Below are 72,089 nucleotides of genomic sequence, written 5' to 3'. Positions count from 1 at the left end.
ATGATTTGAACTTCCAGTAACCTGTGGGGTACAATGTGTGCAGGAGTTGAGGCAGACCATACATTTAATGTTCCTCAAAATTTACTCATCATAAGAAAACACCTGGATCAGGTAAATATTCCTGCAGTGAACATACTGGTGCAGATCTTTCTCGTGATTTTGTTTCTGTTGGGAGAACTGAATGAAGGTGGTCAAGGTACAAACCTCCAGTTATACTATAAATAGGTATTGGGTATGTAATATATAACCCAATTACTATAGTGAATACTGCTGTAGGTTTATTTGTAAGTTCATATAGAGTGGATCCTAAAAGTTCTCATCAAAGGAGAAATTGTGTGTGTGTGTGTGTGTGTGTGTGCGCGCTCATGCATGGAAGATTCTGGGTGTTAACTAAACTTGTGGCAATCATTCACTTATATCTGTCAGTCAAGTCACTATGTTATATACCATAGGCTTAATGATGCTTACTTCACACATGATTGAAATTTTGAAATATCCTCTTAGGACAGTAATATATTTCATGCCAATCCCATTATAAACTTTCTAAATGTAGAAAAATATTTTGCAGACATTAAGTCATTTCTATCTTAGAAAGAAAAACTAAAAAGGACTTTGAAGTGGCATATTTATCTGTCATCTACCTATCATCTATCTATCTAGCTAGCTAGCTAGCTAGCTATCTAACTTATTATCTGTCCATCTACATTATATGTGTATAGCTATATCAATTTTGTTGCCACATGGTGTGTATGTAAATACTTATACATGTTCATGGTATAGAGAATTGTTACAGGAAAGCAAACAATACCGTTCCCCTCCTTTGAGATCATACTAGTCTCCAAAGTCTTCTTCCCAATGAACTTTCAATGCCAACCAGGCTCCAGGTCAATCCAATATCTTACACAGGTTCTAAATTGTTATTTAACTCATTTTGACAGTTTGTACAAACATCGAATCAGGATGTATCAGAAAAATAGCCAAATGATGTTCAATACTAATATTTTTAATTAAACTACATTTTTTTATTGTTGAGGTAACATAGTTTTACAATATTATCAATATTAAAGTGTAATATTGCAGGTGTAAAATTCACACCAAAAGCTACGCAATCAGACCCATGCCAAACACTAAACTGTTTTTGCTCCCAGTTTTAAAACTGCGACAAAACATATACAATATTTTATGTAGATACATTTCATGTATTTTAATTTCTGTTATGTGAATATATGAGACCTATAACATCAAATAACTTTTGGTCAATAATAAGGATACATAGTAGATCTTAGATAAATCGGGAAGAGAAAAAATAAAGAAAAAACTGGTAAATCTAGAATTTTTTAGAGCAAAAAAAATGTGTGGGTTGGAGGTAGATGTGGGACTTAGAACATATTCAATGAAACATCCAGTTTAAAAGGGTTTATAAAGATTCAAAACATTGTGTCAGCTTAAAGATGAAAGAGGAAGAGAACATAAGAAATTTCCTCTGAAATGTTGATAAAATATAATTGGTATTTTGGTTCTTCATATTATCAGACATTGAATTACAATTTCTGTGTAACACCTAAGATTAAACCTTTAACTTGGAGGGCTTCTCACCATCAAAGAAAGGATGTCTTTGTCTTCAGGATGATAAGATGAGGCCTGAAGAATTTCTGAGTATCCTCAGGGCCAAGGAGAATCAGTATTAATATTTGGACTATTTTATATATTTCTCTAGGGAACCCTCACATCTGTTTTCCTATTTTATCCTCACAATAACTCTGAAAAGCAGGAAAGACAAATATCACGGTTCTCATTTTATAGATGGGAATCTGGGGTCCACTAAGGTCAAATGACTTGGCTGAAGTAAAAAATAGAGATTAGAACCCAGGCCTTCTGAAGCTGCACCTAGAGCTCTGTCTATCCTTCCCTTTAGGACTCTTGAAAGCAGCTTTGTGATATAAGGGTAAGTCAGATTTTCTTCCTTTGGATAAGTTCTTTTCATTTGCTTTATTTTCCTGAATTAGGAATTTTAAGCCAGCTAACACCTTAGTGTATGTACAATGGATTTTTCCTATTAGGTAACACTGCCCTTTGCTTCACCCACTGCACAGCTGGGCTAAGTAATTCTAAAGGAATGCTGTCATGCCAAAGACTCAAGGAAAACTAGGTTGAGTAAAAATCAAATTATTAAAACAAATCCAGGTTTTTTCATTGGTTACACTTTTAAATTTAAGAGTCCCTTGGTTAAACATAAGGTGTTCTTACCACAGAAATAAATAATAATTTTATGTGTTTGGATATATAGCAAAAACGTAAGAACGATTACACTTTCTGAAAATGTGACTATTTACAGAGCCTCAGAATGTGTACTTTCAAAAAGCTTAGAAACCAAACTCATAAAAACACAAACAACGGTGCTTTTGACACATAGACATATTAGACTGTAAGAGAAAGAGCGATTTTGACGATGAAATTATAGTGCCATATTTTTTTTCTCTTAATGATTAGCTCAGATGATTTGTTTGGGAAGTTCTATCAGATAACTGTCAAGATGGATTAGGTCCAGGTGTTCATTAAAAAATAATAATAATAAAGATATTCATCAAGCAAAGATGAAGGTCTAGTCCTAACCCCCGCCCCTCTGGCCTAGAACTTGGCTTGTTTTGTTCCACATGAGACAAAGCTCATGTGATTTTTTTCCTCCTGCAATCTAATCTGTCAGCATACAGAGGATTCATAGTAGTATTTCTAAAAGATCTGCCACTCTTAACAGCCTGTCCTCTTTAAATAGAATTCACTTGAGATGACACTAGAGTTTATATTTCACTCATGGCAGATAAACATTGACAGCCGAAACTGAGTACTAGATTTTCTTAGATGTTTCAGTGAATTTACAATGTTGAGTGAACTGAAACCTAAAAGGAGAGAATAATGCAGCTGCTATGAGGAGTGCCAGGAAAATAATGTGGGTCCTTTTCATTCTCTCAGGAGAGGAGGCAGAGTGTAACAACTTCTAAAAATATACTGTGACTTTAGGACAGCACTGCCTACGAGATAATATTGCAAGCTTGAGTATTCTGAAAGCTGGGTCAGCAAGTGGCAGAAGCCAGGTGCCCAAAAAAGCAAGTGATGGACAGTCAGATCAGAATGAAGGCAAGACAAGAACTCCAGAAAGTAGAGGGAAATGGTATGTTGGCTTTGCTTTTTGTGACAGCTGTTTATATCTCTTGAGTAAAAGAAAAAAGGTAATGACTTGAGACACCACAATCCGGCCGTCTATTGCTTAAATGGCAAATAAACGGTGAATTTTGTAGCTCCATGTGACAAAACACAAAATGGTTTCAAAGCACAACAAATGCCCTTTGGGTGTAAAATCCTTTTAGGAAAAACAAAACAACAACAAAAAAACGAGGGCCTGCTAAAATTTAAAAAAAAAAAAAAATCTATCCAAGAAGTACTAGGAAAAGAATTCCCAGCTACAGCTCTACCCAGATGTCTGTCCTGCTCCAGGGTGGGTTTCTAGGAAAGCTCCAAGTTCACGTGCAAGGAATGTCAGCTAGGGATTTTCGAATTGTCCTGCTCTTCAATACCCCCTAGCAGCCTTGAGATGTCTGTACATACTTCTCTTATGGAATAAGGCATTTCCCCATCATTGTCTTGACTTCAGTTTTCTGGCATTTATTTCTCATCTTGAAAGTACCTGCATATTAAACTGCGGACTGGGCAATTTTGGGGGGTCTGGGTACCTGCCACTTGTGTTGAATCACTGCATACGGCTCCGAGCTGACACTGGGGTAGCACTACTAGCATGCCAGGTCCTGTTCTAGATCCTTTCCTATAATAACTCACCTAATCACTCACAAGGAGCCCATGTAACAGAGGAGGAAACTGAGATATGGAGAAGACTTGTATGTCATTCAAGGTCTGACAATTAGTAAGTAGCAGAGCTGCTGTTATTTCCCAGCTGGCCTGGTTCAGATTCTATGTGCTCACCCCAGTAGTCTACACACCCCCAGGCAGGTGCAGGAAGCAGCCCTGACATGTCATACTGAATGTTCCCACCTCTGCGCCATGATCATCCCATCTCATCACACATGCTGTTCTCTGGTGTAGTTTTCCAGACTAAATCTTCCCTTAGTCTCCTCAAATTCGGTAATACTCCATCATGGAAAGGTTCCCATTACTGCAACTTTTATTCTCCAGAAATACAAGGCATGAGAGAACTCTACAGCATCAGTAAAATGGGCCAGAGCTTTAGGAGGGAGAGGATTTTCTATAAATTAATTCACCCTAAATGAGAGGTTATGGACAAACTTGCATTTGTATGAACAAAGGAGCAGAAAGAACTAAGGAATCTTTAATTCCTTGAATTAAAAGAAATTACAGTTTTGCCTTTTGTAGGCAAAACTGGACATCAACATTCTCATTTGGGTCAACTAACAATGTAGGGTAAAGGAGGAGTTACTTGGTTTCACATAAAATCCAACGCAAGCAATCAGATTCACTGGTGATAACACTAGTGTTTAAATCAGTCCCTCACATAGACAGGAGACTCCAGCACTATCTTCTAAGGCCTCAGGACACACCTTGGAGTGCTGCCATTTGTTGCTCCACCTGCTTTATTCACCAAGCGAGATTATTGTGATGTCTCTGGGGTGGGTACCTGGTCAGTAGGGTGTCCCCTTGAGAAGCTACCTTGTGAGTCCTGCTCCAAATGCTGAGCCCGTGCTCTGAAGAAAGAGACATTTTTCAAGACAATGCCTGAAGAAAAAGCTACTGGCTGAGTTAGCTGCTTCACTTGATGTGTTAGAAATGATTCCAGTCATATTTCAATACCAATGAAGAGTAAACAGGAATGTTTGCAAATTTGCAAAAAAGAGAAAAACATTTCCTATTGGCTATGAGAAACCTGTGTTTTACCTTTGGTAATATTTTGTTGTGAAATGATCTTATTGGTGCATGTGAGTGCACGTGCTTGTGTGTGTAAGTGTATTGCTTGTATTCCCCTAAATACTGCTTCTCAAAATATGGAAGAAGCATTGACATATCAAGGTGCTTAATGCTTAGACTGCACTGTTTTCTAGTCGTATAAAATGGTAAACCAGCTTTATAAGGACAAAAAGATGATTTTTCAACCCCATTGAATCACTGAAGAGCAGCTAATGTGTCATCTATATGATATGAAGTTCATCACATTTTGAACAATAGTACTCAGTATTTTGAATGCATTAAATGTTCATCTACTCATCACACCGCCAGGAATTTCTGTTCCTGAAACTTCCCTGAGTAAAGGAACTTTGACCTGGCTTTTCCACAGGTAGCTGTGGTACAACTGAGCATGTGTGGTGTTTCTCCTCCCTCCAAGTCCTGTTCTGGCCTCAAGAAGACTGCCCCCTCCCCTCACCCTCAGCTTATGGAATATGTTTGTCTTTGGCAACTGGCCACAATAAGGAACACCGCAAATACTAGTAATAAACATGTAATCCTAGAATAAACTGATATCCACCCAGCTGAACTTGTAAGAAAATTTCATAGGCACAGAGTCAAGTAAATAATCATAAGAGTTGTATTTATATATATATATATTTGCTCTAGTCAGTCACTCCCTCTATTCATCATGGTTTCTTTCAACATCTGTGAGATGACTTCTGAGGAAAAACATTTCCAAAGCTATTCAGCTATTATTATTATCTACTGAGATAACTTTGAGTTTCACACACATTTTTTTAAAATAAAGAAACAGATCATTTCAAACATGTAATTTCTTAAGACTGATTCAAAGCAGGAAAGATTTTGCCTTAGAAGAAAGTAAGGAAAAATCTATGACTGGCTTTTTTTTTTTTTTTTCCTGCCCTGCTTTCTCTACCAAAAGGAGCATGTGGTAAAGAGCTTACGCCACAGACACTGGCCTTTTCTTCTGGTGGAAAAAAGGCATTGCTGTTTTACGGTGGCCTGGAGGCCCGCAGCAGCTCTCTGCCAGCCGAGCTGTGCTAATGGCTTCACCAAGCACCGCACCAGCTGGGGAGCAGGCCATTTGTGTGTCACCTGGTGCTAAGGTTCTCTGCTTTCCAGAACCTTCCTCTCCCCTTCCTCTTCCCTGCTCTTACACTCCTACCTCTTAATGAGACTCTTTGCACTGTCAGAGGTTCCCCATTGCAATTGGGAGGGAAATGTTCTGGAAAGCAGAGAGCCTTAGCTGAGGTTGCAAATCAGCGTTTTTATTTGAGTTGACATAAATGGGATTAGAGAGAGAGAGAAAGATGAGTCAGATTAATATATTTAAACTCACAGACTTTTAGACCACATATGAAACTTTGATTTATCTGCTATTACTGTATTTTTATTATTAATATTAGCCATATGATTTAGTGAGAAAAATGTTTACAAGCAGTGTCAGCCTCTGAAATAAATTTTGGCTCTGTTACTGAAGGGCCTTGTTAACTTTTCTCTACAACTCTTGCTGCATCTGCAAAATGCAGGTCTGAGATAAATATAAAAGATTGCGTGGGAGTGTGCCCAGCTTTCACTTGGCATTCAGCACACAGTTAATTATTTGTGTTAATACAAAATAATTGTGTGGTGTGCTTGTTATAGGTGAAATTACCTTGTGGTCCTTTTAAAATTAATTATATTAATTAAATACATTTTAATTAAATACATGCAGTATTTTCCCCATGTGAATTCACTTTATCTTGTTATATCAAAGTATTAAATGGGGACATATTTTGGTAATACTTGAAGAAGGAAAGGTTCTTTTCAATTAGATTAAATTCAGAGGTAGGTTTCAAATAAGTCATTTCCTAAAATTAAAAAAAAAAACAAAAACAGTGTTTACTAGTTATTTTGGTCTTCACACCAAACAATGTATGCCTATAGTTTGCCAGTAGAGTCTTGATTTGGAGATTTATTTTAAAAAAAAATCTCAGAAACTAAGAATGTGTTTTATATTACAAGCTCTCTGCTGGTCAAACTGTGACTCTGTTATGATAATGTTGGCATCACCAGGGAACCTGTTAGAGATCAGGACCCAGGTATCAAAATCTGTATTTCACAATAATGTGTAATTCTATGCATATCGCATAGTCATTTGTACACATACATGACAGTGCATCTGCAAATGGACAGCTTTGCCACTAGCGGACAATCTAATGACTGGAAATAATCCACCCTGAAGACACAAGAAGAAAATATTCTTGTGTCAAAAGGGTAAATGATGACCTTACCAGTCAGAAAGGTAGGGGACATTTCCTTCCCTCCCGGACATGTCTTCCTCATATAATTCCGTGACATCCACCTGAGATGTTATGAGTGTCAGCAGTTCATTCATTTTCATTGCTCTGCTAGACCAGTGACTTAATAATAGCTTTTCCACTTTTCTAGAATCTTAAGTATTCATAGAACACCTAAGGCTGTTGCTGGATGAAGGGTCCTGATCTTGTTAGGAAGAAAGGATGACCTGAACAAACTCCATACAGGTTCTGTGGACTCCACCCCCATTCCAGACCAAAGCCATCAAGATACTGGGAACTACAAATCCCATCATCACCGAAGGGAGGGTTGCTGGGAACTGAGGGTGGAGTTAAGCAGCCAGGTTTGGTATAAAACCAGACATGTGAGCCTTGGGGGCCTCTTGGCCTCTTGACTCGGCTTTTCACCGGCTCTCTGCACGCCATTGGGATTCCAGGTCAGCGGAACTGGTAGGACGCATTCACCAATTTATCTCCCTCTCTTTCTCCCTGAGTTATTCATTTCTTCATTCCCCCTTCTTTTGTAAATAAACCCTTATTAACCGTTTTGTGTGTGTCTGCAGCTGAATCTGGTTATAAATCCCTTTCAGCCACAGGTGAGGACCCATATTCAGGCCACCCATTTCATATTGGGGTTGCCCTGTAACAAGCTCACCTTAGTTGTTTCCTACACAGCACAGGATAAAATCAACTGCTCAAAGTTAATTACAACATATTTTAGTTTTACATTAAGAGGGAAAGTAAATATGGTGATCTGTTTTATAATTTTAGCAACTGACCTAAAAATGCAGAAAAAGTTAATTTGTCCTGACTTTTTCTTAGTCAACTTGTTCTGGGTCCTAGTGACATTCTTTTATGTCACTAAAGGGCAAGGAAGGTGTAAGAGCAGGAAGGACACTGAGCAGGTTTTCTAGGATCCAGCAGACCCAGTAAAGGAGGAGTCCTGGAGCCCTCAGTGGTTTTTACAGGCTTTTATTGGGATTTACCCGGTACACAGCAGACAGGGGTTCTGGGGGGCCGGGAGGCTGGCAGGCCTCCCAGCCCCCAGCAAGTCTTCATTCTATCTGGGCTCTCCGGCCTTCTCTGCTTCTCTTCTCTTGCTTCTCGCTCGTTCTCGGATTCTCCATCGGCTTCTCCTAGCGTCCCTGTGACACGGCCCTTAAAAGCCCAGTCTTAGCCCAGGTGCATCCCATCTACCTAGGCCACACCCTATTCCAGGTGCCCACAATCAGGCATGCATTCATGATCACAAGGATCCATCATCTATCCTGATGGCGGGAGGGCAGAATAGCCTGACATTTTCTTTACCCTACAGAAGGCACAAGGGATCATAGGAGAAACCCTGGAGTCACAGGCATTGTTCAGCATTCCCCCAGCATGATGCTAATGATTCCAAATGCATTGCAACTGGATAGAGCTTTTCCCAGAACCAAGCAAGTCTCTCCCACCAGCTGGGTGGAGCCATTGTGACACTATCTACCCAGAGATAGTATCAGGAATGTTCTTCTGAAGTAAATCTTTCTTGGTGTTGGCCCCCATCCTTGTTGAATTTGCTAGTTTTAGTAAGAATCTTCTAAGTTAGGTTAGACAGAACCCCATCCTCGAATTTCTGGGTGGCACCACAGTACCTGACCTCACCAGTCCCTGCCTGTTTTCTTGGTCTCTTTACCACCAGCCCTCCCAGCATTTCTTTGTGCTAATCACTATCTTTCCAAAGAATCCCTTTTACTTTTTTTAATATAAAGATTTATTTATTTATGCATGCAAGAGCTGGGGTGTAGGCCAGAGGTGCGGGGTTGGTGAGAGGATTCACCAGAGACAGAGTGGGATGCAGAACAGGTGCATTCACTGAAAGACACTGCTGAGGGGAGCAGCAGGCAAGACAGGAGAGGTTTGCTGAGTCATGAGGCTCAGCTCCCTGGCCGGGGATCAAACTCGTGCTGCCGTGGCTGTGTATTTCTTCATGGTGCTTGAGACAACACCTTGCGCCACCAGGGAAGCCCAGAATTCCTTTTTCTTTCAAAATTAGTCTTGCTGTTTACAGTTCCAAATTTGACATTGTCATTAATGGTGGCAAAAAGAATAAGATCCCCAGTACAGCCATTATTATTTGATGTCATTTTTTAAATACTGGCAAATACATTGAACAAAAGAAAAAAAGAATGATTCAAAAGTCTGAGAGGCAGGTGGCTGTCAGCAGCCAGAGGTCAGGGGCCTGGAGACTGGTGATGAACTGGGGTTGACTTCTAGTGTTGGAAGACGGAGAGAGTTCTGGAAATGGTTGATGGTCATGTACTTACCACTTCCAAACTATACATTTACACTAGTTGAGTCAGAAAATCTCATGTTCTGTGCAATTTGTCATTATTTAAGAAAATTAATTAAATAAACATGTTTGAAAGCCCAAATTTTCATTATTTGCACAATATATTATTTTATTTTTTGGAATCAAAGTAAGTCAGCTAAAATAGAAATAAAAATTATATATGAGAAAGCATAAAAGTTATAGTATTTAAAAAGCTATTCTTCATGAAAATAATAATTAGAGAATATAATGGAGGAAAACATTTTATTTGCTATAATATACAAAAAAAAGTTTAAATACATATTCAGCATTGTGAACTTATAAAGTAAAATCTGAGAAAAACCAAAGAGAAACCTCATTTTTTATGGTAAAGAGAACAATTTGTAAGTCATTCTGTGAATTCAATACAATGACAGGTGAACTACTAATAGATATATTTTCCTTTTGGAATGTGAGACAATATTATTCACATTTGTTAAGAAAAAAATAAGCATGCAAGATAAATAAACTTTTTGAAAAGAATGAGATATGACTAATCAAAATACTACTTTAAGAACCTATGATAATGGAAATGAATTAGTGCTAGTATGGTTATAAAACAGGTGACAATGAAAGAAAATGAACTGGTCAGAAAGAAAAATATGTGGGAATTTAGTATGTGATAAAGATAGTATTTTAAATAAATGCAAAAATAATATCATTAAGCAAATATTGTGAGAAGATATGACTAAATATTTCAGTAATTTCAAAATGGATCAAATATTTACTTGTTAAATAGAAGACCATGAAATGACTAGATGAACATAACTATTAGGTGAAAAAAAAATTAAAGGAAACATGGATAAATTTGACTACTACAAATAAAACTGATAAAGAAATATGGAATAATAATAACATAAACAAATCCCCCCAAATGAACTGACAACTGATAATCCAGTATCTGCAATACACATCCAGGCAAAGAGCTGGTTTTCTTTATGTACAAAGATTCCCTCCAAGTCAGTTACCCACTTAGAAAATAGCCCATAATAGTAGGAATTTCACATACACGTGGGTGTTAATAAATATACAAATTGCTTGGGAATAGGTTTAACTAATAAAACATAAAACCTGAGCTATTGTACACCACCATCCAGCAAAGATGAAAATGTCTCCCACAATTGTGCAGAGTAGTATAAACTTTCAAGGAGGTAAAATTGCATTATCCACCAAAATTTAAAACATAGACTACTCCTGATGTTATTTTGAAATATTTATACTATAGTTGGACCTACACAAATTCACCAAGTTACATGAATAAAGATGTTTACCTAAGCTTAATTTGTATTTTCAAAACCCCCTGGAAACCACCTTCAGCTCCATGAAGAGAAATTAACTACATGAACTCTGGGACAGCCAAAATATGTTCCTGTTAAAAAGAACTCTACCTAATGTACCAATTTGCTAATAGGTCAATGACAAATTGTTAAACTAATGAAGCATGTTTCAAAACTCTATGTCTAATGAAATTTCTGCCAGGTTGACAAAAAAACCAAAAGGTTGTGGATTTGCATTGGATTGAGGGGTTATTTTCTTTCTTACACTAAGTCCACTTAGTAATGTATGTTTTTTTCACAAGAAACTGCATTAATTTATGAATAATTATCTATGACTATCCTTTTTTTTTTTTAAGATTTTATTTTTATACAAGAGCTGGGATACAGGCCAGAGGCATGGGAGGGTGAGAGGATTCACCAGAGACAGGGTGGGCAACAGAACAGGCAGATGGACTGAAACACACTGCTGAGGGAGCAGTGGGTGAGTCAGGGGAGGTCTGCCTCGCCATGTGGACATCTCCCTGGCTGGCCAGGAATCGAACCGGTGCTGCAGAGGCTGCAGACAGCTTCACAGCACTGCGTTCAACCCACTGCGCCTCCAGGAAGGCCCCATGACTATCTTTTAAGCATCTAATTATGAAGGCTCAGTGATTATCTACCCTAAGTTACTGATAATCATTTCTGCTATTCTTGTAAACATTTGCAACAGGATTATTGCAAACATTTTAAAGATAGGAAAATATTTGCTTTTTCTGACTTAAAATATCATAGTTTGCCTTGTGTTGCTTGCAGAACATTTTTCCTCCTGAATTCTATGGGCACTTGATAACACTGATCAAAACTAGTGCTTACTTAGACAGCTACCAGTTGCCTTGCAGAAAACAGCACTCACGTCCCAACACATGCATTCCTTCTTCAATAACTTGAACTCACTGTTTGTTTCTTGAGCTTGTAAGGCTGCTGCTAAATCATTTGCTTCTCCACCCTGCAAATGATTATCTCACATAATTTCCCTGTGTATTTTGACCTTTCCTTGCTCTTGAAGCAATTCTGAAAACCAATTTTAGCCATTGACAGTCTTGCTTGCCTGCGCGATGGTAGTATTTCTCTATGGTGCCTGTAAGCAATATCTCTTTTTCTTTGCTTGATATTTTTTCTTTGCTTTGATATTTGAACATGATGTGTACATATTCAAATCCACCCTTCGAGACTCAGCTGTGTGCTATTAGCCTTCCTCTCTATGAAGCCACTTTCTGCCTCGCAGGTGACACACTGCTTACGTTGGACAGTAGGGGTCACTAGAGGGAGATTGAAGGGCGGGCTGGTGGAGGAAATGAAGACTCTCCTTTTTGTTTACTGTTCTAGCTTTTCCTTCCTGCTCCTATTAGCATCACCCCAGGAACACTTCCTCATTGTGCAGTGGGTATTGTTCCAATAGCAGCCTTTGTGTGGTCTTCCCAGCACTTACAAACACACTCCTTGTTTCTTCCCAGAGACACATCCACAAACCAGGCAGTGCCCCTTTTTGAGGTTTGAGTTTTCATTCCCTGAGGTTTCTTCCTGCAGCTTCTAAGTTTTTTAATAATGTGTAATGCTTCTTTTGTTCTCCCAGCCCTAAGGATGGTAGCTTCTTCCTACAATAGCTGTCTCTGAAACACTTTTTTTAATCTTTCCAGGCTTTAACACCAAATAAACAGCTCATCCTATTAACTTACACACACGTACACACACACACACACACTTTATTGAGATATGATTGACATACCAAAAATCTGTACATAATGTGTATCTTGATAAATTTGGACATAAATATATACCCACGAAATCATCACCCAAATCAATGCCTTAAACATATCCATTATTCCCATATTTTTCCCAATCATATTTTCTTTCTAAAAATTGTATTTATTTTATTTTTCTGTGTTAAGAACTACTCCAAAAGATTTATCCTCTCAGCAAATGTTTAAGTAGACAATACAGTATTGTTAATTGTAAGTATTATGCTATTCAATGTATTTCTAGGACTTACCTTGCGTAATTGAAAATTCAATTTGACCCACACTTCTATTCACCTTCCCTCCTCCTTTGGCCCTTATTAACTACCCCTTTACTCACTGCTTCTATGAGCTTGACTATTTTAGTCTCCTCATGTAAGTGAGATTTTTTTTTGGGGGGTGGGGAGGCGAGGTTAATGGTTTTTTTTTGTTGCAACTGAACTATATCTCCAATCACCTTTGATTGGCTGAACTGCCTGCATATTATATTGCTTAATTTTGCCTCTTCTAGCCCTGCTTCTGCTTGGCCCTGCATTTATCACCTTTGTCTATGGCCTATTCAATCCTGTGATGGTTTGGGGTAGACGCACCACAAGTTGGGCAGCTAGGATTGCACAGTTACCTGCAATCTGCAGCCATTTGATCTCTTTATGTCACAGCACAACTTTATGTCACTCTTCAATGGTACATAGTTTTTTAGTGAATATGGCCAAATTTCCATAGAATGCGAAGGGTCTATATTTTTATTCTCTTATAAAACTAGATGCAAGAGCCTTCAGTTCTCATCTACCATAGGCACCACTAGGACAGTTGAGGCTGCCACGTCATGTGAGTGTTGGCAGGATTGCAACATTGCCCTGGCCCACTGGACTCTATCAGCCTCTACTGTTACCCATCAGAAGAGTCGCAGATATTTCTCACATGGAGGATTCGTGCCTCTAGAATCCAGAAGTGCACAGCAAGCTTTGTGTTTCTTCCTTAGTGCTGAAGGTGCCAGACACAGTGATTTGCTCTTTTCCATGGAACATATATCTCAGTATACCCAAGATCATTGAACACCAAAACATTTACTGCTTGGACAGGTTTTAAGAATGATTGTGTCTGTTCTAGAGAAAGGCTCTGGGTGACACAAGGAAGTATGCCCTACAGTCTTATGACTTCCCATGTATTACAGACACACGTCTGTATTTTATGTCCTCTCCTAGATTAAAACATTTCATTTCTAATGTACCAGGGTATTTGTAAAATTATTTAGAACATTCTTTCTTGGACATAATAGGTGCTTAATGAAAATTACTGAATTAATGTCTATCACCCCAACCATTTAACTATATAGGCAGGAATTACTCGGTAAGGAGAGACTGCACAGTGAATATATTGCCACCGCCAGGTATCCTATTAAATAATTCCAGGATAATGCTGTAGAAATTGAGAAAAAGTTAATTAAACTTTGTTTTCAGTGAATAACTTGTTTAACTGTTATTTTCAATATTAGAATTGCTTTAGTTGGCAGACAAGTGAAACAGTACAAAGAGTTGGAGAATGTCCCATGTCCTGTTTCTCCTTTGCTGACAACTGACATTAGCAGGAAACGTTTGTCATGATTAATGAGGCAATAATGATCCATTATTATAAATCACAGTTCATATTTGATTCAGACTGGGTTTTTGTTTTTACCCAAGACATTTTTTTCTAGGCCAGGATCCAATTCAGGTTTGCATATTATATTTAGTCAACTCTCTTTAGGTTCCTCTTGGCTATGAAAGTTTCTCAGATTTTCTTTGGTTTTGATGACCTTAAAGACTTTAGAATCTTGTAGACTGTCATGTCAGTAACTTTTGATTCGCTGAAATGTAAAAGGAGATGACTACAGTGCTGGCTTGCCATTTGACTCCTTTTCACCAATCTTCATGTTCTTTGAGTGGGATTTTCCTGTTTTATTTTAGCCAAACTTACATTTCTGGAAGTGGTCACAGTGAATAATGAAATAAAAACAAACCAGCTGTTCACTGACTTTTGCAATGACAGTGTGTAGCTTATAGAAGAGTGAGAAACTTTGAATGTCGTGAACACGACATTTTTTATTTAATAATAAAAAAATGCATATTTAATAAATAAGCATCCCTTTCCTGGCTTCTCCATCTTCAAGCTAAAAAATCTATTCAAAATTTTAAAGGAGACCCTCCCTTTGTTGAGAAAGTTATAATGTGGAAGCATTTTGCAATCCTCACACAACTAACATTGCTTATCAATCTTCCTCCATACGAAATGATTACTTCATATAATTGTATTTTGCAAAAGCTGCTGCAATGTCGCTTCTTCCATTTATCCTAACACTTTCTTACAATAAATTTATCAACATATTCCAGGAACCATTTTTAATAGACTTTTTTTTTTATTACTGATGTGCCATTAGTTTATGATACTGTGTAAATTTCAGGGACAGAGCTTCACATCTTGATAAATGCATATACAACACTGCCCCCACCACTAAAATTCTACTAACCATCATTATCAAATTGGCACCCTCTATCCATTCATCAAAATGGAATTCACCATGTTCTTGTCAGAGATCCAAGGATTATTTTTGTTGTTTTGTTTGTTTGCCTTGTGTCTATATTCCACATGGGTGAAATCATTTTGCCTTTCTCTTTCTGATGTGTTATGATTAGTATAATCACCTCATGTTCAACCCATGTTGTCACAAATGGCAAGGTTTCATTTTTTTCACAGCTCAGTAATGTTCCATTGTGTATATTTACACCATTTTTGTTATTCTGTCATCTGTTGATTGACACCTTGTTTGATTCCACATCTTGGCTATTTTGAATAGGACTGCAATACACTGGGGTATATATATATATATGTGTGTGTGTGTGTGTGTGTATATGTATATATATACACACATATATATGTATGTATTATATACATATATATGTGTATATATGTATGTATATATATTTGAATTAATTATATATATTTGAATTAGTGCTTTCACAGTCTTCGGATAAATAGAAGTTGAATTGCTGGATCATAACAGAGTTCTATTTTTAATTGTCTAAATTGTATGTAATTTTTAAATATTCTAGTTACATCCAAGTAAAAACAAAATATTTGTAGGGTACTAGCTATTTATTTCATATGCCATTTCAGATGGGATTGGTAGTATAAAACTACTATCATGTATCTTTTCTCCAGAGTCTAGGATAATGATGTGTATGAATAAAGAACTGATGTCAAAAGGGGTTCATGAGGTAAGATTTACTCATAGCATCCAGACTCTGTTATGATTGTTGCTCTCTCTGGTAACAAACAGTTAGGAGACCGTGATATAGTTTCTACTTCCTCTCCAGGGATGTGTCTATCCAATCATGGTGGAGTCGAGAAAATGGAGGTGACCTGTGCTGAAACACACTTATTCTTCCTGCTCTATGCTGACCCAAGATACATTTGCTGGATATACCTGAGTGTACTATGCCACCCCACCCCATCTCTACTACCACGCACGTTATAGTCCATAGTGAATACCATCCCTTGGATTTCTGTACACCTCGGCGTGCAGGGAAATATGTACAGTCTTAAACCATATATGAGTTACCCAGGAATATCAGAACTACTTGCTTGTTGTCTATATAAAGGGATTTATTTTATAGTGGTTGGAGTATGAAGATGATTATCCCAATAAATCTTTCAATAATTTTTAAGTTCTAGATTGATAGGCAGATTCCTAGAAAAATAAAATTTACCCAAGTTGATATAGAATTCAATAAAAATCTGAATGGCTTGTGATATTTTAAAGAAATTGAGTCCTTGCCTTAAAACCTTTACAACAAAAAGATTCCACATCCAGATATCAGTGAATTCTTTCAAACATTTAAGGAAAAAATATAACATCCATCTAAACAAACCAATATCTTGTGGAAAAAATATTAGGGGAAAAAAATCCCAATTTGTAGCTATTTGTCCAACTCCTTTACTCTCTCTCTACCTAGAGTCTCTTTCCCCAGGTAAACACAATATCCATCACCTTCTCTCTCTGGATTCCTTTATTTAAATTCCACCTTTTCAAGGAAACTGCCCAAAGTTTAATGCTATGGCATGAATACCACATATAGTCCTTAAGTTTCCTAACATCCTTTTCCATTTCTATTTTCTTCTCATCAGTTATTGTCTGGTGTGCACACCTCACTGTGTTTATTCTCAGCCTATCCAAAGAGATACTAACTCTGAGATGATAGAGCCATTTTTTGTTATGTTTATTGCTGTCTCTTTAATGCCTGGTACATAAAAATACTTAAATAATATTAGTTGGATGAATGAGCAGAATAAAAACAGACATGAGTTAATGTTAAGAGTGTTCAGAATGATTACTTTCATATACTGAAATAAAACATCTGCAATACTGCCTCAGGTTAGAAGCATTCTATAAATCAGACAAACTAAAGTCTTAGCTGAATCATTTGTATATTTTTTATTGTGAAAGAAATAAGCAAGTGAAATGGTTTGTCCACAGCTTGTAACTGCATTAGCTAGAAAGAAACCTTCTGAAAAGAAATTTTATGGCTTGATTTTACCTTTTAATAATAAAAAATGGGGATAAATACAAATTCTTATTAATCTTGGATTCTAATCTCCTGAACTTGTTTTGAACTTTAAATTAAAATACACACACACACACACACACACAAACACAAACTAACAAAGTTGTCCTACCTTTCAAGTCTGTCTATTCTTGGAGCTAAATACTCTTTTCACACATATGACAAAATTCCAAAGTAATTGAATTACTAGAGGGATTTTTAGTATTAAAATGATATTTTTCCAGACTCCAAAGTACAGTTTTGACTGGGAGTGATACCATAGTTTGAAAAGTTATTTGCTAAGCAAAATCTTTCAAGAGCAGTCATTTGGTTAGAACTGAAGCAGAATTACGTCGCACCAGGAGTTAAGGAAAGTGAGCCAAATAATATGAGATTTACTGGAATTTGGTTAGGGAGTAGCTAAGAAGCTTGTCTGATTCATTTCCAGTTATAAAAAGGATTTCTGCATTGCCCTTTCATGGAGACTTAACTTCAAAGAGTTTGTTAGTGACTGTCACTAGGAAGGTGTAGGCGGGATCCTAGTTCTCAAGAGCATGAACCCCTCACCATTTTTAACAACTAATTAGATTTTTAGAAAGGAGCTTGGCTTCTATATGAATATTTCAAATGTAAAACATTCTTCAGGCAGGAGTTCTCAGTCCCAGATGCCAAGTGCACACTTGTGAGCTTGCAAAAGAGCTGATGGCCAGCTTCCTACCTCTGTATTCTGATTTTATATTTTCCAGGAGTTGTGTCCAGGTGCTGGCATTGTTTCAAGTTCTTCTAAAACTTTAAAACTTATTTTAACGTTTTTTCAGATTTTTGTATTTTTTTTTTTAGTATTTGAGTAAGTGTTGGAATGGACACTCTCTGCTATCTTTATGGGAGTTGTGATTTCATTTCTGAATAAAACATTTGAAGACCTTTGATGGTTAAATATAATGGTGGTTAATGGTGGTTATGTGTAAACGGTAAAAAAAAATAACGCATCCCTTGAATTTTAGTATCAACTTCTAAAGAATCTAATGTTTCCTAGAACATGTGAGTAATTTTATTCTATAAATGCAGATAGTATTTTTCTTTCACACAATTGTCTTGTAAAATAGTAGATAAGAACTTACATTTGGAAAGATGAAGATGACTTGGTTTTGTAACACTCTGAGTATTTCCTTTCCTTTTCTATCATTATTTATTCCTACTGAGCAAGGGAAAATTTTTATTTACTAGAAACATTTGAGTCTTTTCCTAGAATCTATTATAAATTAGGACTAGAACTTAATAAAAAACAAATTGAATAAGTGGCACAGAAAATCTACCGTAGTGATCATCTAGCAACCTTATTTTCATCAGAAAAGCAGGATGTAACTGAAGACATCTGGGAGGAAATGTGGTCATTCTTAGTGGTATCGATTACAATTTCTGGAGTACCCGCGGCTCTGCTGTGCTCTTGAATCATTCCTGGTAAAACGGTTTCATCCTTGTTATTAAATTTCTCGCCATGAACACTTTACTCAGGGCAAATCTTTCCCTTTAGCCAATGGAAAAATCCTTTGAATAAGAGTCTTAACACCTTTCCATGACATAAGACTCTCTTTTGGAAACTCTTTCTATGTTAGATCCCTTTCATGTCATGACTTCCAAGAGCCAGCTCTGGCTGGATTGTTAATTAAGGTTAGAGACAACCATTTAGCCCTCTCTTCCTTGGCCCACATGCTTGTCTTTACCTAGTGGAGTGCTTTTGGGCATGCGCCTCGTTTCTACCTCCACCTAGTCTGTGGCCATCTAATTGCTTTCTAAAATCCCATGAGGCTGTGGCTTGAAGTCACTATTTTTCTTTTCTGTGAAGGCAAGTTTGGTATGTAGAATAATGTCACTATTTAATTTGGAATTTGACCAGACTGCTGGGGCTATGACCTGCTTTGAATGAAGTGTTGAGGGATTTCTTTTTTTCCAAATCACAAATAGTCTGCCATGTCTTACATAACTCAGAGTGCTCTCATAACTTACTGGAGAACTAGCTTAGTCCTCACTTGAAAGGTAAACTCCCAAAGACAAGGCTGTATATATATGACTTGCTGCAGGATCTGACATTTCCCATCTGAGTTCAGTGTGATAACTTATTGGAGCTTGTGGAATTATTGCTCCAGAGTGCATATCCTAGGTGACTGGAGGCAACTGGAGCTTCTAGAAGAGTGGGTCTTATTTTTTAATACACATTTAAAAAAATAAAATAATACAATTATAATTTAGACTTATGACCGTAAGTCTAATATTATAGACAGGAAATTCCATATTTTAGTAGAATTCAGGCAACCTATTTGTGCCATTGTATATGTATAGCTATTTATAATTACCTGAAGATTGAGACAATGTAAGAAATAACCAAAATAATAATGGTTATAGCCACTATAGATTGAATGCTGATTTTGCTAAGTGCTATGATGTGTTCTGTATATATTAGCTCATGTATCCTATGATACGATCCTATAAGTGCATGCAATACATATAGGCATTTAACTATGAAAAAGTAAAATTTTCTACAAAAAGATAAAGCAGCTTGTCCAATGTTACACAATCAAAAATGAATGGTCTGGGTTAATGACAGTGAATTATCTGCCTCTCACATGCATGCACATTTTTCAGTGGTTTTATCCCCCTATGCCTTCTATTCTACACCTCACATAGCTGAGAGGGACTGAACACTGAATATAAAGATTTCTCTAGCATAGGGAGATTTACATTATTTATTTAAATCCTCTTTATAAATAAATAATCCATAGCAGAGTGCCCATTTGCTGACACAGGATATATAGCCAATTACTCAGACAATTAATATTTAGTGAGTGAAATCAGGGGATTGATGCGATCATGATAACCCTGATAATAACACAGCTATAAGTTTTCTGGGACTTTCTGGTGTCAATGACCAGGATCTTCCATCACCTTGGTTGTTCTCATTTGGAAATATCAAGGGTGTTGCACAGATCATTTGCTGAGTCGGCATGACAACATAAGATGGGGGTGGGGGGTAGAGGAGGATATGTGCTCTTTCCTTTTAACATGAACCAGAAATTGAAGATTGTCACCACTCACATTCCAAAGCCTAGTCCGTCATTCTCAAGCAAATCTACATGCAATCAAGATTGGAAAATTTCGTATATTAAAAAAAAAACAAAGACTAAAAATTGAGCAAATAAAATGAAAATACAATGAATATGAGAGTAGACAGTTGTCTCTAATAAGTGTACACCGAATATAACAGGCAATTATTTTGATGTACTTATATTCTGATATTTGTTCATTTAATAGTTACTACAGGTGTGTATCTTGGCAAAAATGTAGAAAACAGTATCATGACTATAAGTATTTTGTTCCCTCATCCCCAATAATTCTCGTTGCCTTACTGATTACCAAGTGGACAAAGTGAGGCAAGTATTAATTTTGAGAAAACTGATATAATTTTGTGTTCTAATGGACACATTTACCCACATAACTCACTCAAGGATTGATTAAATGAAAGGTGGATTTCAGTTAAAATGTAATTTCAGTGTACACGTTTTCTTAGAATTAGAAATCACACAAAAAAGTTTTGGAATTTCTGTATGTTCACAAAAAGGTAAGATGATTTAAATACATTTCCAAATTTTATTAAATAAGATATTTTTTCCTCTGACATTTACTTATTTCTGAATTTTAGTTTATGTCTTCATTTAGTCAACAGATATTTATTGATTACCTCATTTATAGATACTCTTGTATATTTACTGAGTTTCTCTTAATCATCGGATGTGATGGTAATAAAGGAAGAGTCACAAAACTTGGAAAATAGTCTTGAAAGAATTGTGACAGGATTGAAGACAGTCTCACAGGAAAAGCATAAAGGAAGAGTCACAAAACTTGGAAAACAGTCTTGAAAGAATTGTGACAGGGTTGAAGACAGTCTCACAGGAAAAGCAAAACAATACAAGATTAAAAAAAAAAAAAAAAGAGTGAATGTAAAAGCACACTGTGCTTTTCCTGGCAGGCTGGGGGTCTGATTTGCAAATATATCAGATGAGAGAGAACCAGTCAGAGAGAGCAAGCAATTAAATTTGACTGGCTGGCTAAGGAAGAAGTCAAGGATGAGATACAATTTTAGGGAGGCCAGCGAAGAGCTAACTTTCAGGGTGAGCCCCTAAGGAATAGAGGGAACAATGTGACTCTAATTCTGGAGGATGAGTTACCTGGATGAGAAAATTAGAACTAAAAGGAGATGTAGGTGGTTCCCAAAGCTAGAAGACCTATGAAATATGAGAGGCAGCTTGGGACTAAAGCATTGCAGTCTTGTCATCCAAGGACAGACGATGGGTATTATTCAGAGCCTGATGAAGAGGCATCAGAGGTTTTCATGAATAGTTGGTGTGTGGTCTGATGTACATTGTTAGCTAAATATAAAAATAACACAATTTAACATACTACTGAGCATATTGGAAATGTTTCTATCATATTATTAAACACAACTTTAAACTATTGTTTTGTGATATTTAAATTCTGCATTAAATACTCAAGGACTAAACCCTCTAAAGGAATTAATTTTGTTTATTAATAAATATAGCTAGTATACTAAAGCCAGGAAAATACATAAAAGAGCTGTAAGAAGCAGTCAGGTTGATGGTTTCAGTATTTAGTGTTTAGTTCAGTATTCAGAATTTAGTTCTAAGAGAGATATCTATTATTTTATTTCACAGAACTTGTTATTTTGGTCCATCCACAGTTTTTTCAAAGCATTTGTTTAAATTGTGAAAACACTAACGATAACAGTTAGTACATCAAACCATTTCTTGTAGGAAATTGAATGGTGAAGTATGGTTAATGATAAAGTAACCTATAATGGAAAATATAATTGATTATTTTTCTATGAAAGATGACCCTTTTCTTCTGTTCTAATAGCAAGTTCTTAGTTACCAGCCATAAGAAATATATGTAACATAATTAAGTTATCTAGTTGCTTAATGTACAAGCAATATTCTTTTTTTAAAGATTTATTTATTAGTGCATACAAGAGCTGGCATACAGGCCAGAGATGCTGGGGGTGAGAAGACTCACCAGAGACAGAGTGGGGAGCAGAACAGGTGGACCGACTGAAATACATTGCTGAGGGGAGCAGTGGGCTAGACAGGAGAGGTCTGCTGCGCCTGGTGGGCTCATGCTGCAGAGGCTGCAGATTGCTTCATAGTCCTGTATTAACCCCTTCCACCACCAGGGAGGCCCCTACAAGCAATATTCTTGTAGCACTTAATTTCCTCTATTTTCTTTTAGCCATGACAGAACTATGACAGTGGTACTGTTTGACCAATATTTGATACATATATGTATCTATCTGAAATTTTAATTTTATTTCTCCATATATACATATATACATGTGTACGTATCATATATATGTATTGTATCATAGATACGTATGATTTTTAAAGCCTGGAAATGGGGAAAAAATGCCTGATATTTGACCATTTATTAGATTGTTACCTCTTTATCAGCATGCTCTCACCTGTGTGGTAACGGTGGCTTTTTCATCTCGTCTGTAAAGAAGTTGTATTTTCCTCAATTCAAAAAACAATATGAAAAAATACTTTTCAAAAACAGAACTATATTGCCTTAGTCACATTTTATTCTCATATTTTTCTACTCTGCAAAATATCTCAAATTCCTGCATTACTTCTAACATTGTCTTAATTAATTCCTTAAGATCGGATTTCTGCCCACATAATTTTAAACAAATCATATTAACAAAATTCAACATTGGTTCTTGAATTCATTGTTTCTAAACCTGCTTCAAACCCAATAGACACAGTTAGAACAATGTATTTGTGAATTTCTCTGGCTCTATGAGATGTGCTTATTAGATTCCTATTCCTTGTCCAGCTTGTATGACTTATTTATGAGCTCATAATGTTGCTACTTCCAAAAGCCTAGCTAGTCCTGTACTGATTTACCTCCTACCCCTATGAAAGGCAGAGAGAAATTCACCACATAAGGTTTTCAAGACTGGAAGGGTGTCTTCTACCTTCAAAACTCACTGAGTTTTAGTTTCATATTTTCATACACTTATGGAACATTCCACTTAAATTATAGTAATCCATTGATTATAATAAATCCCTTTTTTTACCTTGATCTCATTAATCTAAATTGTAGAACTAACACTGCTGAGCAGAAAGATGGGAGCAAAGGGGAAAGAGACCTGATGGATGGGCTGTACTGGAGGACTATGGTGCTTTGGGGGTGGGTATGGCGAGGTAACATATATCTGAAGACCTGAGAACCTATACTTCTGAACGTGTTGAAAACAATAGTACCTCAATCAAAAATAATACACCTAGACAACAAGTAATAAAGAAGACAGAAAAAATCTAAATTGCATGTATTATATTTATCCTTCAGGTTATATCATAAGAAATGGTAAAATTTGGGATGTAACCTGAAGGATAAATATAATGTATGCAATTTAGATTATTTTTGTCTTCTTTATTACTTGTTGTCTAAGTGTATTATTTTTGATTGAGGTAATATTGGTTTTCTACACTCTATGGTTTAGAAGTATAGGTTCACAGGTCTTCAGATATATGTTACCTCTCCATACCCACCCCCAAAGCACCATAGTCCTCCAGTACAGCCCATCCATCAGGACTCTTTCCCCTTTGCTCCCATCTTTCTGCTCAGCAGTGTTAGTTCTACAATATTACTTTATCTTCCTTATCTTATTCATCTTCCAACAATATCATACATCCCAGATATGAGAGCCATATTCATTTTTATTTATCATTATTATTATTGAAGTAACATCGGCTTACAACATTGTACATGAGTTGCTATTCTTTTCACTCTATAATATATCTGGAAATATGTATGGGTAAAGTACAAACTTAGAGTGAATATTCATTTGTTTTCTTGTTTTCTATGACACATTTTAATAGTGGCATTCTTTCTAGAGAGAAACCAAGATGATACTTAGCTACAATTTTGAGGTTCTTTTCCGACCAAGTTTTCCTCGTAACACTGGGGGTTGTGATCAATCCAAAATTCTTGAATCATTTTAACTTCTCATTATGTATAAAATCATTGAAATTGGGGAGGTAGTAAGTAGGAGCAGGTTGTTGTTGAACACATATTCCCAAACAATTTCTTAAAAGATGCAGATTTACTTCTGGGTTCAGGAGCTAGAAGTTGCCATGACAATCTATGAGGCATTCCAAGTTCAAAACCTGACCCATTAATTCATGCTACATTCATTGCTATAACAGTGCAGAGTTAGCATTTTTTAACTACCTTTACAATTTTGCTAGGAGGCAATAATCAGAGCAGCAGTTTTTAGGAGACAAACTTTTATTAGGATTTCTTTTCTCTCCGACTACAACCTTACCTCCACTTTCTTGCTACAGATAGTCTGGTCTCTTTTGAATATTAATAGGAGGATAACCATAAGGAAATCTTGGCCTTGAACTGTTGAATTTTATCCTTTTCCTATCAAGCCTATGAAGGCCATTTTCATCAACTTCAATGTGTGACTTTTTATTAATGTCATTTCTGTATTCAAAGTTTTAACATGCCATCTTATTTCAAATCTTCCTGGAATTTCTTTATTTCGAGCATGTTGACCTTGTCCACAAAGAAAAATATGAGAAGTCAATTTGGCCTGTTTTCTACCATGAGATATGATGTGACTATAGCAATTACCAGATAAAAGGATTCAAAAGTTATCATAGGTAACTTGACTTTTCTGCTGATTTAATTTTAGCAGAATAAAACTAAAAATACATCAGAGTTCTTTCTAATTTAGGAAAGGAAATGAATCAAACGACCAAGATAATTTGAGTTTGAGTTGGGCTTCAGGGCGCCAGAAACAAATCTATTCCTACTCTTATTGTTATTTGAAACAATATGTTCCTTCCTCTTTTGAACTTGTCTCATACTAAAACACACAGAAAACCCTTTTATATGAAGAGTTTAAGACAAAGGGCTAGTCTATTTGAAGATTTTCATGAATGTGTGTTTACTTCTGACCCAGAAATCAGTTTTCAAATGAGAAGTAACTGGTTTGCAGGCCCGTTGCAACTAGAAGAGGCAAGAATTTTTAATTCCAACTTTGTCCTGGACATTCTGTGTGGTCTCATTTGCAGAATCCATCCTAGATCTGCGACCTACATCAGGCAAAATACACTTGCATTTGAAAAATGCTTGAGGGTGCAAAACCCTAATTACCAGGGTTGTTATTTTCTAATTAAGAAGTCTTTATTTTTTTTTACAATTCTATTTTTTCATAACCATGCTCACAAAATGTAGAAACAATTTTTCAAATGTTTTTTTTTTCCACCAAACTATGGACAAAAATTATGTCTTAAAAATCATGCTGTTATATATGATGTATTCACTTCAGATTTTTTTTAATTTAATATGATCTAATTCTTCTCTACAGTAACAATTTGTCTCTTAAAATAACAGTGGTGCCAGAGAGTCGTTCATAGGAATAAACTCAAAAAGTAATTTCTGTCTTCACTAGTTGGCCTTCCTTTTGAACCTTGTGCTGTTCTGTATGGTTCCTGTAGGAAATTATAAAAATAACTTAGGTCCTAATGAGAAAACATGTTTCCACAGCATTATTCTGAGACTTTCATTCCTCAGTTGCATTTATAGGTGACAGAGTTCTATTGTGTTATATCATTATTCATGATCACAAACTGTTCTAATTTCCAAGAAGCACCAAGCCAAAGGAGGATTTTAAATTCAGGAAGAATTTTTTCCTCTTTTACTAATAATGGAATTGTTGCTGGAAATTTGCTCCATTAGATAAGCTCCAGTTGTTTACTTGTGATGTAGATGCGTCTGAATGTCCTTTGTCACATAGATAAAAAGATATTATTTAGGCAAAGGTTAGTCATAAGAATTCTCCTGACACTTTGAAAATGATCAGAAAATGTTTTCTAATCGATATCATGTAAAACATGGTGATTTTCATGTTATTTTTGCAAAGGGCATGCACATATCTTGGGAAATAAATTTTGCATCATTATCTTTTACATATATGCCCAACTGAGTCAGAATAAAGATAATAAAGCTGCCTGGTACTTTGGAAAATGAGATTGCACTTGTAAAGTTTTTCATATAACAAAGAGCATTTTATTTATTTATTTTTTTCTTTCTTTTTTTTATAAATAATAAATTTTATTTTTATATTCCCCATACAATTGCAGCCCCCCCCCATTCTGACCCCAATCCCTCCCCTCCCGCCCCCCTAAAAGTGTCTCTGGTTCATAGTTTTTTGTTGATTTTGATTTTCACTTTCTTATAGTTAATAATTTTCCTGGTCCCTTATTTAAGTTTTCTAGATTCCTGTTATGAGTGAGACCATCCGGTATTTTTCTTTTTCTTTCTGGCTTATTTCGCTGAGCATGATCCCTTCCAGTGCCATCCATGTTGCTGCAAATTGCATGTGTTTATCTTTTTTGAATGCTGAGTAATATTCCATGGTATATATGTACCACATCTTGATCCAGTCATCTATTTTTGGGCATTTGGGTTGTTTCCAAAGCTTAGCTATTGTAAACAGTGCTGCTATAAACATAGGGGTGCAGGTGTTCTTTGGAATTGATGTTTCTGTGTCCTTTGGGTAAATACCTAGGAGTGGAATTGCTGGATCCTATGGAAGCTCTATGTTTAGTAGGTCCAGAAATCTCCACACAGCTCTCCACAGTGGTTGGACCAGTTTGCACTCCCACCAACAGTGCAGAAGAGTTCCTTTTTCTCCACACCCTCGCCAACATTTGTTGTTGCTAGTTTTTTTAATATGTGCCATTCTCACTGGTGTAAGATGGTATCTCATGGTAGTTTTGATTTGCATTTCCCTGATGACAAGTGATGTTGAACATTTTTTCATATGCCTGTTGGCCATTTGCATTTCCTCTTCAGAGAAGTTTCTTTTTAGCTCTTCTGCCCATTTTTTGACTGGATAATTTTCTTTGTTGTTGTTGAGTCTCATCAGCTCTAACAAAGAGCATTTTAAATATTCTATAAGCAATTTGCTACTTACAAGGCCAATTGCAGGAAAGAACATTTTTATAATTTCAGCAGATATTAGTATCAGAATGAACTACATTGGGAAAGTGCACTCAGAATCCTGATTTTCATGGGCATTTTAATGGGTAAAACTAATTTTGAAGACTTGTTAATGGTTAAGCACATACTTCAGTGATTCACTCTTCAGTTGGGCAACATCTAAAGAACTTTTCTATTGTATTTTTATAATTGTGTAATGGCTGGCTATGCAGAAATTAATTTTCATTTTGCGCATAGCCTTGGGGTAGAAGGTGAGGACTAATCCTAGTGTGTAGCCATGCACACACAAAGCTCCTGTCAGTGTATTTCTGCCTTCCCTCCTCTCACTTGTCACACTCAAGTGAACAGAAAGGAAAGACAGTGTGCATTAACCTATCAACCTTCACATATATTCTGCAGTAATCATGTAAAGACTCAATCATAAATGTGTGGATTAATAAATGAATGAAAGAATTTTGAAAATAATCCTCTTACTCCTAATAAAACACTTGTTCCTTACCTGGGCGATGTTTATATTTTAAGTTATTCATTGTAGCTATAATATAAGAGAAGATTCTTAGTAACAATATTTATGAAATGTGTGCTGCCATCAATTAAAGTGGTTAAAAATCTTGAAAATTGTATTTAAATTAAACAGAGAGTTACACCTATGTACTCAGTGGTTGCTGAACTTACTTAGAAAGGTGACATGCATTCCAAATTCGGAAGTCTGAGACTGTTGGAAAAGTGGTGAACTTGAAGGTCATTTTCTTTGTTATCCTAACAGAGGGAAAGCATTTCTATATGCTTTCCGTTATGTCCCTTATTAAGTGATGATTCTTGAAATTCATTTGAGATACTGTATTTCTATCTTCCTTTCTGCCACCGACTTGGTGACTCGTGATTTACCAGTTTCTATTAAGTCCTGGGACAACAAATTGAGTAAAACTGTTGTAAACTCAGCACTTAAACACGACTGACACATCATGTCCCTGTGTTGTTCATTCCACTTGGCAAGGAACATCTACTGATCACCCTTGTGAAAATTCAATTTTCCTTCCCCATTTATGAGAATATTTTTGCCTTGTCGTCTGACCATTATTGTAGCTCATTTAGCTCCTGTGTAGACTCCATGTCTCTGGTAGCTGGAGAGTTGATGTGATATTCCCTTCCTCAATCATATTTTTCCCCCAGAATCATCCGTGTTAATGATTGTTTGCTCTGTTCATGAAAACTATGACTCTTAAATGAGCACATCATAAAGTAGCTGTCTGTAGGGGCACAGGGAAAATCCCCCCTCTCTCTGGCTGGTTGGGTAATCAATACAGCATCATGTTGGTAAAAGAAGATCAGTGTAATAATATTCTAGGGAATCTGCATAGGTTATGAGGATTTTATCTTCAGTTTGGGAGAAAAGGGATTATGTATTGAACTAATTTATGGGGTAGAGGCCTGGTACATTATATAGAGCAGAAGGTGAATTTGCACACAAGAAGTGGGGTGACTTGTGCGTTTTTTGTCAAATATAGGCAGGTAGTTCAGACATGGAGGCCACTTCTGAAGATAATCTCACATCTGTTAATCACCCCCATCTTTATTCTTCTACATCATAAAGGAATAATGATCATTTCTTTGATTAGGGGAGGGGCAAGTATTTCTCTGTAGCCTTCAAGGTCTCAAGTGAAAGAAAAATAATTCCTGTGCCAGAATAGAGCACCCTTAGGAGACCTGCTCTGATCACCTTGGGGAGACCACTGTGAGCAATTTCAGGTCCTCTCCCAGTGTCTGAAGATAGTGCGTTAAAGCATATGTATTTAGCATGTTCAACCCAATTTTGTAGTCTCACACAAACTACTTCATAATAATATTCTAAAAATAATCAGTGACCCCCAAAGTGACCTTGAATTTTTTACTGTTCCACCGCCCCTGGACTTGAAGTCTCATTTATTTCTGCAGTCCCAAGCATTGTTAGCACTCTTTCTGCCAGGTACTCTCTCTCATTAAGAGATTCTGATATGAATGTTCACTCTATATTATAGCCTCGTTCCATTGTGTTCCCTACTTCTTTCGAACCATGTTTTTTATCTCTTTTCCTCCCTCTTCCTGCCCAGACTTTAACTTTCTCCCTTTTAGTCAAGTCCTGAACTTTGCTTCCTGAATCACACAATGTCTGTCCTTGACTGCATGGACAATAGAACAACAAACAACAAAACTGAGAGTGACATCTAGTTTGTTGGAATGATAGGTACAATTTTAACTTCCTTTATCTGACTAAACTACCATTTGCTACTGAGTGCATAGAATTTGACATTGCCTTGTGTTTAAGTAAAATCTATTCTATCAGATATGTGTATGAGAGAATGAAAGAGAAAGATTTATATACAGAGGAATAGATATACAAGGTAGTGTTTAGATCTGTTTATTTTTGTATTGAAGGTTGTAGCGACAAGATTATTTGAATATTTCCATTTATAAATGTAGCCAAAAAATGAACAATGGCAATACTAAAATATATGATGACAAAATATCATACCATAAGGTAAACAGTATAGATTGGGTCATTTTCTACCATATTGTTTTTCATATTATGTATTTTTCCATTATGAACGATCAGGAGAATTAGACTTTCACTGGTGGATATAAATTGTTCAAGACCCACTAGTGATTGTCCTGGAATCATTGAGTTAGTTTTCAGAGAATCTAAGATGTGCTATGTTGGGAAGCATGATTCCCATCCAGGCTTTTCTCCTTGGCTGGATGATCTGAAACAATTTGTTGCTCTTCCGTTCTTTCAGTTCAACTTTCCCTAAAATGTCAGACTTCATTAAATTAATCAACCAGTAAATATGTGAAAATTTAATTTTCTAATTACTTAAAACAAATAACATAAAATGTATCATTAATTGTTTTAAGTGTATACTTGTAGTGGATGCCTTTCTCTGCTAGTAGAAGTCCACTTTCAGGAGTGTCATGAAAAACCAATAATAGGGAGGTTTTTGCAGAGCCCTCTCATTTTGAAGCTTTGATAGGGGTAGAAAGGGAATCTGATGACCCCTGGATGCTGCAGCTCCCCTTGCATTGTCTCAACTAGGTGCTGGAGTAGCTATGTCCCCCTAGAGTTTAGTGAGAGTGCATGCTGGGACCAGCAAAGAAACTCTTCCAATTCCAATGTCTCTGCTGGCAAATCTTACCTTCTGGCAATTTTTTGAAGGACTCATAATTCTTAGCCTGAGAGAAGAAAATGAACAGTGCAGTTGGATCTGGATGACAATAAGTTGATAACAGTGCCACCACCACATTCCTGAGAACTGGGGTTTTTGTAGAATCTTTTATAATTTCTGTTTACTTAATTGCTTTCTGGATGAGAACTTGTAATAATAACATAGATATTTGGCATTGTCTGTATCTAAAAATTATGCAAAACTGGTAAATGAGGCTAAAAGTGAGCAGCATGTACTTTTTGTGGCATGGGAAAACAAACATCATTCAGAATTTATGAACAGCAAAAGTTTCAGAAGTGTGGTGCCTGGTTAAGTTTCAGGATGTTCTAAAAATTTAGGTGAACTAAAATTCTCAGGTTCAATGCAAGACCTACTGAGTCAGAAGCTCTGGGGGGTGTGTGGGGAGGGTCCAGAGATGGTGTTTTACAAGTTGAGCCTCCAAATTGATGAGTGTGTGCTCGTTTGAGAACAAATGGTTTAGGGTAAATTGGTTCAATTCAATTTTGACAATTGACTCTAAGTCTAAGACTTAATGATATTACATGTTATTCTCATTACTGAAAAGAAAGGAGTTTTTCTCTAGATGAGGAATAAAATAATGTCTTGTGATAGTAACAGTCAGACTAAAATGGCAGAGAAAAATATACAAATCTCCCATCAAAGGGGACATTATAAAATTAACAATTGATTAGATACTACAACTGTGATTTCCCTGGATTCTGGTTGGACTAGATTATTTGTATGATCCCATGTACATTAAAAAATTCAATTATTTTATGATCAAATATTAGGGAGGATTTAAATGCCTGAGGTTTCTAGAGTTGGAAACAGAAACAGAAACAAAGACAAAAGAATGGGGATGGAAGGACAAAAGTGGAAGAAATGCTGAATATAGTTATAAATATGGGACTATTTTTTTTTAAATAATGTTGGCACATCCAAGTAGGAAAGTCTGGGAGACATTTGGAATTACAGGATTGCATCTTAGGCAACATATTAGTTTTGGAGATATATCGCCTAGTGTTTTTCTCCAATGATTTCTTAATTGTGGGGTTCTCTGTAATAAAGTTATAATCCAATGAGCACAATTCCTATTAATTCTTATTCAAAACAGAGACCACAATGGGCACAAATGGAGTTGAAATGAATTACAAGAGACTCATCTGGATCTAATCATGTTGTGTCTGAGTTTGCAAACTGGCACTAATCATGATCACACTTGAGATGCTTGAATTTTGGTTTATTACTGAACCAGGAAATAAGCATTACACAGGATATATGAATAAATAATGAGTAAAGAAAGTGGTTAGAGTTACACAGCTCTTCCAAGTTTCCCTAATTTGCCTTAAAGGCAGGCAGAACTATATTGGCTACTTACAGGTAGTAATGCCCATTAGGTAGAAGAAATCAAAGAAGTTAAGGGCAATGTCATTGAGATGAGAGAGAAGAGTCACTTTACCATTCAAGAAAAATATCAGTTACTCACAATTATGTGCTTGAAGTTGGGCTGTGTCACTTGCCATGACCTAAATCACCTTCCAGAAATCAGTTTCTGATATGTGCCCAATCATGTGTCAAACACCTTTATGGTTAAACAGATTTGAGGTCTGGTTAAGAACACAACTCTGGAGTCTGATACCAGTAATTTAGAATGAAGCTCTTCCACTTGCCTTCTTACAATGATGGGCAAGTTATTAATCTTCGGGGAAGCTTAATTCCTCCTATGCATAGTGAGATAATTATAGTACTTAAGGCATTGCTGGGAGTATAAAATTATAGATGTTTGTAAAGGTTCAAGCAATGCTTGGCATAAAATAAATCTTCAAGAAATAGAGGACTTCTAGTATATTATGTAACACAATCAGTTGCAATTACCCTGAGTGATATGTTGAACACTGTTCACAGATAAGAAGACTGATGGTGGGGTTTGCACACCCCCCAAAAAAATGAAGCTATAGGGGCCTCCCTGGTGGCGCACAATTGAGCACTGGGTTGCGAGGATGCCTGCAGCCTCTGCAGCGCTGGTTCCATCCCCGGCCACTGGGTGAGGGTCCCACATGGTGTGCAGACCTCTCCTGATGCCCGCTGCTCCCCTCAGCAGTGTACTTTGTCAGTCTGCCTGTTCTGCTCTCTACTCTGGCTCTGGTGAATTCTTTCACCCTCCCGTGCTTCTGACTGTACCCAGTGCTTGTATAAATAAATAAATAAATCTTAAAAATAAAAAAGAAGCTATAAAACAATGAGACACAGCTGGGAAAACTGAGAGCTTCTGGATCAGTTAATTTTTCCCTCAGAATGTTCATTCTCTGTTGAAATACAGGTAAAGAATTAGTCAAAAGATGAATTATGAAATTAATAATATAATCACAAAGTTTGAACAAATATGGTTTGGAATGAAACCCTTGATTTAAAAATATTTAATGTCAGTGCTAAATAGTATGCAGAATATCATAATATACTATATTTTTAAAATCTTCATATACCAGTGACAAAAATGTAAGTCAGTATTTAGCAACATATATGCCTCTGATTGGAATGTGGCATGATAGAGGACTCAGGAAGTATGGGCAATTGTTTTAACTTAGGAGAATTTGGATTAATATTGTGTGAAAGAGGAAATAACAGTTACATATCCTGGCCACATATAAGGAAAAATGGGATTATAATGGAGGACAACAGAAGAAGAAAATGGAATAAATGAGCAGAAGGAAAAGAGGACTAAAGAGTGACTGATGGAATGCAAAGAAGCAAGAAGAAAGAGAGGGAAGAACTAACTCTCAGAGTACTAATCAAAAATTTTCCAGATCTCAGATGAAACATTACTATTATCTTGGAAACTGCTTCCTAAGAGACCATTAGCTCATGAATTCTAAATTCTATAACTTCCATTATATTTTAAATTTGAGCAATTCCTCCTTGAATGGGGGTAGTCATTATAGTCTTCTCAAACAAATATCTTCATTACCCATAAGAATATGGGCCAGAGTAATGATTGATGTTCATGGTCTTTACATTCTCATCACCCACAAACAATATATGAGATTGGAAGAGACTTTTCTAGCTTTTAACAAGATCACTGAGTATTTTTTTTCTCTTTATGTAGTGTCACTATTGTAATCTAAACAAAATTTGGGCAGATCATCACTATCCCTTCTAGAAGTTGCATGCCTTCTGTTCATATAGAGTATCTAGATATTGAGTAAATATTTTATTTTACTAACTGAAGGAGGGAAAGCTTTCATAAAAGGGGGAGTGAGAATATAGCATCAGGAAGTCATGAAGATGTTGGTTTGACTTTGCATTAGACATATATTCTTGGATGCACATAGGAGAAATACTTGGCCAAACTGAACTTACATTATAAAGGGAAGCAATTATTTTACAGCACATGATTCCCAGGTTTCACGAGGCCCTAGCTCTGGAAGTTGAAAGATCCGTCTCCATTTCTTTCTGGTTCTCTTGGCTTTTTCCTCCTGCTCATGTGGTCTTTACCCTCAGGAAAATATCAGTGTGTTTCCCGCTGTTCCAAGACTCAACCTCAGACATAAAACACCCAAAGGAAGAAAAGGCAATGACCTTCATGAAGGGTGACAAAATCCCACCTAAAATAATCGAGCTACATACTTTCATATTCTAATGGTCAGAACTAGCAAAAGAAATCTTATACCATGGCTGATTCAGTCAAATCAGAATTTCCTCTGTGCCTTTCCTCCATAATTCAGAGCAGCCTGATATGTATAAATACTTGGGATAGAAACCAAGAAATACAAAAAAGGTCTACTGACTATTGAGGAACGACAACTCAAATATTATATGTTGCTCTCACAAGTTGAAGCATTTTTCAGTGTGCAGGTGTATGGCAGAGAGTGGATGTTTTTTCTGCCTCATATTTCTACTCATTTTCTTCCACACTAAAGAGCAGCTGGCCATCATGACTGCTTGACTAAAGATTCCCAGCCTCTCAGAAAGCTGGGTCTGGTGGTTACATGACTGAGTTCTTGGAAAGTTGTGATTAAAGTATAGTGCTAAGAGTAACTTCTGGGAAGTTACTCTCTAAAGGGAGTGATTTTTCCCTTCTCCCACTCATTTCTTTTTTTTTTCTTTTTTATTCTTCTCTTTTAAAGTCATTTATTTATGCATGCAAGAGCTGGGGTGCAGGCCAGAGGTGCGGGGGTGAGAGGATTTACCAGAGACAGAGTGGGAAGCAGAACAGGTGGATCTACTGAAATACACTGCTAGGGGAAGCAATAAGTGAGACAGGAGAGGTCTGCTGCACCATGTGAGTCAGCTCCCTGGCCAGGGATCCAACTCATGCTGTAGTGGCTGCTGATAGCTTCACGGTGCTGAGACTTAACCCCTTGTACCACAAGGGAGGCTCCATTTCCTTTTTTTTTTTTTTTTTTCAGCAGGAAGATGGAGTTGGTGCACCCATCATGGACCATGAAGTAAAAACTGTGTGCTTATTATTGCAAAGCAAGTAATACACGTTTCTTACTTCCCTCTTAATCTGAAGCATTCATACAGCTGTGGAATGAGATTTATGTGACAGAAAAATCTATTCTGCATTGTTTGCTACATATTATTTGTGGGTTGATAGGTCAATGAAGAAATCAAAAAGGAAATTAAAGAGCATTTGGATACTAATGAAAATAGAGAGACAAGCTACCAGCTCCTATGGGATGTTCTAACAATAAAAGCAGCACTATAAGGAAAGTTAATAGCAATAGGCTTAAATAAAAAAAAAAAAGAAAGAAAGAAAAATCTTAAATAAACTAACTCCACATCCAAAGGAACTAGAAAAAGAATAAAAGAGTCTAAAACTTGGTAATAGGATGGAAATGACAAAAATTAGAAAAGAAATAAATGAAATAGGTAACAAAAAGGCAGTCCAGAATATCAGTGAGATCTAGAGCAGTTTCTATGGGTAATAAAACCAAACAAAACAAAGCAAAATCAATAAACCCCTAGCTAGGCTTACTAAGAAGAGAGAAAATTCAAGAAAGTAGAGTCTCAAGTGAAAGAGGTGAAGTTACAACAGACGCTGTAGAAATATTAAGGATCAGAAGAAAAACCCACTATGGAAGTCTCTATGTGAACAATGGAGTGAACAATGCAGATGAAATGGACAAATTTTTAGATTCCTACAACATTCAAAGTCTGAACCAGGATGTTATAAACAGCTTAAACAATCCAATCACAAGCACAAAATTGAAAGAGTAATAAGAAATCTCCCTTAGGGACAAAAGATGGCTTCTCAGTGAATTCTACCAAAACTTCAAAGAAGATCTTTTACTCAAACTTTACCAAAAAAGTTGAAGAGTATGGAAAGCTCCCTAACATATTCTGTGAAGCCAACTTTTCCCTAATCCTCAAACCAAACAAAGGCAGAACAAAAAAGGGAAAACTACAGCCTAATATCCCTGATGAGGATAGATGCAAAAATTCTCAACAATATCCTAACAAACCAAATACAGGAACAAATTAAGAAAATTAACCACCACAATCAAGTAAGCTTCATCTCATGGATATAAAACTGGTTCAGCATACGTAAATCAATGTCATTCACCAGATGAATAAAAAAGAAAGTTGAAATTCACATGATTACTAAGCTTAATACTAATTATTATTAGTAAATATATTAAGGAGGAGCCATGGAGTAATTGATCAGACTCTACTTAGAGAAGGCAGATATTTAGTTCTTCCTGGCAACTTAATTGAAGACTTTATTCACTATATATACTCTACAGCATACTGGATCTCTCCAGTTTATTGTCAAAATTAAGAAAACAGTTTTTATAGAAAGACACATTCTGTCTTTTAAAAAAAAGCCACATTGTGATCAAAATTAGAAATGAAAATTTTGTAATCTGTACAGTTTTGTGACATATTGCACAAGTAATCTTTTCTTGATAATTTTGATCACAATGTACCTTTTTTCTAAATAGGATCAATACTGATTTTAATCCTGATTGCAACATAGTTTCTTTACAAGTTAAGCTAAGCTTTGTATTTACTAATAAATTAAGGTATTTACTAAAAATTGCTTTAATAATAATTTTAGACATTGATGCTCACATTCTATGCAATAATATAACCTTAATGAATTTCTAGTGTCAAAATTTTCAAAATTGGTTTCAAAGATGATTTCAACCATTCATCTATTTTCCTTATGTATAGAACTCTGGTTATGTGACAGTATATTTTAAATATTGCAGTAGGGGGCTATTGCCTGTTGTGTAGTGTTATATGGATTTGATAATATAGAAATTATTTCTTGAGTATATTTTAGAATACTCTCTGGGTTAAATCAGTGTGTTTTGAAGCATATTGTTTCTTATATTGTATCAAGCATCTTTCAAAATAGACTCTTTAATCAATATTTCACTGTGAGTAACCAGTGTGATCTCTGCAATCATTTCCTACTACTAGATTAAAATTCAGTAGTTTAAAAGACAAGAGAAGCAAATTATCATTTATCAAACAGTATATGCCAGATTTTCTTGTGTGTGGAACTTTACAACATTGTATTTTCATTCTGATCAAAAGTCAATCTAATAAGAACTGGCATTCCCAGTTTACATATATAAGAAAATCTATTCACACAATTACATTAAATCTCAAAGTCTACAGAGAAGGAAGTAAACTTGGCATATATACCCAACTCTATTAAATTCCAAAGTCTTTTCCTTTTCCTTTCTTTACAAGAAATTAGTGATTACTCTTTGAGTCCTACTGTTCTCCTTCACTACCCTCTATCTAACTCAGAAGATTGGCATTTTTGAAAGTAAACCAATAATTCCCCTGTTCCTGGGCTTCTGGTTAGGTTCATCTAGCAGCAGAGAGATGAAACTAAGGTTATTACAGCTTATGTATAATTATGTTCAGGTTGGGGAAAGTCGCAGAGATATGAGTAGACTCTGGAGGGAAGGAAGGTAATAGGGAATATCAAAAGTTTCATCAGAAATACTGTCATTTGACACATTTATAAATAATTGTATGTTCATATCATTTCTGATAAGACTAATGATAAAAACACAAATAAACCAACTCACCTGAACCCTGCCTCTAGTATGAAATATACAATCAATTTTTATAAACACTAATAAATATGGTTTCAAATTATGGTAAGCACTTTGAAGACAAGCTACCAATGGAATGAACAACTGAAGCCGAGGATTTGACTTTGAAGGGGGTGTCCAGGACAGTTAATGCTTCATGTCATTTGTTCTGGGACCATTTTAATGAGAAGCATGGGTGAAAGGGTCACCATTCAAGAGAAAGTCAAGGAACAACAGAGGAGAAGGGTAGGAGCTGGAGCAAAAGACAGAAGCTGGAGTTGGAACAATACAGAAAAGATCATTTGGATCATTTTGGTGGGTGCGAATAGAGAAAAGGGGAGCTCAGTTTTATCCAACAAAAAGTGGAAACCCAGGTATAGAGATTTATAAGTGAGGGGGTAAGGGAGACAGATTAGAATAATTATAATAAACAGCAGATCAAAAGCAAATATGTATATCCTAAGTGCTAGCACAAAATCTTTGGCAAAACAGTTGTGAAGCATTTAGAGCATGTTTATTCTTCTCACATTCCTATAATAAAATCTCAAATAGATGTGACTGAGGCTGAAATGTGTGGTCAGTTCAATCACCAGGAGCAGTAGAAGCTATATTGTTAAGTCTCTAGTCCATCATTCCAAATGAGCTATAAAATCCAATATCTTGGTCTGATATCTTAGTCCCTTTGATCCTGATCCTGCCTTGCTTTCTAAAGCCAAGCCAACAAGATGCTATGCAACGTTTAGTCTGGATTCAAAAGTGTTTGGCAGCTCTCTACACAGTAGCAAACTATTATATCTGAGGGAATAAACAATTGCATGGGTGGCCACATCCACATGCTCAAACTGGATTTAATATCTCCAGAGTTCTTTGAAGTCCTGACTTTTACAACATAAACAAACAAGGGAAGATAACACTGGTTGCAACCAATAAAATATAACTTAATTTTAAAATTACCAAGGAAAGTTAAACTGTTTAAGTGAAAACACAATGAAAATAAACATATGAAGATAACTGAGCAAACACAGCCAAATTAATGTCTCTATGATAATGGCTCATTCGCAAGCACAGTTAAAAAAAACACATACACACATACAGGCTTAGATCTACACATGCATGCATACACACATACACAAACAAACAGCATTTTTCAGTTGAGACTGGAACAATATTGGGTTGGCCCTCCAGGCCAGAAGAATTGGGTACAGTGGAGAACTAAACTGGCTCGTAAACTGGGAATGCACCTAAGGAATTAGACCCTGGTGTAGTTTATTAGTGAAAAGTTTAATACAGCAAGTAGGGATCAGACATAAAGCAGTGATAGATATAAAGTGAGGCAGAGCCTCAAATCCTGACTAGCCACTTAGAGAGGAGACTCTCAAGATGGTTTTCTGATCTCAAGGGTCAGATCTGTATAGATTATTGTGTGGGCAAGAAATACTTTGTTCTCTTGTGAAGTCATTGAAATTTCTTTAGAGTTGCTCAGCCTATCCTTCTAAAAGTCTTAATTTTATTATCATCTAAACTTAAGTAGACAAAGGATTTTAAACATTATTTTAAAAAGCCCAATAATGTAAGGGTGCATTATTGTAAGTCTTAATGGTACTTTAGTGTTTTATATTTAAATGTCTAAAGACTGAACTTGATATAAAGGACACTAGTAAAAATGAATGTTTGCTCCTACAATCTTTATTACATCTAAATTCTCAGTGAATATGCTGTCTATAAATTATTTTAATGAGAACAAATTACCCCTTTGTATTTGAAGTAGCTTTTGAGGAAAAATATTCTGCTATAATACAGGAAGGAAGTGACCAGTAAAGTGACCAAATAAATTAAAATACTAAATTACCAAATAAGCGAAACATTTAAATTTACAAATAAAAAATCATAGCATGTAAAAATTCGCTAATTAACACAATTTCTAGACAATGAAAGACTAAGAAAAAAATGCAACACGCAAAAGACAGAGGGTTAATATCACAAGAAACTTTTTAGAAATAGTCAAGAAGAACAAGTAATGAACAGGAAAATATGCAAAGGATATTTACTACTGTATAGCAAATGAAAGGCAAAGATCTTAAATATATAAAAATGTAAGATTTCAAAAATAGTCAATGAGTTCAATGGAAAATGTGATATGATTTTTAAGACATCATTTGCTTATTATACAAACTCTAATTGTTTTCCCCAAATATTCTCAATGACACAGTACTATCCTTAAATAAAACACTTACAGCATTTAATGATTTATAATAATAAATGCTTATTGGAAAAAAATGGAAACATCCCTAATTCCCAAGAGTGAGTTAAATATGGTATATATTCATATGTAATACTGTGTAGCTTAAAGAATAATAGGTGAGATTTTAGTATATAAAGTAATGTGTGGTCATGATTACACTAATGAATAAAAAAACAAATATAAAAGTGCACAATATAATCTTATCTGTAAAATGTAACACAAATGAATGAAAAAACTTACAGAAATATGTATGTATGTATTCATGCCACACTCTTTCAGAGCCTCATATATTCCAGGCAGTATTAGAATACATTACTAAAACAAAAAAAGAAAATCTGCATGTGAAAAGCATACATTCTAATAAGGAAAGACAGACAATAACAATAAAATTAGTGAACATAAAATGTAGATTGTGTTAGAAAGTGGCATATTTTGTGGAAAAGAAAAAATAGATAAATAGTGTGTATGGGGGGAGAGGTAAACTGCTGTTTAGCATGAAGTGATGATAATTCATGATGATAATCACATTCTATTAGAGTGAGACCATAGCAGATATTAGGCCATGAAAAGTTGATAATGCAGAGCCGGACTGATAAAGATATGAAAGTCAGAATTAACACAAGCAAAATAAAATTAAGATTGTTATCCTTCTGTCATAACAGTTAATTGAATATATATATATTTTGATAAAGTACTAGCTCTAAATTCCTTCATATTTAAGGAATAAATATTACATCAAATAAGAAATTGAACAAAAAGAATAAGAATCTGTAAATTATTTTGAAAATATGGATGAAATTAGAACTACTAGAATATTTTATAATGATATGCTCCAAAAAGCAGTTAATAGAACATCCAGCACCTATTTTTATTTAGATACAGAGCACATTGTGACTATTACTATAGATGACTGGCAGACAAAAACTTAGTGCAATAAAATAAGTGATAGTAAAGCAAAGTAAATAGATTAAATTTTAGAAGTCTTAAAGGAAAATTCAATTCAAAGTAGCTTAATCCTTAAAGAAAACATACTGTCTTGCTTAACTTGAAAATTCAGTTAGGGTAAGCTGCAGGCATGGCTTGATCATAGCTATGGTGTGGTTTTCCAATTTGTCTCTCAGGATTTCTCTCCTTGTCAGGGTGAATTTTGTCTTGGCTTAACTTCTTTCTGGGCAACAAAATAGCTGAGACAGTTGCATAATTTACATTAACTCTAGACACTGTCTGGAAGAAGGAAGATTTCCCTTTCCTCAACTTGACTTGTGTCTGATTAAAGTAAATCAAATGTGTTCAGCACATCTGAGTCCAAATAGATAACATTATAGGGTTGTCTGCAGAACCAGGTTCCATTCTAAAAAGGGGGGTAGATTCAATCAAACATACTCAGATGGGTTAGTGGAAGGGTTGCAAGAAAAGTTAATCCAGGATGCCCAATTAAAAGAAATATATAGCAAAATCAGCATGGTGAGAACCCAAATTAAAGAGAAGAAAGATTACATAAACCCTTCCAGAGAGCAGAAGGACTTCATTGGAAATAAGAGGGTATTTGGTACATAGAAATGAAGATCATAAAGAGACAATTTGCAAATTAGAAACAGAATACAAAAACAAAACTGGTAATCAATAACATAAGAATAGTTTCCACATAAGAAATGGACTTAGATTGAAAAACAAAAACTTGCATAAAATACAGTATGGTTATTAAATCAACGAAAAAGAAATGAGGAAGTATCTCAAGAAATTATTCCCAAATGACTTGAAATTAGGCACATTGTATTATATATTTTCCATACATGAAAATATATAATAGAGTATATAATAGAGTTACTTAGTTTCAATCCTCAGTATTATAAAATTGCCAGATAGGGTCTATATCATCTCCACGTGGCGCTTGAGGAAATCAAAGCTGCTGAGGACTTATACAACTGATAGAATTGTCAAGTTTCCATTTGAACCCAGGCAAATTCGAAAACAAAATCAGCATGTCTTCAATTGTCCCACTTAAGAAAGCAAAATGAAAGGACAGCTTGCCAGAAGTTTGAATAAAAAGTAGAACTCTGTTACAACACTGTTGCTGTTGATGTGAACTTGCAATGACCATGGAAACTAAATACTCATTATACAGATAAGGAAATAGGAACACCCCCCCCCTCCCCACAGAGTGACTTTCCACTGACATGAGCCAAAAGTGGTTTTAACTCACCCACACTTAGCAAACGAATAGTGTCCTAAAGTGAAAGAATCTTCCATGTGTTCCCTATAATAGGTGCACAAAACAGACAGGTAAATATTCACATGTTTCTCTACAACTAATAAAGGGATATATTCAGTACTATTAAAACAAGTTAAAACATGGCAGTGGAAAGATATTTTAGCAAAACTATTTCTAACTATTTCCAACTGCCAAACCACTAGCTTCCTTTAATTTAGGCTTTCCCCTGTTAATGCACAACATTCTCAGTGGTTGGAAAATCTTCAAAGAAAAAGCAAGAGAGAATAAATAAAACAAGATATTTCTTTTTTTAATGCCAAAAAGCCAGAGAAATATAGAATAATATAGACACATGACTATGCTTTGGTATAAAAGTTGATGAGACATTGTGTTCTTTATCTTTCCCAAATCTACCAGCTACAATACATTGACTTAGGAGGAAAGTCTTAGCATAGGATGCAAACAGTTTGCTAAGTATGGTGTAGTGTAGTATGCTTACCTTGTGCTAACCTTGACATTGAATGAGTCCTCTCCCTGAATTACCAGGTTATGATTAAGCAGACATTCATTGTGTGCAGAGCATTCATTACGAAACAAACAGAACATTGTTCAACATCAGTTGTATATGCTGTGCATTGAATCATATCCCCCCTGCTAATCTGTGTGTTGAATTCTTGACCATTAGTACCTCACAAAGCAACTTCATTAGAAACAGAATCATTGCAGATGTAGATAAGTACAGACGGGATCATCCTGGAATAAAGTGGGCCTTAATCCAGTCTGACTAGTACCATAAAAAGGGCATCATCTGAAGAAGAAGGCAGGTGGCAGAGTGATACAGCAGTAAGAAGTATGCCAATTATTGCCAATAAATCTCCAGAAACTAGGAGAAAGGCACAAGACAGATTCTCCCTCACAGTCCTCAAAACCCCTGGATCTTGGACCCCAGCATCGGGAACTGTGAGGCAGGGATTTTCTGTTGTCTCAGTCCCTCAGTTTATGGCACATGGTTATGGCCATTGGAGCAAAGGAATGCAGTTTGTAACATACTACTCCTTGAGGTGCTGGCTATGAAAATGATTAATGTCTGTGAACTAAGGACCACAGTACAGGTGTAAGCAGCCTATTCATCCCAGGTAAGAAAAAGAGAAGCAAGACCTTCAGAGAATAGAAGAGGCAGCAGCTATGCATTCCGGGCAGGGGATGTGCTCTGGACCCCACGAATCTCGTCTCTTCAAACATCAGACAGTTTTCCTCTGGGTTTCTCTGGCCTCAGTGAACAGGCCACAGGAGCTTTGCAGGGGACAGGAATACTCGTAATGATGCAAAACAAGACAAATTAGACCAAAAACATCTTTCTTCACAAAATTAAATAGAATTTTAATTAAATGTAACACATGTTACACAGATAACATGTGAACTTGATTAATTAGAATACTTAATATTCATCAGCTTCTTCATACTTTATTGAATAAGCTTCTGAAGGCGACAAGAGGTGATATGAGCTAAAAGCACTCAATTATGGACTGTTGTGTCCATGACATGAATGAACAATATTTTAAACAGATATTTGCTTCCTCCCACCCCTTCAGGTGTAGTCCCCATAGACTTTCCTTCCCCAATGCACCTGTGCACCATCACCTCAACAAATATAATTTTAAAAACACTCAAAAAGCAAAAAACCACTCAGATAAGTGTTTTTATAAAGCTACCTCTGTATCAATTTTATTCATGTTTCAAAAAATTATCAAGATTTTGTTTAGAAAGTCATGGTATTTTAGTCTTTCTGTAGGAGAGAGCAGAAGCCTGGGGGCAAGAAGAATAATGGTCCACCACCATTATGAAGTTTTTGTTCAGGAAAAACAATTTAAAAAGACCTCTTGTGGCATCAGTTGCAATTCAGTTCTGCATTTCACTCATCTGCATGACTTTTTCTTCATATATTGAAATCAGTATAATATTGACATTCTAAAAATAAAGATTCTTATATGTCAGTAATAAACAATGAACCAGAAAATACAAAAAGCTGGTGGTTGAGCATAAGGACCATCTTTCGCAAGTTGCTTAAGAACAGAAGCATACTCTGAGAGCATGAGGAAGGGCAGAGAGCTATTTAGATTCCATGACCCAATTAGAATCTTGATTTTATTCTACTGATTCTGCTAGTCACCTTGTCTGCTGAGCACAGTGGACTCTGTTTAGTTAGTTAGAAAAATCTTTTCATGAATGCCTCTAGGTGATTATGTATTTAATATACTGTTTGCAGGTAGAGTTACCTCTCCAGGACATGGAGAGCAATGAATGAAGATGAATATGAGGCTAGGAAAAAGGGCCTACCACACAGACAAGTTGGAATAAGAACAAACTGTGGCCGAACTTATTCTGCACAAGTGCTGACTCACCCCCAGTTATAGGAGCCTCTTATTCTTTTCCATTAAGCATATTCCGGCCACCCTAGAGCTCAGCATCTGAACTTCCCCATTGACTAAAGAAAACAATTTCATTGCCATCCTTCTTCCTTACCAAATCTAAAGAATACTGTTCTGGTGCTTGTTCCCTATCTCAGGACTCACTGTTTTCCAGATTGACTGGATTTGAGAATCCCATCCCTCATCATGGAAAGTAGAACTCTTTACCTACAGAGGTTGCCCTGACCTAAGACTTCATGAATATAACCCATCAGAATACGTGAACCCTGCAGAGCATTACATCTGTTCATAGATGAGCTGTTCCACATAAAAATAGCTCCTGAGATGGATCCTTAATCATAGATTCCAGTAGATGTCAGCAATCCAGGGTAGGCCATCCTCATGGCTCCTCAACTAGCCAGGGGTCCTCATCTAATACAGCACTCTTGCTTCCAATATCTTGAATAAATGCAAAAGCAAGACCACACACACAGGGCATTTGCCAAGAAACAATAGAAACAATAAATATAATTAGGGAAAGTACAGTCTTAAACCATATTTATAAAAGAAACATTTCTAAGTGGTATCCTGATCTGCAGACATAATGAATGAAGACTTTTATATTATTTGGTTGTGCAGCTTAGTCACTTGGAGCCAAGATGTCTGGAGAGTCAACATCCCAGAATGGGAACTTACATAAATGTTGCATAATTGGAAACCCATTAAAGTGATTATCTGCAAACCATAAACTTCCCTGCTTGGAAGGTAAACTCAAAACTCCAACTTAAATATCACAGACCTAATTTTCAGTTCTGAAGTGTTAAGTGTTTCTGTTTTCTAATCATCAGGGATTTTTGTTTTTTTTTTTGTTTTTTCATTTTATTTTTGGACAATATATGATTTCTCCCCACAGGTGTGACTACCATAATTCTCCTACCACCAGAGCACCCATAGTCCATCACCATATTCCCTTGTGCTCTTCACATCCTCTCCATTGTCATCTCTTCCCACCCTCTCTTCCTCCTCTCATGGATGCCTCATATCTGTGGTCAGTTTTCAAGAGTTGCCTTTGTCTGATCCTTTGTCTGGCTTCTCTGTATTACACACATAAGTGAACCATCTGATATTTATCTTTTTCCTTCTGACTTATTTCACTTAGCATGAACCCTTTCAGTTCCATCCATGTTGCTGCAAATAAAATGAGTTTATCTTTTTTGATCACTGAGTAGTATTCCATTGTGTATATATACACCTCATCTTCTTCTTGATCCATTCATCTGTTTTGATGAGTATGTGGATAAAAAGGGACCCTCTTACACTACTGGTGGGAATGTAAACTAGTCAGCCACTATGGAGAGCTGTGTGGAGGTTCCTCAAGACACTAGAAATGGATCTGTCATATGACCCAGTTAATCCACTTCTATGTATCGACCCAAAGAACACAAAAACATTAATTTGAAAGGAAATCTGCACTTCTAATCATCAGTAGAAAAGAACTTTAGTGACCAAAATCAACATATAGAAAACTTGAACCTTTGTAGGAGAGAGATTACAAAGGAAATATTAAGGTGAAGGGAAAAGGATCAGTCTCAAGACCAAGACAATTAACACATTGACCTGATAATGGCTAAATCCTCCCAGTTTTTTAGTCATAGGTCACGTTGACCTGTGGTAGTGGTTTGCATAATTGACACCTTCAAATTATTCTCTTTTTATGTAGTATTTGTGCTCATATTTGTTGACTAGGGCTGCCACCACAAAGTGCTACAGGCTGGGTGGTTTAAACAACAGAAATTTATTTTCTCATGAGAAAGTTTGAAATCCAGGTGTGAACAGATTTGTCTCCCTGAGACCTCCATCTCTGAGTTTCAGGAGACCTGGCTCCCCCTGTCCACCCGTGGTTGGCCCCCAGTGTGTCTGTCTGCTTTAACCCCCTCCTTACAAAAACAGTTAGAAAGTTGTATTAGATTAGGGCCCACCCTGATTACATCATTTTAACTTAATTTCCTCCTTAAATAGTATCCCAGATCCAGTTCATCCTGAGGTATTGAGGGTTATTGCAGGAGACAAGATCCAACCCATAATAACTTCTCTATTCCTGCTGGCTCTTTATCCGGACTTCCCCAGGAATGGCTGCCCTTTCTCCGCCAAAGCAGTGCAGATATTGAAATGAATATTGTGGTGAATGTAATAGACACAATTAAAACTACATACAATATTCCATAGTTCTTTGTTTGTCCTGTAAGTCTTTACCCTCAAATGAAAGATGAGGACATTAAATGTCAAGAAATATTCAGGAAACTAGAGTCCAATGGATGTGTACACTGCACTGCATGATATAAAGGCATTAAAACATTTTAATTCTTGTTTTGATCATTCTGAACGTACATATTAGGTTTTGCTGTTACAAATAGCACAATGATGATATTGATACAGAAATATTTGGGGGACATTTCATTAACCTACAAGATAAATTCATAAACATAAAAATTGCTCTTTCTGATGTGAACCTGTCTAAGACATTTAGGCTATTCCTCCAAATTGCTTTTAAGAAAGAGGACATTCTACAGATCACACCACAGTAAATCGCCTGTAACAAAAACTAATGACATTAATTTTTTGTAATGATATTCGCAAGTGAGTGCTTATTGTCATTCAAATTATATTTATTCACTTAGGTTCATTAAATGCTTTGGCATTTTAGTTAGTTTTTCATTTATACATATTCTTGCCCACATTTCTATTGATATGTTTGTGTTATGTAACTGATCTTTACAAAATCAGCATAAAGGTCAATTTGAAAATAAAATTCATTGACTTGTCTACACTGCCTTTTCAGTAAAGGGAATTCGCCTGATTGATCTATCCATATTTGATCTTATAGGAAACAAAATTAGAACATGTAGAACACATTATGCAATATAGAAAAACTGACTAATTTTAAGTCTGTTTATTATGAGCATAAGAACACAAGGTTCAAGACAGTTTGGTTAAGTCTTTGTCCTCCTGATTTGTTTTATGTGTTTTTAGCATAAAATAAACATAAATTGAGCAGTTTCATTTTTTTCTTCCTTGCTTTACATGGGGGGGGGTGCTATGTTTCTCTTAAGACAACAGAGAAATGGAGTTATTTTGCTATCACCCTCCCACATGGTTGTCAGTCAACTAGAACACTAGTTTGGAAAGTTTCCTTATGGGAGAATCAAGTCTATAGAATATCAAGGCAATTGAAATGCCCTAAAAAGATTAACTGGGGGAAAGAAGAGAATATACCCCAAAGAGAAGAGAAAGAGATGCATTTCGGACTGAGAGCCCACAAGAAATAAAAAAGTGTTGGTGGAAACAATAAAGTTATGGAAGGAGGTGATGTTATTTAATATAGAAGGGATTACCCTTTAGAAGAATGGTCAGGGTTATGTTCAGTGACCACAGAAATTATGATAATAGCATTACATACCATAGTAAAAATTAAAGGAAGGTAGAAATTGGTTCTATATGAGATGATCCAAATTTAGAGCTCTTGAAATAATGGACTATAAAGACTTCCTTGTGATGTAATGAACATCCATCTCTAAGAAATCAAGTGGTAGCTAAGCCATAATCTTTCAGAGATATTTTAGGAGAGGCTCACAGTCCAGAGTATTGGCTGAAATGAGAATAAGTGACTGTTACTATCTTCAGTTCATTGATTCTCAGTTCATCCTCACATATTTTGGCCATGCTTTTTACTATGAAAATAACAGGAAGTATTTTATTTATTGCAACATATTAAAATAGAAAAAAATATGCCAAATGAAAATTTATAATATAATTAGATGCCCATTTTTTATAATTACTGAAATCTTAGGAACATGTTTTTATTAAATTTGAAGCTACTGATTTAACTGCAGATAATGCAATTATGATGTTAAGTTCAAAAGAAGCATATAAAACTAGCTTTTGTCAAATTAATATTTGAAGGCTGGTTTTAATAGTGATTATTTTATTACAAATTATATACATAAAAATAGGTGAAAAAGGGAATAATATGGACTCTGTGTGACTGTAAGAAAAATAATTGTTACAAAAATAATGTGTTGTAAATATGAATTATTTCATTTTTTCTTCTATTTCCATATTCCCTTAAGTCTTCCCTATGCAAAGCTGACCCAGAAGTCCTGAATACTCCAGGAAAGCTGAAAGCAAGTAATAGGGTCTTTTGACAAACAGCAGAAAATCCATAAAATTTGTAAATGCAGGGATATTGGATAGAAGGTTTTTCCTATATTCCTTTGGAGTACTGAGAACCATGCCTGGAAGCTTGTGTGTGGATATATTCTTTAGTATGAAGAATGCACTACTTCCGTGGTGACATTAAAACTAGTTTTGCAGAACTTGCTTTGGCAGCATATACAGCAAAATTGGAACAATACAGAGAAAATTGGCTTCTGTGCAAGGATGACACACAAATTCATGAAGTGTTCCAAATTAAAAAAATAAATAAAAATAATTTTGCAGAGTCAGCATCATATTGTTAGAGAATTATAGTTAGTTGACAAAAATATTGTAACATGAATCTTTTTGTTTTTAATATTTATTTATACAAGTGCTGTGGTACAGGCCAGAGGTGCAGGAGGGTGAGAGAATCCAACAGAGACAGAGCAGGGAGTAGAACAGGCAGAAGGACTGAAATACACTGCTGAGGGGAGCAGCGGGCAAGACAGGAGAGGTCTGTTGTACTATGTGGGAATCTCCCCTGCCAGCTGGGAATTGAACCAGCACTGCGTAGGCTGCAGACAGCTGCACAGCGCTGCGCTCAACCCACTGTGCCACAAGGAGGCCCTGTAACATGAATCTTTAATGTCATTTTGATCTTCAGGTTAATATAAGGAGATACTTTTTAAAAAATAGTATCTCTTTTGTAATCTAGTAAGAATTCTGTTTAGTTAACTAAATGTTCAAACAACCATTTCAGTGTCATGAGTTTATTATAGTACTAATATTTTAAAATTGAATTTTATTTTTTTGTTTTTTAATTTGACATTTCTTTAGGATATCTATCTATTCATCCATCCATCCATCCATCCATCCATCTATCCATTCATCCATCCATCTCTTTCTCCCTAATTTTCTCTATATGTACAGGTTCACACCTCTTCATATGTATGTTACCACACCACATTCACCACCGAAGTACCAACAGCACCTCCATCACAGACCAACTCAGCCAACCTTCTTGCCCAAAATTGATCCAAGTATCCTTTTAACTTAAAATTTCATAGCAACTAGAAATTATCACTAAAATAAATACAATTTAGGCATCTAGAGATAGAGTAATGTTCTTGGGGAAGGAAAAATACTTGTGCAAACATGAAGAGATGAGAAAGAAGACAAATCACGTGCATCCAAAGAAGTCTGTTTCATTAGTGTTCTCAGCATGGGATGCAAATTTCAGGAGCCTAGGCAGGAAGTGAGTTTAATATTGAAATAAATAATAGAAGCTGGGCCGTAGTTTTAGTGTGGGTAGAAATATAAGTTGAATTTTCTTTAGCTATTGTTTTTCCTTCTTTTTATTTTTCTGATAAGACCTACCAAGTAACATTTGAGAGTTTGCTTAATAATGTTATTTAGTACCTGAACATTTTAAATGCTTCAAGAATATATGGGCTTGAACTTTTTTTGAGAGGGAGGTTTATGATAATAAATTTAATTGAGTTAGAAACAGACTATTCAGACTTCCCTTTTCTTCCAGTTTTGTAAATTTTATTTCTCAAAGAATGTGCCCATATCATCTAACACTTAACGTTTGTTGGAATAAAGTTGTTCATAAAAATTCTCCCATCACACATGTATTGTCACTAAGAGTTACAATGATAGATCTTACATTATTTCTGGTATTAGTAATTTTCTATTTGATTTTATCCTGTATAAACAGGAAAAGTCATACTTATGCATAGTTTTGAAGATTCAATTCTAGACTATAATTGGTACCCTATAATTGTGAATGTTTCTGTTGTCAAAAAAAAAATGCCATTGATATCCTTTTGAGCCTACCTTAAGACACATGAAAAGAATCAAAAGATTTTTTTTGTCTTTGATGTAGATGATTAATTCCAAAGAGGTTTGACAAGCAACATACTGCTTATGTTACTGATGAATGCCTTAGAAACTGGGTGGGCTCAATTCAACATCTGGGTCCCTGCCAGCTGCGAGGAAGCAGGGGAAGAGGTCAAAGTCCCGTTCTGGAGTTATCAAGCACTAGGTGGGGTGTCAATGTCCAGTACTTGGGGGGAAGGAAGAAGCTGGATGGAGAAAAGCCTGGGCAGATCACAGATACTGAAATTTATTCAAAATGTAATAAACATGTAGCTTGATCTCACACTTTTTTTTTTGTTTTTGTTGTTGTAAATCTGATTTTAGGATGCCATTCAACAATGGGATCTTTAACCAAAGAGAAAAATTGGTGAAATACTTAAAAAATTAAATTTCACATGTTATTATTTACACACTGAAGTTAGTGAGGATATATCCTAAAGTAACCCCATTATTTCTCTTTAGTGGAAAAATAAAATTTAATAAATGGCAAAAAAAAAAAATCTGGAGATGACAGTCCCTTAGGATGTGACACAGCTGTGGAAGAAAAATTAAAGCTGAACCCTCAGTAAATGCTGAGACAATGGTTCAAAATTGGTTCAAAATTACATTGAATCATTTGGTAAATTTACTTGAAGAAGAACACATCAGCCTAGTAATATCAAACAGAAATGTATTTTGTATATATTACTTCTTCATTGGCTTCAGTATAACAGTGACACATAGATCTCGCTGCTATTCTTTTGATTGTCACAACCATTTCCATATACCAGAGATAAACATTCTTTTATCTTAAAAAGAAATTGCCTTATTTTTATTATTTTGAAATATTCAAAATTTAAGAGAAGCCCACTACAATCCTTTAAAAAATATTCTTACCATAATTAGAAGATTTTAATTGAAAAGAAGGAAAAATCAGTAACCCAATACATTATAAGTAGATGAGGATGAGGTGATTACCAATCATGACCATTATGTAATATTCCATATTAAACAGAATATTGAAAAAATGGAAGGTCAAGGATTATTAAATAAATGACTGATTTTTTTTTTTTTTTTTTTTTTTTTGGTTTCTGGGTGGCAGAAATATAAGAACTGTATTGGTGGAAATTTCATGACTATATACTGCACTCTATTATATTTCTATTCTTCACTGTCATCAACAAAGAAACTTCCAGATATTAAACATGGTGTATATTGTAAACAAACCAATCTTAGGATGAATTCCACCATTTTGCACTGTAGCATAAATAGCTACAATTATACATTCTTTTATCACAGAAAGGATAAGAGTAGCATTGGGTAGACAAAAAAAAAATGATACAGAAAAGAGATAAGAACCACATTTTATTCCAATGCTGGAATAAACCCCAGAAAAGCAGAGAGAAGCAAATAAATGAGTCCGTCCTGTTGTCTGAGAAATATCTGATAAAGAATGAATCTATCTTTCACTTCTGCTCACACCCGTTTGCGGACTGTTTGGCTCAATAACCTAACAGATGTGTCATTTGTACACGATTCCTTCTTCCTCAGTACTTGTTTCCCTTGGAAAGGAAAGCTTTCTCCACCTAATTTGTGTTGATGAATTGAGAGGAGAGAAGTAGACAGGCAGGAGGGACATACATATTCAAGGAAGCAGTGAGCGGATCTTTGAGTTGAGTTGAAAAGACTTGCATGCAGAGAAGCAAGAAGGGAGCTGTGGTGGGACTCAGAAGAGAGAGATGTTAAAACACAACTGGTATCCCTGACTCACAATTCTACAGTGGGATGGAAGCATTTTCTTCCCAAGGGAGAAAAGTGTGGGATTAATACACATGGGCTTTTCGTGTCTGTCAGTGCTCTTTCCCACAGAGAAATAGTACCCAAACATTGTCTGCTGATGAGATTGGGGATTAGGAATTTTCTGTAAATATGGAACTTTCTACTTTGTCCTCTTTCTGTTTTAATTAATATCTTCTTTCTCATGACACAAAGATTCCAATAGATTGTCTCTCTACTTCTGCGTAGATAAGTACTATTTGTGAAGGCAGGTGTTTTGAAGTCCAATTCTGCCAGCAGATTCATATTGATTCCTCCAGTCAAACTCATCTATAAGAAATGGATGGTATTTTGAGCTATCGCCTGTTTGACTCTTATTTTCAGTTCTAAATTGAATTTGACTTTGAAGATTGGGTGGACAGGGGAAGGTCAATAAAATAGCATCTTTTTCTTGTAACACTTGTCTGTTTTTCTCACCTCTGCCTTTGCCATATTTCACTGCGCTTGGCCATGTGAATGAATCGGTGAGTGAAATATGGGTGGAAGTAAAAGTGAGCCAATAGGAAGGTATTAAAGGGACCTCCTTGGTGGTGAAAGGGGTTAAGATGCAGCCTATGAAGCTATCTGCAGCCATTGTAGCACAAGATTGATCCCCAGCCAGGGAGCTACCCACGTGGTGCAGCAGACCTCTCCTGACTCTCCTGCTGCTCCCCTCAGCAGTGCATTTCAGTCAATCTGCCTGTTCTGTTCCACACTCTGCTTCTGGTGAATCCTTTCACTCTCCACATCTCTGGCCTGTACCCGGTTCTTGTATGCATAAATAAGTCTTTTTTTTTTTTAAAAAAAAAAAGGTGTTAAAGATTGTTGTGTGCTTCTTACCCTCCTCCTGGATTTTTGACATTAACTATGATAAAGAGCAGACCCAAATAGCTTGGGCCCTGATCCACCTGGATTAGACGTGGATTCACCTTGCTTCCTGTGTAGCTGGGTTATCCCACATGACAAGGAGCAGAATAAAGGGGTTTTTTTTTGTTTGTTTGTTTGTTTTAAGTTAATAAGACTATAAGGTAGTTTATGACGCAATTAAGACTTCTACAAAGAGACAAGGAAGGACCTCAGGGTTGCCAGGGAACCAAATAACTCCAACAAGCAAGTTCTAGTTGTTGTTCCTGCCAAAAATCAAAGGAGAACAAAAAGCAGGCCTCTTTATTTCCACTACCAATGGGTGAACAATCATATAGAAGAATTTGTCAATTTTTTTTTTTTTTTGGTCTGGTTGGAGACTTCTGAACTTTGAGGACAGGAAAGAGAGACAAGCTGACATGGAGTTGTGAGCCAAGCTGCTGCTGACTGACCATTCTGATTTGACCTAGGAATTTCCAGAAAAGAAGTATTGAAGAACCACAATGATCTAGTTTAAGGAGTTTATATTCATCAAGTACAGACATTGAGGCTGAAATTAAATTCAGATCAGAAATTTTAAAAAATACATTACTCAACACACCCAAATAATAAACTGTGAATCACATGCTCAACACATTTTTAAGCAAGTTATAATATCCCACAATCCAAAGTCTTTGGACAGCCAAAGGATGGATTTCCTAATGTCACTTACAAAGAAGAGCTTCTAAGGCCACTTCTCATGGCCGTGACTGATTGCTTGTCAAAAGTAACTGTTTGGGAGAATCTGTTTTTGTTTCTCTAGCTTGTTCCTGTCATATTTTTCTTCTTCATGGACAGATTCACTCCATCTCCCTATAGACCTGGGCATACCTAACTCTTCTGGAAATCTCAGATGTCATCAGAACATGTCTAAGAAAATTGTTCCCGCTTATCTGCATAAGGACTATATTATTTTGAGGTAAATGTGTAACTTTAGGAGTCCAGCTTACATAAGAATTTTCTTTTCTTTTTTTTTAAAGACTTATTTATTTATTTATGCATACAAGAACTGGGGTACAGGCCAGAAGAGTGGGGGGTGAGAGGATTCACCAGAGACAGAGTGGGGAGCAGAACAGGCAGATTGACTGAAATACACCCCTGAGGGGGGCAGCGCGTGAGACAGGAGAGGTCTGCTGCACCATGTGGGTCACCTCCCTGGCTGGCCAGGGATTGAGCTCCTGCTGCAGAGGCTGTGGCTAGTGTTACAGTGCTGTGCTTAACCCCTTGTGTTACCAGGGAGGACCTGTTTTCTTTTTTGAGATGTTCTTGTGCCTCATTCAGTTAGAAAATATTCCCCTAATGGTATAGAAGGGTAGTGTTTCTTAAATATTAGCATATTTATTACTATTATTTGAATGTTTGCATCCCCTGAAAGCATATGTTAAATTCTTAGCAGTTCAGTGTGATTGTGTTGGATAATGGGTCAGTGGGAAGTTCTGGCCTCATGAATAGAGAGTACTCTATTCAAGAGAACTTATAGAAAAGTCTCCAGATTGCTAATATTGACCCTTTCCTCTGTAGGAGGACTTGGAGAGTAAGTCCTTGTTCTGAATGAGGAAGAGAGTTCTTACCAGACTGCATCTCTGCTGGAGCTGATCTTGACTTCCCAGCCTCAGAACCAGGAAAATTAAATTTCTGTTCTTTATAAACCACCCATTGCAGTACTTTCTTACGAAGTCTTGAACTAAGCACTGATACAATCCCATTCTTTGTCTCTGGGTTTTTCATTAAGATGTGGAGTCACTAATATTAATCCCATTTTCAATTTAATGACCCCAATTTTACCTCCCCTCCTTTATGCTTTGTTTGAGGGAGAAAAAAAAAAAAGGAAGATCTTCTCTCCCAGATGAATCACATTTAAGCCTCCAGGCATCCGAAATCAATATAAATAATGGTCAATTGATTCCCATGAGACTTAGGGACTCATTAAGAAAATTAAGAACATAGTCTCAACCGTCACCATATGCTATGTTGGCAATATTCAGCCTATTTATCATTCTATCATCAGTATAATCTAAAATGTTAAACAGATCAAGCACTTTTGAGTTTTATAAGCTCAGCAGAAAAGAGAACAGAAAGTGCTTATTAGAGCAAAATTGAGAAATTTCTATTTCCATGCAAACATAGAAGGTAACACCATTAGGAACTGAAAGGCTTCTATCTCAGTGTCTGAACAACATCATTGCCAGCTCCATCCTTCTAGGAACCCACCTACGTGTCAATTCCCATAACTTCAGAAGAGAGAACTGTCAGCACTGCCTGTTGAGCAAAAGAGGACAAATAAATATTCATTGTCTCTCCCTACATGTGGCACTCGAATTGTGAAATCAATGTCCGCATTTCAAAAACATCACCTAATTTTACCAAGGTTGAGGAAGAAGCATCTTAAAACACTCTTTTTTTGGTCACTTAAGGATTCAAAAGAGAGGAAAGAGAAAATGTGAGGATTGTGAGAATCTAATTATTTATATTGGCAATGTAAGGAAAGGCAACGTGGGATTCTGGATGTCAGTCCTCAAACATCAAAATGTAACTGTGGCATATTAGGAAGGCTTTAGGAGGGAATGCAATTTTGTTCTAAACCATTCACTGCTCTATTTGTTATTAAGTTGCCTCAAAATATTTTGCCAAATTTGGACCACTGTTAGCAGTCCTCATTTCAATTTTCTGTTAAAAATATTCTCATGAGTTTAAAAGGTATGCATTGTGTATTCTTGAATGTGTAGTATGACATCTGAAAACAGTGCCAAAAACTTTGGTTATATAAACATGGGTAATCTAGGCATAGAGAATCCTAGATGGAACAGAAAATATATCAGCATGTTCAGGGGACGCTCAGATTCTACTTTCAATTTGAAATTGGGGCATTTGGAATATATAGAGAAGTATAACAATAAAAAGGCCAAAATGGATTCAATGATGCCTTATGCACGATGCTTTAAACAAACATACCTCCTTTCTACGGTCTTTAAATTTCAGGATGTTTCAAAAGCAAAGCAGTCAGTGAAATGGTGAGACATACATTGTCCTTTCCTTTAACACTGTTCATCTGCAGCTCTTTAGAAAAAGCAAGTTTAGTGGGTTCCCGGGTGTGACAGACACTCTAAATATGTAAGCATATGCCTGAGAGACTGCAAAGGAGGTGGCAATTGATTTTGAGAATCATATGACCTTCGTTTGGGGAAGGCCTTCATAGTGGAGATTGTGATAGGGCAAAGCCCATTAAAGCTAATTGCATCTGAGGGAGGACAGAAATATAACAGGAAGAGGTAGAAAAAGGAGCACCATGGGAAGAGGAATGCATGCTCTCTCTAATTCATGCTAATGATTGACATCATTGACTTTTTTCTGACAGATCTGTGAAGACATTTCCAGAACAGAAGGGAAGTTTTTTTTTATTATTATTACTAAGTGTGTGTGTGTGTGTGTATTACATTGGTCTTCCTTTTTGTACAATGCACACTTTCTCCTCTCAGGTGTAGTCCCCACAAAATTCTCATCACCAATTCACCCATGGACTGTCACCATAGTCCCGGGAACAGTATTTTTATCACCCTTTTACAGTAAGTTTCTTCCAGCCTGCTAGTTCTATAAATTCAAAGTAGTGTGTGACCTAGTATTTTGTTGGACTAACAAGAAAAGTGAACCAGAACTTGAACCTTGAAAAACTCTAAATGGTAATCCTTCAGATTAGGAGGTGAATGAGTTAGCAAATGAGTAATCAGTAGGGAAAAGAACAAAAAAAACAAACAAAACCAAACAAAGACAAAACCAGGAAAAGATGGAGGCAGACAGTAAAAGGACTGCATCGCCTTCCTTGAAAGGGCCCAGCTAATAATCTAATAATGTTGAAGATTGCTGGGTTGTCGACGGAAAACCCTCCACTGGATTTAGAAACAGACTAAAGTCACTGAGCTGTGGGAAGAAATTATAGGAGAGGCACAAACTGTAGTAGTTTAGGGAGCAGGTGAGATGTAAAAAAAACCTCAAGATTGGCAGGGGACACTATTTTTTTCATGATGTTTGGCTGAGAAAACATCAGAAAAGTAGGGCAGTGCCTGCTGGAGTGAGTTTGTTGGAGGGAGAAATTATGTCATCTTTGTTTTAGATATTAAAGACTTGGATTTATTTAAATGCTCATGGAGAAGGAGCTGCATAAAAAAGATCAAGGGAGAGAAACAACAATTATGACACCTAAGACCCTAGAAAGAGGATAGATTTAATTGTCACATGGAAAAAATGGGTCTTAGATGGTTGAAACTGTTTTTTTTTTTCTTTTCTTTTTTTCCTTAAAAAGGAATAGTGTGTATGGGTGCAGATGCAGGGAGGTTTATGGTTTATTGCTCTTCTTATTTCTCTATCTCCACTACAGGTTTTTGGGAGTCACTCACATTTTTAGGGCTTATCCCCTTGCAGGTATATTAAGGAAATACATTTGGATAACTTAATACTCAACCCTAAAATTCATTAAATTGTTTCTTACTTTCAATTATTCCAATACCACAAAAATCTTACATCTTGCACACCACTGGATTTTATATGAATAGTTGGTTTGACTATTAAAAATGACTATTTTGGCAAAGTGCATAATTCATAAAGATCATTTATGTGTGTGTGTGTGTGTGAGCGCTAATGTGATATTTTTTATTGTGTTTGTTCTACATCATCAGATTTGCTGATGTGACCAGTGGTTAATTATGACATTTCAACCATTGTAATGGCTAAAGTGTGCAGGAAAATAAAGAAAAAATTGTAAGATGCTTTCATCTTGATTATCATTCTGCTTTCCTTTTATTGGTATTTTAGACCTTGTTTTTCTCCACTACATTGAAAAAACAGCTATCTTGAACTATAATTGGTACACAAAAAACTGCACAATTTTAATGTGTGAGTTTGGGTATATGCATGCCTGTGACACTGTAAGGATGACTATTTATTAAAAAAGGCAAGAAAAGAGAAAGAAAGACAAGTGCTGATACAAACATAGAAAACAGGGGATCCTTGCAGACCATGGACAGACTTCCGCATAGTGCTTTTGCTGTGGAAAACAACATGGAGGGGCCTTATGAAAATTGAACTATATTATGATCCAGCAATAGAATAAAAAATAGAATTGCACTGCCATGTCTATATCAAAGAACTGAAATCGGTATTTCAAAGATATGTATGCACACTCATGTCTCTGGCAGCAACCTTCAGAATAATTATTGTATTTTGAAGACATAGGTTTTTCATTGACGATATTTAAATGTCCCAAATCAAATCCTATTTATGATTGTTTAAATTCATTCTTCCAAATGACCTCAAGTTCCCCATGGTATTTTTTTTTTAAGATTTATTTTTATTTATTTATTTATACAAGCACTGGGTACAGTCAGAAGCGCGGGAGGGTGAGAGAATTCACCAGAGCCAGAGCGGGCAGCAGAGCAGGCAGAAGAACCGAGGTACACTGCTGAGGGGAGCAGCGGGCGGCAGGAGAGGTCTGCGCGCCATGTGGGACCCTCCTCTGATGGCCGGGGAGCAGCCGGGGATCGAACCGGCGCTGCAGAGGTTGCGGGCAGCTTCACAGCCCGGTGCTCAACCGCTGCGCCACCGGGGAGGCCCTCCCCATGGTATTTTAAAGAGTAATATGAATGATTCAATCATCGTGTGACACCAATGTAAAATTTAAGACCCAGTCCTTTTTTTTTTCCTTTTATTTAAATTTTATTGTTATATTCTCCATACAATTACAACTCCCTTTTTTTGACCCCAATCCCTCCTTTCCCCGACCCCCTTCCCCCATAGAGTGTCTCTGATTCATAGTTGTTTGTTAATTTTGATATTTTCTTATAGTTATTCTTTTTCCTGGTCCCTTATTTAAGTTTTCTAGATTCCTGCTTGGAGTGAGACCATCCGGTATTTTTCTTTTTCTTTCTGGCTTATTTCGCTGAGCATGAGCCCTTCCAGCTCCATCCATGTTGCTGCAAATTGCATGTGTTTATCCTTTTTGAAAGCTGAGTAATATTCCATGATGTATATGTACCACATCTTCTTGATCCAGTCTTTGTTATCTCAGAAAGGATGAAGTTATGTGATTCATGCATGATAGTCACAAATGTGTCTAAAACCATCACAAAACACATGATGCAGTGCCGTCAGTGTGTGGTAGGCACTTTACTTTTGCCTCAGTAGGAGGAGTTGTCGCTGAGTCCATTTTTGAACCAACAAAATTGAGTCCTTTCAAGCGCCATCCGCATTCTATGTTGCCCCAGCAGGCAGCATTAATGGCAAGGTTTTCCTCCAAAGAAATGGGTTGTGACAAAGCAACACTTACTCTCTACAGTCCCATATTGCATTCTCCTTCTACGTATAATTTCTCAAAACTAGACACACAAATACTTTTGATCAGCACTGCAAAGGACAGCTTTTTTATTTCACGTATTTGCTATTCGATTGACATTAAAATGAAAGCTTGTATACAATGTTCTTGGCATCAGGTAATAAAATGGGCAGGCTAAAAAAGATTGCCCTTCAAACTGGCCAAGTCTGTAATCTTTTTTTTTTTTTTTTTAAGATGTTAGGAAAGAACAAAAGAATGCATTGATAATTTATCTGAATAATTTCAAAGTTGTTCTATTCTCATTATACCCCAAGCTATGCATTATTTTATCTTTAAGCATCATGTTGATTTTGGCCACTAATGGAAATGCATAGGGCACTACAGGAAAGTTTATCTACAGTGTTAACAATATTTTAATTTATAGGTTACTTCTCAGCTGCTTTTGAAGAGGGCGCTGCCCACTCACAGCGTTTTCACAGGCTGATCCGGACCAGGCACCAGGGGGCAGGCTTGGATCACAAAACGTTGTCAGCACGCTTTCTAGAGAAATAAGTGTATGATTACATAAACCTTTGGAGCAATCATTTTTTTAAGATAAACTGGGTATTTGATAAGAATGTCATTTGTATCATGTATGCAAATTCAAGATCTATCATTCATATAAAATTTTGCATTTTTGTAAAATAAACAATAGACTTCAATTTCAACTTTCTTTTCTGTATTATTCAGCACACATTTGGATAGTTTTTTTTTTAACAGATACTAATTCCGTCTAACATTAATTTTATGTACTGAAAATTTTTGTAAGGCAAACAGTATATAAAAAATACTTAATAGGTTATTGGAAAATTAATTTGGGATCTTAGATTAAAAAATTATTTAGTTTTTTTTATTTTATTATAGAAACTTAGAAATTACTGCTATGCAAAAATGGAAGAACACCTTAAGCATTATACTTCCCAACACCAGAGAAAAATACTGTTAACATTTGGTGTATTTATATTAAAATATGTCTTTCAATAAAGATGCTTCTTTATAACCTAATCTGTCTTTCTTTCCCAAAGCAGATTAGGAGGTTGTGTGACCTTCTGTTCTTCACTTAATAACTTATTTTTAAAAATTCCCCTGTCATTGAATTTTCTTCTGTAACATTACATGTAAACTCTCATAGTATTAGACTATGTATATATTTATGTTCATCTTTATAACTCAAGACTTTAAATTATTTAGATTATGTATAATTTTTTGAAAAGTTAATTTTTGTAAAAACAAAACTTTATTTGGTTATCAAATCAATGGACCAAAATACACTTGACATTTTTTTTTGTTTTCAGAACATTTCCAGAACATTGAGAAGAACAACATAGTTTGCCTTCAAAGATGACTTTCACAAAAAGATAATACTGAGCTTCCTTGGTGGTACAAGGGTTAAGTCTCAGCACTATAAACCTATCACCAGCCACTATCTTGTAAGTTCCATCCCTGGCCAGGGAGCTGCCCCATATGGCACAGCAGACCTCTCCTGCCTCACCTGCTGCTCCCTCAAAGTATATTTCATTAGATCTGCCTGTTCTGCTCCCCACTCTCTCTCTGGTGAATCCTCCCATCCCCTACACCTCTGGCCTAGATCCCCGCTCTTTTATGCATAAATAAAATAAATCTTAGAAAAAAGGTAATACATTAATTTACAATCCTGAAGAAAGGTGAATCACAACTTAGAGTACAACTTTCACACTCATTTCAGGTATTAATCATGTAGTTCTCTTCCCTATTGTATTCCGTCAAATCACATTTAATGACTGCCAAAAGAAGTCATTTGCAATGTGGCTTCTCACTATGACTAAGAATATGATAAATGCACTTTCTTCCTATTGTTTAAGTCATCCATATTTAATGCCACTTAGCAACACCCTAATGGCCTGTTTTCCCACATTTCATGGGATGTGGGTTTATGTCTACACTGATGCCTGTAACTGTTAGTGCTAATGAAAACGGAAGGGCTTAAAATAACTCCTAAGTACACAAAAGCAAGATTATTGGGGACTGTTTTGGTTTGGGAAGCTATAATTCATCTTAAACATGTTTGTGCTCATATAGATTATGCAAATAATTGTGAAATTAAACAATCAGTGATGACAATCAATGTGAATTTGGGTTGGCTGTTCACATCCTGAACACACAAAAGCAATATTACTGAGGGCTATCCGTTTTATGAAAACTACAGCTCTGCATTCAAGATGTTTGTGTTGATATAGATTAATCAAATAATTATGAAACTATACAATCAGCAATAAGAATCAGTGTGAACTTGGGCAAGTTGTTCAAAACATCTTTATCTCTCAAGACACCTCTTTTGTAGAGCAAGGTTGGTTACAGCTGTCATCACAAGGTTACTGTGACTTTTAGGATTTTATTTATAAAGAAATTGTGTTGCCTGGACCCCAGTTACAACATTGAGAAAAGGGGAGGGCATAATGCTGTCCTTCATCCAGATGCTCCAAAGCTTCACCTTCATTACCAGTGGACAAGCTGAGCCTTATTCTCTGGTATATCCTCTCCCTCCCCATCAGGATCAAGGCTTAATCCATGCACTGGCTCTTAGATCACTGTCATTTCTAGATTTTCAACTTCAATTTCCATGGAAATTGAGATCCACACATTGGAACTTAATCCTGCCTTTGCATACTTCTTTGCCTTCATTAATACTGTTCCACAAAATGCTTCCACCCCTATTAAATGGTTGGTGAGAATGTAAAATGGACCAGTCACACCAGATCAGAGATTGATGGTTCTGCTGGATGGTAAACAAAGTTATCATATGGCCCAGAAATTTCTTTTTTTTAAGATTTATTTATTTATGCATACAAGATCTGGGGTGTAGGTCAGAGGTGGAGTGAGGGGGTGAGAGGATTCACCAGATGCAGAGTGGGGAGCAGAGCAGGAGGATCTACTGAAATATACTCCTGAGAGGAGCAGCAGGCAAGTCAGGAGAGGTGTGCTGCACCATGTGGGTAGCTCCCTGGCTGAGGATCGAACTCGCATTGCATAAATAAATACATCTTTAAAAAAATAAATAACTCTCATCCCCTACACACAGGGCTTCACCAAAACCCCCTGGTATGTCAGGTACCAGGTTGGGTCTTGTGATACTCCCTATTTCTATTATTTCAGGAACCACAACAGTTTCTAGGACCCCAGGTTATCATTTTTTCCTTCTTCAAATCATGTGTTTAAAGCATGTCTTTTACTTTTACTTTTCTCCACTCCTACACCCTAAATATTCCCTCCACTTTCTTGCCTTAACAGGAAGCCTGGATCTTTTCTATGTAAAAACACGGTTTTCCTTAAAACTCATTGAACTAGTATTTTTTTTTTTCTTCTTACATAGACCTTGTTCCTAGAGATGTGGAGGTGATGTGACTGCCCTCTTTGCTCATGTCTGTTTTCAACCTTAAATGCCATGCCATCAGATTTTATCAATTTGCTCTTATAGTATCATCCCTTGAAGTTCTTGATCTCCCAATAATTTTAGCTCATGGCTCACTGGCAGTGTCTCACCACTACACTTATTTCAATCTTGATAACTTGGATGGCTACAAAAATGACTCATTGGCCTTCAAGTTCTACTATTTCTTCTTCACTGCCATACCTAGTCCCACAACCATGTCACAATCTTGGCACCCAATATGACAGCCACCAGCCACATGTGTCTACTAATCCCTGAACCAAGATGTTCTGTACAGATAAAATACACACTGGATGCCCCCCTAAGTAATGTAAAATATTTAATTAATTTTATAATTTTAGTATATTATAATGACAATAGGTTTATATTGGATTAAGTAAAACATACTAATAAAATACATTTAGCCATTAATTTCCTTTTTTAAAAAAATACTAGTAGCTAAATAGTAAATTTTAAACACACATGTGACTCATACTGTACCTCATATGCTATTTATAATGGATGGTGCTGCCCAAGGCCTTGGCATTACTAATAAGTAAGGCTTCTTTGTTATTCCAGTTTCATGGACCTAACTCTTTTTTTCCCTCCAAATCGCTTATTTTATTTTTCAAGTTGCTACACTTTTTTTGAGTAACATTGTTTTACACTATGGATATGATCTAGAGTTACAGACACACACCTTTTCAGATGGATGTCAATACATCACTGTGGCCCCTCTTGTGCCAAATGACAACACTTATCCAACCTCACCTTGATCTCCAACACATTGATTCTATGATCTTTTCACTTCCTTCATCATTTTAGTATTCCCTTTCCTCTTCTTATCCTGTCAAAACTCTGTGGATAATTATGAAAATAACTACCTGGTATTCCCCTGTCCTTCTCTTTGGTAGAGCCATAGCCCCAGTATAACACACCTTCTCACCTCTTAATCCATGACTCAATGCAGTTGGACGTGAACAGCCAAGAGCAGGTGCGTAGCCATGGTACTTGCTGGGACCACTGTAACTGCTCTTCCCAGAATACATTTTTCCTACATGTGCCTTTTGCTAAATGCTTTATCTTTTGTATACCTTTATTCAGCTTTTGTGTTTCTGAAAAATTTAATTTAATGGCTCTTTTATTATTTTTTTAAAGATTTTCTTTTTTTTTAATGCATACAAGAACTGGGGTACACGGGCCTCCCTGGTGGTGCAGGCGATTGAGCGCAGCGCTGTGAAGCTGTTCGCAGCCTCTGCAGTGCCGGTTCTATCCCGGCCAGCTGGCGAGGGTCCCACATGGCGGGGCAGACCTCTCCTGTCTCACCCACTGCTCCCCTCAGCAGTGTATTTCATCAGTCTGCCTATTCTGTTCCCCATTCTGTCTCTGGTGAATCCTCTCACCCTCCCACGCATCTGGCCTGTATCTGGTTCTTGTATAAATAAATAAATCTTAAAAAAAAAGAACTGAGGTGCAGGCCAGAGGTATGGGGTGTATGAGGATTCACCAGAGACAGAATGGGGAGCAGAACAGGCAGATCTACTGAAATACACTGCTGAGGGGAGCAGCAGGGGAGACAGGAGAGGTCTGCTGCGCCATGTGGGTCAGCTCCGTGGCCTGGGATCAAACTCATGCTACAGAGGCTGCCAACAGCTTAATAGTGCTGAGTTGCAATCCTCACCTTTCTCCAGCCTCCCTTGATTCTCCTTAAAAATTTTAACTGCTTTCTTTTCCTTTTATAAAGATGGAATATACTTATTTATACTTTTGAATACAATCTCCACACAAGCTTGGGTCTTAATTTGTGTAGACCAAAAATTCCAGAATATTCACTACTGGAGTATAGGCACCCAGCCAAGATTTATTTAGTAAATGAGTTAATGAATAAAACATTATATTTCAAATGTAAGCAAATTCCACATATCAACAAATTTCACAAATGTTTAAAATAATACAAGTCTGTTTTGGGACAGTTTTACACATTTTTCTTTTTGTTTCAGAATAATAAGCAGAGAATTAAAGATTTTTTTTTTTTTTCAGTTTCCCCCTTGAACTCACAATAGGCACAGCTGACTGAGAAATTGAAATATAGTAAAGGTCAGACACACACAAAAAAATACTTATATGTTTTATAAATTATGAATATATCTTTAAGGAGCAATGGGCCAATACATAGTACCAATGTATTAACAGATAATCAATAAATCAATTAAAGAAGATCTCTCTTCCTTATTTTCCAGACTAATGGAAAAATAAAATAGCTATTTTTCATTTGGAAATACTAAGATATCCACAGTCACATTTGTAAATACTAGGAGATCTACAGTCACAGTTATAAAATTGGGGGGTGGGGAGCTTTATAAAAATTTCCTGAAATTTTGAAGGAAATTTATGTTCACTGAACAGTTTTTTAAGTTATACATACTATCCATTATGACAGAAGTTTCAATGAACTGTCCCTCTCACTTAGAATGAGCAAAGGTAAACATTCATTGTTTGTTTCTTGAGTAAAATTCCCCAGCGGTCCTCAATACATTCAGGATAGACTCCTTTGTGTGACACTTGTGATACTGAAGTCAGTCTCTTACCAGGGCTCTGCAGTCAGAGTCCACATGTCTCAGACACTGAAAACTTTCTTTCAGTTTATTATCAAGTTATTTTTGAGCATTTTCAAGTAGTAGGATTGTCCTGGAAACTTAGTGATTCACCAGTTTCCCTGGTGCAGAAGCACCATAGAAGGGAATGTCATACACATGTGGGAGTTTATTACTCTATCATCAGGACTCAAAGGAGCTTTAGTTGAACTTTGTAAAGACAAGAGATAGTGAATAAAATGATGAGATCTGTCAGTCCAGTTCTTTGTATTCAACACTCTCTTAACACATTATAGTCATAAAGAAGTAAATCCAACCACATACATTTATTGATTAGATTTTAACTAATTCAGAGTAGAAAATATCCAGACAGGGAGAAAAGACATTTTTTTCAAATTTGCTTATTTTATGTGGGAAAGGTTTTTTAAATGGGTTATGTTTATTAACCATATACCCAGTTTTATCTTTATAATAGAAATCATTGATTACAATGTTATTTTTATAATCCCCTCCTATTTAAAACTGTGAAGACATTTATTAAAAATGATGAATAATAACAAATAGATATGACTTCTATGAACACATATGTAGGCAATTCATGTGAGATGAGTTTGAAAACAAAGTATCATATTACATGAATAATTCACTTTTTATATTTATCAAATATTTATTATAAAATAGTTTTCTTATTTTACTTTTTGATGAATAAGCTTCTAGCAGTCTAATTATTTTCTAACCTCATACTTCAAATATCAATGAACAAGTAAATTAAAATCAAACCCTCATATCTAGAAACTGCTCATAGTTCACAACTGTCATTTTTTCACTAAGGTTCTTTCAAAATACCATATACTCACTTTAAATATAGATGCCATGCTATTTTATGATATATGAACAAACATAATAACAAGAGCATAATATACATTTTCATTTTGCAGAATTATTGCTGTTGTTAAATATAATTTCTACTTTTTACAGCATTATCTCCTAGCTCTCATGTCTTTCCCTCAATGGCTCGCCCAACACAAACACACAATTATCAACAATCTCCCTGCCCTGCCAGTACATTTGATATCCTTATATTATTGGCTGAAATAAAATGGACAAAATTTTTCAAGCTGTTCAAATGGAATCACAAAAAATTAAAAGTCAGATAAAGCCAAATTAAAACAAAAAACAAAAAACATAGCCCTTGAAAGCAGGCTGTAGAACTAAGACATTTAGGGCCTCCCTGGTGGTGCAAGGGGTTAAGACGCAACATATGAAGCTATCCTCAGCCACTGAAGTGTGAATTCGATCCCCAGCAAGGGAACTACCCACATGGTGCAGCAGACCTCTCCCGACTCATCCGTTGCTCCCCTCAGCAGTGTATTTCAGTCAATCCACCTGTTTTGTTCCCTACTCTGTCTCTGGTGAATCCTCTCATGCCCCCTCCACAGCTCTGGCCTGTACCCCAGTTCTTCTATGCATAAATAAATAAATATTAAAAAAATAACTAAGACATTCAGAGGAGGAGGGTGTTAGGAGGGTGTTAGGGGGGGCCACAGGAGGGAGCACAATGGACCATGATGGAGGACTATGCTGCTGGGGAGCATTATGCTAATAGCACCCAAAGAGAGAAATACTATAATTTCAAAAAGCAAACAGCCATGTAATTAATGTTACAACAATAAAACAAATAATTTTTAATAAAGTTTCATCTGAAAGAGAAATCATTTTCATTTCCTGAGTTTCATAGATAGCTCTGTTATTTCAGTATTAGCCATCAAACTAAGGACATCCTCTCAATGAGGTCACCCAGAAGCCAAAACCACACTCCAGACTTGTGAGGATCTGTCTGAATAGTTTTATTAATAGGATGTGTCACCACCAACCCTCAGTCTGATGTAAAATTGAGTCTTAAAATGACACATATTCGTTGTGTTCTTCAGCTAACAAGGATTTCTTTTGCGTTTTTCCTTTTTTTCTAGTCATCTTATAGAAGAAAAAACAGCGACACAAGGGACTTGAAGAAACAAAGACAATTGTGTCATTTATTTTATTCCAGTGCATTCTCTTTGCTGTTATAACTGCTGTTGTGAAGATCTGACTAGTTCTCTTAATAAGGAAAACTGTCTGAGAAACACCCGAATCAGGGAAGGGAATTTGGAGGTCACTGAAAGTCTGGGAATAGTACTTCAAGCAGAGCAGGAATTGCAGAGAGTAGTTGATGACAGTATAGAGAAGGGAATAAGTCCTAAAGGATGATGAAAATAAGTGATTGCTAGTAGCTGAGACCATAATGAAATATCTTTATATGGCAACAAATTAAAAAAGAAGAGAGTTGTTAATTACATTTCTGCAGAGGAAGAGTATGTTTATGAAAATTTTACCCCAGTAAAAATGTATCTATTGTATATTTTTTGTATATTTTTATGATTTTGAGAATCATGCTTTTTGAAAACATGATTTAAAGCCACTCTTTGAAATGGTAGATACTACTTGATCTATCTTTTGAAAGAAATCAAAATTGTTACCTATTCACAGCTAGCCGCTCTGACTCACCTGTCTGAATCCATTCTTTTCTTCATTACATATTTCTACTGAAACATTATCTCTAGAATAACATGCATCCCCTTTCCTTGACCTCTGTCAGACACACACTGTCATACTCTCAGACATACTCACATACCAAGTGCTGCAGCTTGAGTGCAGTAATGGAACGGGAAACAAGTGTGAAAGTAATGAGAGTTGAGAAATTGTACGGAGATAAGAGGCAGAGTGTCACAAAATTATGACCAGTCTCTGTCTCCAGACTCTATGCAGATAGTTCATGCCTGGAGAGAACATCTTCTTGCACAAAATAAGACTCCAGCATAAACTCACTAGATCTTTGGTGACATGGGACATCAAAGTGCATGTGATGAGTCCACCATAAATTGCACACTTGGAAGATTCCGAATATCATGACAGGAAAGTAAAATAGTGAAAACTTGTTTATTATCACAGCTTTTTCTGTATAATTAATCTGCTTGGATGGGTGAGTATCATTTCTGTGTCAAATTGTTTATACTAAAAACTAAGACTAAAAATTAGACCTGCAGTTGGTGGGGGAAAGAAATGGTAGTAATGTAATTGAGACAGTTTATACTTTTGGGGGGCTATTTAAAAAATCTAAATTAAAACATACATTTTTCAAAAACAATTTTGAAGAAATCTATTTTTTTAAGATTTATTTATTTATGCATACAAGAGCTGGGGTACAGGCCAGAGATGGGGGGGGTGAGAGGATTCACCAGAGACAGAGTGGGGAACAGAACAGGCAGATTGACCAAAGTACACTGCTGAGGGGAGCAGCAGGTGAGTCAGGAGAGGTCTGCTGGGCCATGTGCATTGCTCCCTGGTGGGGGATTGAACTCGTGCTACAGAGGTTGTGGACAGCTTCATAGGTTGTGTCTTAACCCTTGCACCACCAGGAAGGCCCAATTTTGAAGAAATCTTAAAACAAGAAATAAAGTGGAAATAGATATTATCATTGTTTTGCTGTCTTTGTAGGTAACACATTATAAAATATAAATATAAATTAAGAGTTAATCCTTGATAACAGAAGAGTACTGATGAGAAAGTTTTGTTTTATGAATTTTCTGAATAACATATGAATCACTAAGTGTAAAGACAAGTGATTAATTACCACCTACACACTACCACCCAGTTACTTTGAAAACAAAAATTCTTCCTCCTATTTTTCAAGTTTTCCACACTAGGCGGAAATTCCATCCATGACTTGAAGGGTAATGTTCTAAAGAGCATTCTCAAGACATATGCCAACCAGTGCAATTGAAACTACTTTTTCTGAATTTACTTTCCAAGAGTATATACCTGCTTTTACATTTACACATTTACAAATACACATTTTTACAAATACACATTTACAAATACACATTTACACGCCATTTTCTAAGATTTAGGTATATATTCTAACAATGTGTTGGAAAAGCAAATAATTTTTAGAAGCCTGAGATCAGACAGTAAAACTAAGCTGCTAAATAAATTGATATGAATGAATTTCATTGGAGATGTCCATAAAAACAGTGCCTGTTAGAAATGTAATCCCTCAACTTTTTTTTTTTTAAGATTTATTTTATTTATACAAGAGCCAGAGTACAGGCCACATGAGTGGGAGGGTGACAGGATTCACCAGAGACAGAGTGGGAAACAGAACAGGCAGACTGATGAAATACACTGCTGAGGGGAGCAGTGGGCGACACAGGAGAGGTCTGCCTCACCATGTGGGTTACTCTGAGGCCAGTGGGGATCAAACCAACACTGCAAAGGCTGCAGACAGCTTCATAGAGCAGGGCTCAACCGCCTGTGCCACCACGGAGGCCATAATCCCTCAACTTTTAATCCCATTGCATGTTATATTCCCTTGTATAGAATTTGTCTACTTTTTAGCAAATTGATATGTGCTATGGCTAGGATTCTAACTAGAATGAAGCTTTTATAATTTTATAATTAAGTCTTGAGGCTGGGAAGATATTGAAAGATCAAGGGTTTAGAATTCTTATGAAACTCTACTACACTCTTGGATTCATCACTAAGAAAGACAATTGTTGTGTGTCTCACCCATCATCAAACACAGTGTTTGGCTATAAATGACAGGCTATACATGAGCCATAGGACACCAATCACTGATTTCTTTCCTTTTCAATGAAAAACAAGCTTTACAAATATTATGGGGCTAAAACTTAACTACTGTTTCCATGCACATTTTGCAAAGACTATTTGCTGAAAAAACTGTCAAACTTGGTGCTTTAAAGCATTGCTTTAGTGATTAGCAAACACTAATTAAAAGAAACTTAGACTGGTCATTTCATTACTTGATATTTTAATGATTACAATATTTACAGAATAGACAGATATGCTTTGCCAGGATGTCATGAGACTAGACATGTATTCAGTGGACAAAGGTTTCTACACTAGAAATAATTTCACCTCCAATTCAAAATTCCTATACAGAATTGCATTAATAACATAATAATTTGATATAGAGTCTTTTCTAGGGACAAGATATAAAGAAATAAATATACATACACATGTATACACATATCTGTATATGTATTTTTAATTTGGTATTCCTAAATTAAAATGAATAGATAGCATTTTTTGTCAAAATTGATACTGTAAAAAAAACTGTGTGCTGCATGTATAGACCCAAATACTACACAGTTTATATACATACACACTGATATTACACTATGTTCTGCTTAACCTACTAATTAACCTCCTAAATTGAAATTGTATAAAGTTACTGGTTGTAGAAATATGCTTTATCATCTTCTTCATCAAATATCCAGTGTTGCTTTAAAAATTTGATGTATTTGATTTTTCATTTTGAATTTATAATATCTGCTTAGAGTCTTTCTGAATATGACTGCTTCATCATTATTTGATTTTCTTTCGTGAGTGAGGAAAAGTCGAAAACAAATATATTGACATTGACAAGAGAATAATATTGATTAATGTTGTATGTTTTTATTTTACTAGTGGAATTTTATGAATTAATTTTTGAACATGAAACTGACAAAGACTAAAAGGTTTTGAAATCAATAAACAAATGCATATAGTAATATTTACAAAAGTACTTCCTTTGTATTAATCTATATACTTTTCACTAAGAAATACCACACAATGGATGGAGATGTTTATAGTCTATTCATTGCTTTATTTCAAATTATTGCCTAGTTCACTTAAATTATATTTAACCTCTGGAATTCGAAAGCATCTGTTATCGACCAGGTTATATAGTTCATCAAGATATATTGACATCCATGCACTAAGTATATTTGATTTTTACCATAAAATGATAAGAAAGTTGGTGATTGAAAACTATAAAAGCTTCAGAAGTGATATCATGTGGATAGCTTTGTCCCCATTCCTTATCCCAAAATAAAAGTTTATTAAAATAGCAAATGAATCATAAATTTAAGCAAAACACAGCTTGGAGACAAATACATTTTAGTGTTTTACCATAAAATTCTTCAGGAAAACCATAGTATAAATACCCACTTGAAGTAACGAGAAGAAAATATGTTCATATACCTTAGCCCATCTGATATTAGACTAATCTAATAGAGCATGTACACAGGTATTTTTGTTTCTGTTTTAAGAATGATAAAATTGAAAGATACACAACCTGTATATGACAAAGCTAAACTAGAATGATTATCTTCTGAATATACAACCATGACTTTATTCACTATAACCAGCTGCAGGTTTTTGGAGATTTACCCTCTTTGGCATTCAGAGTAGGAGAATAGTTTATAGGTGAACCTCTAGACTAGATACTTCATAAATGAAACCTACTTTGATTGGTATATAAAATGTATTTCTTTATATAAATATTTCTATATAAGGAAATATATGGATAAAAGTTCATTTTAAAGAGCATGACAGGGTGGAAATTCCAGAACAGTGAAGTAAGGAATTCCAAAAATATAGTCCTCCATAAAACCAATGAGAACATTGGTCAAAATTCCAAAATCAACTCTTTTAGAACACTTCAC

The sequence above is a fragment of the Talpa europaea genome (genome assembly GCF_964194135.1).
Source record: "Talpa europaea genome assembly, chromosome: 4".
Taxonomy (NCBI): domain Eukaryota; kingdom Metazoa; phylum Chordata; class Mammalia; order Eulipotyphla; family Talpidae; genus Talpa; species Talpa europaea.
This window is presented reverse-complemented; position numbering follows the sequence as displayed.